At 41.6% G+C, this 71534-nt stretch overlaps 4 protein-coding genes and 3 pseudogenes across 9 annotated transcripts in view; all 7 read left to right on the top strand.

Moving 5' to 3' along the window:
- Positions 1 to 2831, top strand: part of LOC107197386 (putative nuclease HARBI1) — a 19119-nt gene extending 16288 nt beyond the window's left edge. The window contains exons 2-5 of the mRNA XM_049478992.1: positions 1784 to 2000; positions 2068 to 2183; positions 2276 to 2361; positions 2426 to 2831. Coding sequence (XP_049334949.1) covers positions 1784 to 2000; positions 2068 to 2183; positions 2276 to 2361; positions 2426 to 2831 — 825 coding nt within the window. The remainder of the gene's footprint in view (positions 1 to 1783; positions 2001 to 2067; positions 2184 to 2275; positions 2362 to 2425) is intronic.
- A 23180-nt stretch (positions 2832 to 26011) lies between these two features.
- On the top strand, positions 26012 to 35240 carry LOC107197294 (uncharacterized). 6 transcript variants are annotated; one of them, XR_007438588.1, is made up of 6 exons: positions 26012 to 26094; positions 28502 to 31813; positions 33014 to 33593; positions 33878 to 34020; positions 34162 to 34288; positions 34523 to 35240. XR_007438588.1 is itself a non-coding variant. In XM_049476775.1 (5 exons), exons 2-5 carry the CDS (start codon positions 33555 to 33557, stop codon positions 34613 to 34615), a joined length of 402 nt encoding a protein of 133 aa, XP_049332732.1. In that variant the 5' UTR covers positions 30186 to 31813; positions 33014 to 33554; the 3' UTR covers positions 34616 to 35240. The 6 variants fall into 6 exon arrangements, 2 of the variants coding, with proteins under 2 accessions (XP_049332732.1, XP_049332733.1); XR_007438589.1 differs by having other exon boundaries at positions 34110 to 34288; XR_007438590.1 differs by lacking the exon at positions 34162 to 34288.
- A 7358-nt stretch (positions 35241 to 42598) lies between these two features.
- LOC125802060 (5S ribosomal RNA) lies at positions 42599 to 42717 on the top strand (annotated as a pseudogene).
- Positions 42718 to 42827: 110 nt separating this feature from the next.
- On the top strand, positions 42828 to 42946 carry LOC125802068 (5S ribosomal RNA; annotated as a pseudogene).
- A 110-nt stretch (positions 42947 to 43056) lies between these two features.
- On the top strand, positions 43057 to 43165 carry LOC125802031 (5S ribosomal RNA; annotated as a pseudogene).
- A 5900-nt stretch (positions 43166 to 49065) lies between these two features.
- LOC125801086 (zinc finger protein 271-like) lies at positions 49066 to 52864 on the top strand. The gene is made up of 2 exons (XM_049476778.1): positions 49066 to 49126; positions 51158 to 52864. Exon 2 carries the CDS (start codon positions 51165 to 51167, stop codon positions 52083 to 52085), a length of 921 nt encoding a protein of 306 aa, XP_049332735.1. The 5' UTR covers positions 49066 to 49126; positions 51158 to 51164; the 3' UTR covers positions 52086 to 52864.
- Positions 52865 to 54191: 1327 nt separating this feature from the next.
- Positions 54192 to 62856, top strand: LOC125801085 (zinc finger protein 271-like). Its single transcript, XM_049476777.1, has 2 exons — positions 54192 to 54285; positions 60533 to 62856. The coding sequence occupies exon 2, from the start codon at positions 60681 to 60683 to the stop codon at positions 62079 to 62081; it is 1401 nt and encodes a 466-aa protein (XP_049332734.1). The 5' UTR covers positions 54192 to 54285; positions 60533 to 60680; the 3' UTR covers positions 62082 to 62856.
- Positions 62857 to 71534: the final 8678 nt, after the last annotated feature.

Raw genomic sequence — 71534 nt, 5'->3', positions numbered from 1 at the left:
CCTCCAGGAAGTCCTGAGTAATGATTACCCCTTAGTATATAAGGACCACGCTCACGCTCACACCTCGCCGAGTAATTGTATTGGTTCTACCTGCATTACAAAGCGTTTCTATTGCCCATGTTGTTATTCCGTGTATGATCTTTTTCCGTGTATTACCGACTTTGATTTTTGCCTTGCCCGTGTATTGAATTTTCTGTGTATGACCTGGACTGTTGCTTCACCTTTGAATTACTGCCTTCTCTCTGATATCCCCTGCTCGTGTATGAACTCTGGACTGTCTCCTGTTTATGGTATGGTTTCCCTGCTCATTGTTTCACTGGTATTGACCTGGCTTGTTTTGACTACTCCTGTTAAATCTTTTAATAAAAGATTTTTATTGTATCCGCTCAAGTCTCCTCCTTGTCTGGCCCTGACACCGTGCCAATTGTTTTTTTTAATCCAGACAATTGTTTTTTTTTCCCCAGCATTTTATTTTTTTACTGTAATGGGGAGTTTTCCAATGTAGTGAAGTAAATTACTTGTGTCAAAATGTACTTGAGTAAAAGTAAAATTACCTATTTTAAAAAAGTACTTTAAAAATTACAAATTACTTATGAAATCTACTCAGTTACAGTAACTTGAGTAAATGTAATTCATTTATTTTCACCTCTGGTTATAAGTTATACCAATCAATGTTGTTATAAAACGTGCTGTTGTGGAAGGCAAGGATACGCTGAATACATGTCACAGTTCAAACCTAAAATGCTTTTATTCCTTTAAAATCGCTGTATTCCCTTGCCGCTTCCACTTTTCCGCTGCTCAACTAACCTCTGCCTCCTTCTTTTTCTTCCTGGGCAAGGGAGACATAACGCTGAGCACGTTGTTTCACAAAAAAGGAGTAAAAATTATGCACTCTGAGTTTTTAAATGAAATAATCGATTACTTGAGGCACAGAAAATTAATCGATCCATTTTTTTAAATCAGTATTAAGAAGAAATACAAATACACATAAATGTGACAAAGTGATGAGGATTTCTCATTCTTTTAAAGAGGTAGTTTATATCCTTTCTCCTGGGAAACGGGTAAACTCCTGTCTCTAAAAGAGCCCCACTGAGCCTTGCTGTCCGGCGGCAAAGCTGTGTATAAACAGATTGTGAATCAAAGCTGAGTTAGTTGGTTGTAAATATTCAGTTAGTCTGCAAAAGATACGTTATTGATGACTGAGAGGTGCTGGTTATTTAACCAGTTTCATCATTTTTCCTCTTACTCTTACATTGTCAGGAAGGTACTTGTAACTGCTCCTTGTGTTTTTTATTAAAGTCTCTGCTGTTTGTTCCTCCTCTCTAAATCCTAGTGGTACAGATTTTGTAATAGGAATGTTTGCTTGTGCTAAGTTAAATGAGATTTCCCACAGTGCTGATGCTGCTGGCTTCAGCTAGGTGTTGTCTAGAGACAGGCATTTACATAAGTAGTTGTCTCTCTGTATACTGTGAGTAATGACTGTATGGCTATTGGGGCAACAATAGTAAATATTGTGTTTTTAGAAAAGAGATCTGTGTGCTTTTTGTTTGTTTGTATTTAAATTGTGATTATATTACAGTGTACATGTTTTTGTATGTTGATTTTATTATTAGTTTGCACCATCCACATAAAAGAACAGATGTTGCTCCGTCAAGCCAAGTCGTAAATGTTTGTGGTGAAGACAACAACATCCCGCCTCCTGTCCAATCACAGAGCAAGTACAACACCCACCCACTGGCCAATCACAGAGCGATTATAAAACTGGCCTCTTGTCCAATCACAGAGTTTGGAATCACGACGGCGTCACCATTCCTTGAAGACCCTTGCAACAGGCACCTATCTTCACACTGTAGGAGATGCAGAACAGTTAAGCAAGAATAATGTATGCAGGGAAATCCACAAAGTTGCAGTTGCTCTGAAGCAAATGCTGGATGCATTTGTGGTCTTCCCAGGACACTTGTCAGTGCAGTTAATCAAAGAAGGATTCTATGCAATAGCAGGTAACACACGTGACTGTCTAAACCTAGTGCATCTTTTATCTAGCTTGACAATGTCTGTCTGTTGCAGGATTTCCCAGAGTGATTGGTGCAATTGACTGCACACATGGTCAAATCAGAGCATCCCTAGGGGAACATGAGGCTGATTACATTAACAGAAAGTCAGTGCATAGCATCAATGTACAGGTAGCTTATTCAAGTACACACACGAAATATGTATGACTTTATTAGTACTAAAACAGCATTATAAAACCACTTGATATCTTTCTCCTCAATAGATGACCTGTGATCATCAGTGCCTAATTACCAGTATTGATGCCAATGGTCTGGGTCAGTTCACGTATATACAAAGAGTCAACTATAGGTCATCGTCTGGAGCTAGGTATGAATGTCTTAATCAATGTTTAATGTTTCAAATAAAGTATTAGTAAAATAATGTTCTGTTTTCCACTGAAGCTGAATTTAATGGGCTGCTGCTTGGAGACAGATGGGTATGCATGCAAAAGGAACTTGATGACTCCTTTTCCAGATCCACAGCTGGGACCACAGAGTCAGTTCAATGTGGCTCATTTCAAAACTAGGGTCAGGATAGAAATGACCTTTGGGATTCTGAAATCACGATTTAACTGTTTGAGATTGTTAAGGGTCCAGCCAGCCAAGGCATGTGACATAATTGTAGCTTGTGTGGTACTGCACAATATAGCCATGATTAGGAAGGAGAGAGTCCCACCAGTGGAGCCACAGCCGACTGATTTGGTGGATCCAGTCACTGTGGACCAACCAGAGGGCAGAGTTGTGAGACAGACTATTGCAGAAGTAATCTTTAACTGTTAATAAAGACATGTTATATAAAATGGCATAAATGCTAAAATCTTTATTTATTTAGCTAGTGGTGTGATGCGGGAACAAATACCGAAGAAATGTCTAAAGGAATATGAAGTAGACATACACAAACCTTGACCAAACCGTTATGAAAAAAACAAAACAAAAAAACATCTGCCACACATATCAAAGCTAACTAGCTAACTGGCTAAGCAGCCCCCTCAGTTAACTATTCTCTGGACTAGCGCTGGCTAAGCAGCCCCCTCAGTTAACTATTCTCTGGACTAGCGCTGGCTAAGCAGCCCCCTCAGTTAACTATTCTCCAGACTAGCACTGGCTAAGCAGCCCCCTCAGTTAACTATTCTCCGGACTAGCGCTGGCTAAGCAGCCCCCTCAGTTAGCGTTAGCTAAATTACTCTCCAGACTAGCGCTAGCTAAGCAGCCCCCTCAGTTAACTATTCTCCATACTAGCGCTGGCTAAGCAGGAACCCCCTCAGTTAGCGTTAGCTAACTTACTCTCCGGACTAGCGCTGGCTAAGCAGCCCCCTCAGTTAACTACTCTCCGAACTAGCGCTGGCTAAGCAGCCCCCTCAGTTAACTATTCTCCTGACTAGCGCTGGCTAAGCAGCCCCCACAGTTAGTGTTAGCTAACTTACTCTACGGACTAACGCTGGCTAAGCAGCCCCCTCAGTTAACTACTCTCCAGACTAGCGCTAGCTAAGCAGCCCCCTCAGTTAACTACTCTCCGGACTAGCGCTGGCTAAGCAACCCCCTCAGTTAGCGTTAGCTAACTTACTCTCCGGACTAGCGCTGGCTAAGCAGCCCCCTCAGGTAACTACTCTCCGGACTAGCGCTGGCTAAGCAGCCCCCTCAGTTAGCGTTAGCAAACTTACTCTCCTGACTAGCGCTGGCTAAGCAACCCCCTCAGTTAGCGTTAGCTAGCTTACTCTCCGGACTAGCGCTGGCTAAGCAGCCCCCTCAGTTAACTACTCTCCGGACTAGCACTGGCTAAGCAGCCCCCTCAGTTAACTACTCTCTGGACTAGCGCTGGCTAAGCAGCCCCCTCAGTTAACTAGGTTAGTTACTCTCCGGACTAGCGCTGGCTAAGCAGCCCCCTCAGTTAACTACTCTCCGGACTAGCGCTGGCTAAGCAGCCCCCTCAGTTAGCGTTAGCTAAATTACTCTCCGGACTAGTGCTGGCTAAGCAGCCCCCTCAGTTAGTGTTAGCTAACTTACTCTCCGGACTAGCGCTGGCTAAGCAGCCCCCTCAGTTAACTACTCTCCGGACTAGCGCTGGCTAAGCAGCCCCCTCAGTTAACTACTCTCCGGACTAGCACTGGCTAAGCAGCCCCCTCAGTTAACTACTCTCTGGACTAGCGCTGGCTAAGCAGCCCCCTCAGTTAACTAGGTTAGTTACTCTCCGGACTAGCGCTGGCTAAGCAGCCCCCTCAGTTAACTACTCTCCGGACTAGCGCTGGCTAAGCAGCCCCCTCAGTTAGCGTTAGCTAAATTACTCTCCGGACTAGTGCTGGCTAAGCAGCCCCCTCAGTTAGTGTTAGCTAACTTACTCTCCGGACTAGCGCTGGCTAAGCAGCCCCCTCAGTTAACTACTCTCCGGACTAGCGCTGGCTAAGCAGCCCCCTCAGTTAACTACTCTCCGGACTAGCACTGGCTAAGCAGCCCCCTCAGTTAACTACTCTCTGGACTAGCGCTGGCTAAGCAGCCCCCTCAGTTAACTAGGTTAGTTACTCTCCGGACTAGCGCTGGCTAAGTAGCCCCCTCTGTTAACTACTCTCTGGACTAGCACTGGCTAAGCAGCCCCCTCAGTTAACTACTCTCCGGACTAGCGCTGGCTAAGCAGCCCCCTCAGTTAACTAGGTTAGTTACTCTCCGGACTAGCGCTGGCTAAGTAGCCCCCTCAGTTAACTACACTGTAAAAAATAAACTGTAGTTTTTACAGGAAAACGCTGGCAGCTGTAGTTACCAGAGTTTTCCTGTTAAAATTACAGACGATAAGTAAATAACTCTACTGAAAAAAAATGTAAATTAATTTACAGTGATTGAAATCACTGCTAAATTACAATAATAATCTGTCAAGTTTACACAAATTAAATGTTAATTTTGCATAGCAGTGTTCTACATAAAAATACCCTTTCCTGTATTTTTTACCTCTAACAAATGTCTTTATAGGTTAGTTACTCTCCAGACTAGCGCTGGCTAAGTAGCCCCCTCAGTTAACTAGGTTAGTTACTCTCCGGACTTGTAACGTTACTACCAAACCAGCGACTACTGTTACTTTTCAGACGGTTTAACGTAACTTTAGACTAAGTTTAGTAATGTGGTATGGGTTACTAAACTTGTTTGAATGTGGCTAATGGTAGGTTGGCTTAGCTAGCTAGGTTGTTCAGGGTTTAAATTAAACATTTGTTTGATTATGTATAAATAAGAACTAGGGTTATAGATTGGAAGCATTTTGCCGATTTTTTTCAACATTGTTTGTCATAAAACTGTTGTATTTTGTGTACATACATTATTAACAAAAGTGTTTATTTCTTCTTTATTGTATATACATAGACTTTGCATGGTGTTGTCTATGTATATATATATGTCTGTTATTATCAGTACAGTTATTGCAGCACTTATGGGTTGTTTTTAATAAATATTTTGTGCACTTTTTCAGTTATTAATGCCTCGTTTTAAAAAAAGTCAATTTTACACCGAAGTTTTTTTTAACTACACCTTTAAGTGTACCCATCTAAACTTTAGGTTGAGATGACTTGGTTTAAATTGTTTTGTTTGACTTTAAATAACTAAGTTTGAGTTTGTTCTGTTGTAAATGTTGCAGTTTTTTAAAATGATAGCGTAGTTGTTTTCTTCTTTGCTAGCTTCAATGTTAAATATTCATACTTAATTCCACTTCTAGAACTCGCACTGAACTTTTTATGTTCAGTGTTTCTGTTAGCTTGACCTTCTAAAACCTGCTAAAGCTTTTGTTTAAGTGGAGAAAATGCTTGCCTCCACCTACAGCCTCTAATATACAAGGTATTGTACTAGTTTCTGCATGAATGTCACAGATGTTTGGCTGGTCTAGTGGCAATATTTGTCACAAATGTGTATATTTAAATAAGAGTTTGTTGTTTTATTTCTACTTATTTCTGTAAAGTTTGTAAGTTTTGTAAACGTTTGTAAGTTTTGTAAAGCTGCCTATACCACTGTAGTGGGCACACACAAGTGCAATAATGCTGCTATAAAGGAACCATTTTATATTAATGTAATTTGTTAGGATTAAAGCAGCTTTCATATGCCTAGTAGATGTTTTATTTTAAAATACTGATGTTTTTTTATAATATTTTTCAAATAAAAAAGCATTTGTTAAATATTGTTTAATTGTCAGTGTTTCCTTTAATTACGTTTAGTATTTTTTTTCCCATTACTTAATGCAGCATAAAATTGGCAGTTTGGTCAACTTTGATACTGCTTGATAATTAAGTAAACTAAAGAAATGTAGCTGACACAATGCAAAATAGGTAGTTCGACCAACTTCTGTGTATTTGGTTAACAGACAATATTTTATTGACTCAACTTATTTACTTTAATTGGACCAAAATTCTATGGTTGTCAGCAGAACTTAAAATATGTATCTCACAGAACTTAAATTTGACCAACTTAAAAAAATAGGTGCAACAGGTCACTAGAAAATTTTAAGTTGGTGAGAGTTACATTTTTTTACAGTGTAGGCCACCGGGAGCCCAGCCCTTTTTAAAGTGCACTCCCACAGGGCTTGATTAGTAAAGCCTGGCTCAAAGTAACGAGTTGTTGAGCTTGCTTCGTGGTACAGCCCTATGCTCTTAGTTGCTGTTACTGACAACAGTGCTGGGGGGAAGTTGCAGCTTTGGAATGAGCAAATGGATGAAGTTGAAAAAGGAGGAACATATGCGATTACAGATCTATCAACTAGGACTGTGAGTGGAGAAGTGCTGCTGACTGCCACCCGCTTGAGTTCAATTGTTAAATTTGAGGACTTGGAGCTTCTGCCTAATTATGAGTGACTCAACCTTCTACCAGCATCGACAGCTGAAGGGGTAAAGTTATAGAGGCTGACATTCATCTGAAGTGGAGGTGTGGAATTTGCAAACAGAGCCAGTTGAATTCTGTGAACATGAAGGACAAATTTCACAGATGCAGAGCCTACAGTCGAAAACCAGACTTCTGTTTATGCGACACACACACACACACCACGCAGCGACACAAACAAATCCATGGAGGCAGGCGGAAGAAGCGCGTTTTGTAGCAGAGGTTTGAGAAGTTTCTGTTAATGAGGTACAACCATTGCTTTACTCACCCCATGCCACTGTTTCACTCTTAACATACTTAAAAAATAAAACTCGGCCAAAATAACAAAAGTACACATGATGTCAGCCTGGACCATATACACGATTTTGTTTTACAAAACCACTTCTTGTAGCCCTGCTGAGAACAACAGCTTCAATGTTCAGATTTATAGTGTTAAATATTTCAGGTCAGGAAAGACTTTCTTTATTTTATATTTTTTATAAAAACAAGTATTTTGATAAGGGAAATCAAGAAAAAAACATTTTATTTTTTTATAAAAACAATTATTTATTTTAAGTTAATTCAAGAGAAATGGTCCTATTTTTATAAAAATGTTTTTTTAGGAAACAGTTCAACTTTAAATGTCAAGAGATACATTATTGCGGTTAAAAATGCATTTTCCAATAAAGGGAGTATTGGCAAAACTGGTCATAATGTTTATGTTAAGGTGGTGGGAGGTGGTGTCTGCAGCTGCTGAAAGTTACTAATAAAGTAACTTGTTAAGTAACTTAGTTATTTTTACAATCAAGTAATCCATAAAGTAACTAAGTTACTTTTTAAAGGAGTAATCAGTAGTCAGTAATCGAATTACTTTTTCAATTTGTAGCGGGCTCAGTGGTTTAATACCTGGTGCTAATTGAGATGTTGAAATATTTTTAATTGGGCGCCAGTTATTAAATTAATTTAATCAGATTAATTAATAAATTAATTAATCAAATTAATTAATAACACAAGACATCTCAGGGTGTGGTTTCTACAGGTGACAGAAATTCTCATAACCAAGTTATCCAGAAAACACACTGAAATTACAGGTTTTGTAATATAAAAAGTATTTTATTAAATCACACAGATATGAGTAAATAATTCATTAAAAAGTCATAAATGTAGCCATTAGATATCAAATCATAGTGTAGAATGATAAATGAGAAATAAAAGAACAAACACGTTATAATGTGTCAGGTCTTAGCCCTGTTTCATGTCTCTGTGTGTGTCCCACGTGACCTGTGCTCCCCTGTGTCTCCTGTCTCAGTACTTTTCCATGTGTTTCTCATTTGTAGCTCCGCCCCTTCCCCAGGTGTTTCTAATCTAGTGTTTCCTGTTTCTTTAAATAGCCCTCGTCTACCACTTTGTCTCCGTCGGTCTTTGCACTAACCTCTGTTGTTTTGTCTCTTTGTGTTTCTCCGCGTTTCCTAGCCCTAGTCCTTGCTCTGTGTTTTTCTCTGTTTATTTCTTGTTTGGTTTTTTTCTAGTTTCTTGTTTAGCTCCGTGTTCCCTAGCTCCCTGTATATACCCTGCTTTGTTTTTGTTTCTAGTATATTCCTTGTCTATATATATATATCCCTGCCCTGTTTAGTTTTGGTTATTTCTTGGTTATTTTTGGTAGTTTCTAGTTTCTTGTTTATTCCTTGTTTATGTTCTTAGCTTTGTTTGTTTCTTTGTTTATTTACTCCCTGTTTATATATTGTGGCGTGAGGAGGCGGGGGAGTTGGTCCGCCCACGCCAACACGCTCAGTTCTGCCTGTCCCCAGCTGATCTGCGGTCTGGACTGATTAGCAGATCAGCCGGGACAGGCATATCAACTCAGCCTGAGCTCACTCGGGAGGACTGCACGAGAGACTGCACTGGAGAGCTGAGAGGGCTGAGGCTGCACAGACTCTAAAAAGAAGAAGAAACGAATAAACTCTAGAGCCCCACTGGGCCATGTTTATTTAAGTTTGTTTTGGGTGTGGTGGAGGGCATTTTTAAGCCGAAATAAAGGTATGTTCTGAGTTAATTCACTCCTCGTGTCTGTGTGTCTATCTGCGCTTCCTGCTGCCGGGTCACAGTGGTCACGCCCCCATCCCCAGGGGCGCGCCACAATATATATATTTAGTACTTCTTGTTTGTTGAGTTTATGTTCACTAGTTCCTCTCGTTTGTTTTGGTTTACTTTATTATTACGTGTTCTTTGTGATTTGATTATCCTTGTTACGTGTTTACTTGTTTCTTTGTGTTTCTTTGTTATTTATTTAATAAATTATTTATTTATATCGCTCCTACCTGCACCTGTGTCCGCCTCCTCGTCTCCCTGCCTGAGTCATCCGTGACAGAAAGACCGACCGCAACATGGACACAGCAGGTTCTGCGTGGATGGGCACCAGGATGGCGATTCGCCGTGCTCCTTGCGGGACCCCGGCGCAGGACACCTCGAGGCCTCAAGGACGCCGCAGGCCTCGGGGTAGGCGCTCTAAGGGGTCCCTCCAGCCGGAAGAAGACCCCTTTTCCGGGGAGGATTTTCTTGGGGGGGCGATGAGGGTTGGTGCTTTGAGCCTCGGTACCTCCATGTACCCGAGGCTCAAGGAGCGGGACCCGTGGGACTTTCTCGGGTGCGCTCCCAGCAGCTCCGAGGACGAAGAGGAGCTCTACCCCGCACCGGCCCATGCTCCGTTACCGTTTCCCCCAGGGGCGGTGCTCTACCCGGCTCTCGGCCACACAGCTCCAGAGGCCGTCCCGACTCCCGTCCGTTCCCCTGCAGCCAAGGTGCGCTCCTCACCGGCGGTTCCAGAGCTAGCTTCCCCGGTGGCTAAGGCGTTAGCTTCCCCAGCGCCTCCAAAGATAGCTCCTCCCGCGGCCAAGACACTCTCCTCTCCCGCGGCAAAGGCGCACTCTGTGACTTCCGCGGTGGCTGTGAAACCGCGCTCCGTGACTATCGCGGTGGCAGCCGAACCGCGCTCCGGGACTTCCGCGATGGCAGTCGAACCGCGCTCCGTGTTCCCCGCGGTTGCTGCCGAACCGTGCTACAGGACCTCCAACCCGGTGAGCCAGCCGCGAGCAGAGACTTTCCACGCGCTGGACTCAGCCGGAGAGAGTAAAAATCCGGTCCGGGTTTTTGTTCCACCCGCAGTCTCAAGCCCTGCTGCTGCTCCGCTGGATCTGCACACACCCAGCTCCGAAATTCTCTCGGCGGCCACGCCCATCTCCGAGGTGTCTTCGGCTGCTGAGCCACGCCCCCGGACTCCTGCCGTGTCTGCAGAAGCTGTTCCAGCCTCCGTCTCTGCTGAAGCTGTTCAAGCCTCCGTGTCTGCTGACAATGCTCAAGTCTCAGTGTCTGCTCCAGCTGTTCCAGTCTCCGTACCAGTGCCAGCTGCCCAAGTCTCCGTACCAGTGCCAGCTGCCCAAGTCTCCGTACCAGTGCCAGCTGCCCAAGTCTCCGTACCAGTGCCAGCTGCCCAAGTCTCCGTACCAGTGCCAGCTGCCCAAGTCTCCGTACCGGTGCCAGCTGCCCAAGTCTCCGTTCCGGTGCCAGCTGCCCAAGTCGCCGCGCCGCCAGCGCCAGCTCCCGCTGCCAGAGTCGCCGCGCCGCCAGCGCCAGCTCCCGAAGCCAGAGTCGCCGCGCCGCCAGCGCCAGCTCCCGCTGCCAGAGTCGCCGCGCCGGCAGCACCAGCTCCCGCTGCCCGAGTCGTCACCCCGCCAGCACCAGCTCCCGCTGCCCGAGTCGTCACCCCGCCAGCACCAGTTCCCGCTGCCCGAGTCGTCACCCCACCGGTTCCTGCTCCCAGAACTTTGTTTCGTCCCAGGTCCCACGTACCCAGGCAGGCACCGAGGCCCCCGGACTTTCACCCCAGACCTGTGCCCAGGCTGGCACCTTGGACTTCCACACAGACTTTTGCCAGTCCTGGGCACCCACCCATGTTTTTGGTCCCTGTGTCTCTCCCTGTTTTGGTCCCTGTCTCTGTTTATGTCCCCGTTCCCGTTTCTGTCTCTGTTCCTGTTCCAGTCACAGTGTTCGTGTCAGTCCCTGTTAATGTCCTCGTCCCTGTTCCCATGTCCAGTCCCGTCCAGTCTCCTGTCCCGTTTCATGTCCAGTCTCCTGTTCAGTCTCTGTCCCCTGTCCAGTGTCCTGTTCTGTCTCCGTCTTCTGTCCAGTCTCCGTCCACCGTCCAGTTCCCTGCCCAGCCTCCGTCCCCTGTTCTGTCTCCGTCCACCGTCCAGTTCCCTGTCCAGTCTCCGTTCCCCGTCCAGTCTCCGTCTCCTGTCCCGTTCCCCGTCCAGTCTCCGTCTCCTGTCAAGTTCCCCGTTCAGTCTCCCGTCCAGTCTCTGTCCTCTGTCCTGTCTCCGTTTCAGTCCCCGGTTTCGTCTCGTGTTTTCCCCGGCCTCTCCCCGCCGCCAGCCCCCGGGGTTCGTTTTTACGCGCCTCGGGAGCTGCGCGTTTAGGGGGAGGCTTCTGTCAGGTCTTAGCCCTGTTTCATGTCTCTGTGTGTGTCCCACGTGACCTGTGCTCCCCTGTGTCTCCTGTCTCAGTACTTTTCCATGTGTTTCTCATTTGTAGCTCCGCCCCTTCCCCAGGTGTTTCCTATCTAGTGTTTCCTGTTTTTTTAAATAGCCCTCGTCTACCACTTTGTCTCTGTCGGTCTTTGCACTAACCTCTGTTGTTTTGTCTCTTTGTGTTTCTCCTGCCCTAGTCCTTGCTCTGTGTTTTTCTCTGTTTATTTCTTGTTTGTTTTTTTCTAGTTTCTTGTTTAGCTCCGTGTTCCCTAGCTCCCTAGTATATTCTAGTATATTCCTTGTCTATATATATATATCCCTGCCCTGTTTAGTTTTGGTTATTTCTTGGTTATTTTTGGTAGTTTCTAGTTTCTTGTTTATTCCTTGTTTATGTTCTTAGCTTTGTTTGTTTCTTTGTTTATTTACTCCCTGTTTATATATATATATATACACTGCTCAAAAAAATAAAGGGAACACTCAAATAACACATCCTAGATCTGAATGAATGAAATATTCTCATTGAATACTTTGTTCTGTACAAAGTTGAATGTGCTGACAACAAAATCACACAAAAATCATCAATGGAAATCAAATTTATTAACCAATGGAGGCCTGGATTTGGAGCCACACACAAAATTAAAGTGAAAAAACACACTACAGGCTGATCCAACTTTAATGTAATGTCCTTAAAACAAGTCAAAATGAGGCTCAGTATTGTGTGTGGCCTACACGTGCCTGTATGACCTCCCTACAACGCCTGGGCATGCTCCTGATGAGGTGGCGGATGGTCTCCTGAGGGATCTCCTCCCAGACCTGGACTAAAGCATCCGCCAACTCCTGGACAGTCTGTGGTGCAACGTGACGTTGGTGGATGAAGCAAGACATGATGTCCCAGATGTGCTCAATCGGATTCAGGTCTGGGGAACGGGCGGGCCAGTCCATAGCTTCAATGCCTTCATCTTGCAGGAACTGCTGACACACTCCAGCCACATGAGGTCTAGCATTGTCCTGCATTAGGAGGAACCCAGGGCCAACCGCACCAGTATATGGTCTCACAAGGGGTCTGAGGATCTCATCTCGGTACCTAATGGCAGTCAGGCTACCTCTGGTGAGCACATGGAGGGCTGTGCGGCCCTCCAAAGAAATGCCACCCCACACCATTACTGACCCACTGCCAAACCGGTCATGCTGAAGGATGTTGCAGGCAGCAGACCGCTCTCCATGGCGTCTCCAGACTCTGTCACGTCTGTCATGTGCTCAGCGTGAACCTGCTTTCATCTGTGAAGAGCACAAGGCGCCAGTGGCGAATTTGCCAATCCTGGTGTTCTCTGGCAAATGCCAAGCGTCCTGCACGGTGTTGGGCTGTGAGCACAACCCCCATCTGTGGACGTCGGGCCCTCATACCATCCTCATGGAGTCGGTTTCTAACCGTTTGTGCAGACACATGCACATTTGTGGCCTGCTAGAGGTCATTTTGCAGGGCTCTGGCAGTGCTCCACCTGTTCCTTCTTGCACAAAGGCGGAGGTAGCGGTCCTGCTGCTGGGTTGTTGCCCTCCTACGGCCTCCTCCACGTCTCCTGGTGTACTGGCCTGTCCCCTGGTAGCGCCTCCAGCCTCTGGACACTACACTGACATACACAGCAAACCTTCTTGCCACAGCTCGCATTGATGTGCCATCCTGGATGAGCTGCACTACCTGAGCCACTTGTGTGGGTTGTAGAGTCCGTCTCATGCTACCACGAGTGTGAAAGCACCACCAACATTCAAAACTGACCAAAACATCAGCCAGACAGCATAGGTTCTGAGAAGTGGTCTGTGGTCCCCACCTGCAGAACCACTCCTTTATTGAGTGTGTCTTGCTAATTGCCAATAATTTCCACCTGTTGTCTATTCCATTTGCACAACAGCAGGTGAAATTGATTGTCAATCAGTGTTGCTTCCTAAGTGGACAGTTTAATTTCACAGAAGTTTGATTTACTTGGAGTTATATTGTGTTATTTGAGTGTTCCCTTTATTTTTTTGAGCAGTGTATTTAGTACTTCTTGTTTGTTGAGTTTATGTTCACTAGTTCCTCTCGTTTGTTTTGGTTTACTTTATTATTACGTGTTCTTTGTGATTTGATTATCCTTGTTACGTGTTTACTTGTTTCTTTGTGTTTCTTTGTTATTTATTTAATAAATTATTTATTTATATCGCTCCTACCTGCACCTGTGTCCGCCTCCTCGTCTCCCTGCCTGAGTCATCCGTGACATAATGCTGATGTGAAAAGAATAAAGATTTATAGAACTATTAATTGCAGAATTCTAAATAAAGAACTAAGGCATTTTAAGTCTACGAAACCAGTTCTTATTTCCAACCAAGCAACTCAAAATGAGTCATCTATACTAAAGAAGCTCTATGAAGGACCCGACCAAACCATGACCAACAGACACCATCTGCCGAAAGATTAAACCCAGCTCTGCCTTACTCTGAGGTGTTGAAGTGGGCCTTGGTGACGTCCGTCTGGGTTGTGTGGTCGTCTGCTGATTCACCCTGAGAAAGGATCACGTGAGCCTGTCTGCAGGATGTTTTGACTTCCTGTGTCAGCACGGAGCCCCATTAGAACCCACAGGGTAAATCCCTTCACTCTCAGCTGGCTTGCTGGTGGCCTCCGGACCACAGGTTTCTGGGTTGGATCTGGCAGATCGCTTTTTCAGCTATACTTTAGCTGAACTTAGATGGAATAATGCTTGGCTTCGTAGATTGTAAAATAACCTCAGATATTTTAACTAGGATAGCTGATATTAATATACTTGAAGAAGATTAAATGCACTAGTAGTACTAAGAATACTAAACTAAGCTGACTAAACTAACCTAGTCTAAAAAAACTAAACTCCAAAACTCCTCTCTGTCTATCCTTCCTCCATCTCTGGGCTTCCTAAACTCTCTTCTCCAACTTCTCTCCTCCACTTCTCTGCCTGTAACCTCCCTGCCTGTAACTTCTTACTGTGACTGACTCAGTTTAACTATATGTGTCTCCCTGGCCTGTTTGGCTCTTGAGCTACGATTGGCTCTGTGGCCCAAGTGTCTGTGTTTTAATTGGTCTAGGAGCAATTTCAAACTTTGGCGGGGAAGATGATCTGTTCACAAAGGGCCATAAAACACCCCACCTTCCCCATGCTTCAGCTAGTAAAAGATTTCTTATTTTACTAATAGACCAGACCAAAAGAAACTCAATTAAACAGTGTATCAAAACACATTCTTCAGTATACTGTAACACAGAGGAGGAGGCAGGATGCAAACGCAAGTCTTTATTTTCCATTATGCCAAATAAACAAAGAATAAACCACTAGGGACTAACTAAAGAATAAGGTACTTAAACAAAACACAAAAAACAGAGTATAAACTAAAAGACTGGAACAAACAAGCAAAAATAACAAACAAAGAAACAAACTATAAAAAGCAAACCTGAAACACTGAAGACAAAAAACACAGCGGGTCTGAGGTTAAACAAAAGAGATAAACTAGATCTGGACAGAGTGACTGGACAATATCAGACAAAAAGCACGACAGAGAGAGAAGGAGCACATGAGGTATTTATGCACAGGCACACATAAGGGACACCTGTGGGAGCTAACAAGGGGGCGGGGTTACAAATGAGACACAAGGTGAGGACACTGATGGCTAGGGGCGGGGCTAGGGCGGAGACAGGGACCAAAACACAACAGAAGCACATGGCTGGGAACATGACAGTAGCACAAGGGAACAAATGAGGGGAAAAACACAGGACAGACACAGACTAAGGTGTAACATTACCCCCCCTCAACGGCGCCACTACCAGAGGCGCCGAGAGAGAGGGTACAGAACGAAAGACAAGTCAAGACAAGAACAGGGGAAGAACACAAGACAGGGGGCTGGATTAAGGACTAGACATTGGACATCAGGGGAGACTGGACAGTGGACGGAGAAATAGACTGGACAAGGGACTTAAACTGAACAGGGGACGCAGACTGGACAAGGGGCCGGACGCTAGACTGGGATGGAGACTGGACTGTGGAAGTGAACTTAGATTGGACTAAAGACTGGACAGGGGGCTGAGACTGGACAGGGGACAAGGACTGGACAGAGGGCTGAGGCTGGACAGGGGACAAGGACTGGACAGAGGGCTGAGGCTGGACAGGGGACTGGACAGTGGACAGAGAAATAGACTGGACAAGGGACTTAAACTGAACAGGGGACGCAGACTGGACAAGGGGCCGGACGCTAGGCTGGGATGGAGACTGGACTGTGGAAGTGAACTTAGATTGGACTAAAGACTGGACAGGGGGCTGAGACTGGACAGGGGACAAGGACTGGACAGAGGGCTGAGGCTGGACAGGGGACAAGGACTGGACAGAGGGCTGAGACTGGACAGCGGACTGGACGAAAGGCTTAACAAGGGGTTGCACACTTAACATGGATGAAGACTGGTCACGGAGCTGAAACAAAGGTGGAACAGGGACGAACACAGAACCAGGGGTTGAAACAGACTGGACCAGGGATACATACGGGGACTGAACAGGGAACCGGGCAAAAGACTGGGCAGATGACGGGGCAAAATTAGATAAAGGAATAGGGACCATAACAGTGATGGGGACAGAAACTAATACAGTGACTGGGAAAGGAACATAAACACAACTAGACAAGGGCACAGGGACACAGTCGGACACAGGAACTACAACTGGGAGAGATACAGGAACATGTACAACCAATAATGGCCCAAACTTTGCTAAATTCGGAGGGGCCAGCTGGGATATAGCTCTAGGAGTTCTGGGATTGGGAACAGGATCAGGTGCGGGTGCCGCAGGTACATGAACAGGGGTGGCAGTAGGTACAGGGTCAGGGGCGGCCGGAGCCGCGGGCACAGGGTCAGGGGCGGCCGGAGCCGCGGGCACAGGGTCAGGGGCGGCCGGAGCCGCGGGCACAGGGTCAGGGGCGGCCGGAGCCGCAGGCACAGAGTCAGTGGGTACCACAAGAGTGGCAGGCACAGCTTGCACTGGAGCAAGTTCTGTAGCAGAGACAGAAGGTGCTGCTGGAACTGGCGCCAAAGCTGAGGCAGCGGGCGCTGCTGGTGCTGGAGCTGACGCTGGAGCAGTGGGTTCTGCTGGTGCTGGAGCAGTGGGTGCTGAAGCTGGAGCAGCGGGTGCTGAAGCTGGATCTGAGGCAGCAGGTGCTGGAGCTGGATCTGAGGCAGCAGGTGCTGGAGCTGGATCTGAGGCAGCAGGTGCTGGAGCTGGATCTGAAGCAGCAGGTGCTGGAGCTGGAGCTGGATCTGAGGCAGCAGGTGCTGGAGCTGGATCTGAGGCAGCAGGTGCTGGAGCTGGATCTGAGGCAGCAGGTGCTGGAGCAGGATCTGAGGCAGCAGGTGCTGGAGCAGGATCTGAGGCAGCAGGTGCTGGAGCTGAGGCTGTGGCAGCAGGTGCTGGAGCTGAGGCTATGGCAGCAGGTGCTGGAGCTGAGGCTGCAGGCTTAGAAAACCTCAGTTTCAACAACTCAAAAAAACCCTCCACAGTCTTTGCCTTTTCAGGCCTTCTTTCAAAAAATATGTCTCCCCACTCTGAAGCCCTACCCCTCAGCAAAGTCTTTATAAAAAGTACCATGATACGTTCTGGAGGGGTAGGGCACAACAAATGTTCCAAGTAGATGGAGCACTGCATTATGAAGGCCTCGCAGGACCCATGTTCACCATCGTACTCACTGGGGGGTTGCATCAAGGAGGGTAACAAGAGTGGCTCTCCATCTTGAAGCTTGGATACGAGGCTTCTTAAAAACTCCATTTGCTCCTCCAGTGCCATGAGTTGACTTGCTGCATTGTTTGGTCGTGCTTTATGTAACAGAGGAGGAGGCAGGATGCAAACGCAAGTCTTTATTTTCCATTATGTCAAATAAACAAAGAATAAACCACTAGTGACTAACTAAAGAATAAGGTACTTAAACAAAACACTAAAAAACAGAGTATAAACTAAAAGACTGGAACAAACAAGCAAAAATAACAAACAAAGAAACAAACTACAAAAAGCAAACCTGAAAAACTGAAGACAAAAAACACAGCGGGTCTGAGGTTAAACAAAAGAGATAAACTAGATCTGGACAGAGTGACTGGACAATATCAGACAAAAAGCACGACAGAGAAAGAAGGAGCACATGAGGTATTTATGCACAGGCACACATAAGGGACACCTGCGGGAGCTAACAAGGGGGCGGGGTTACAAATGAGACACAAGGTGAGGACACTGATGGCTAGGGGCGGGGCTAGGGCGGAGACAGGGACCAAAACACAACAGAAGCACATGGCTGGGAACATGACAGGAGCACAAGGGAACAAATGAGGGGAAAAACACAGGACAGACACAGGCTAAGGTGTAACACATACCAGTTTGTGAGGATAAATTCAGGAAACAACAATCTTACAACTGAATCACAATAAATGTAAAATATATATTTTGCCCACAAAGAGTTTTGTACTATTTAAGATAATCTTAGAAATACAACAATGGATGGTACCTTGTCAACAAGAGATTAAGAGTCATGTTATTATTTAAAACCCAATTAAATCACTTAAAAGATAATACAACATGGATGAAATGACCATATAAAACTAAATTATCAAATACTAGTTAAACTTTGTTGATTCAGACTTGACTGTGTAGGAAAATTTAATCAGGACACATCCAAACACATATACCAGATGTGGCACATTTTTTGGTAAATATTCTGTAGAACACCTTGTTTATATGGTCAATATACATATATATATATATATATATATATATATATATATATATATATATATATATATATATATATATATATATTTTTTTTTTTTTTAATTTATTTATTTATTTTTTTTAACAATGCTTCTTAGTGAGAAATTCCATTTTTCTGCTAAGTGTTAAGATAAGGCTGCTGGCTCGGAATTTACGACCGTGGGGGAGGTTGGTGAAAAAGAGTTTCTTCTCAGCCCACAGACTTGTGGCCTGCAATGTTGAAAATGGACTCCCAAGCTTAGAACATTTCTCTTAACTTCATTAATCTTATTTCTGATGTGATTGCAGAAATAACTAAGCACAAACCCCTAAATTGGTATAATATTTGGTGAGTTTACAATTTCCAAGGCATTCATTAAGTCTTTAACACTCTCTCAAGTCCCACAGTCCCGTCCTCGTCCTGGTGATGGTGCTGTTGGCAAAACCACAATTGTGCAGAGTTCCAGATGTTTAACATTAACTCCGAGGTTTACGACTGGAGAAATGTCAAAAAAGAAATTTACCCTAAACTAATTTAGGGCTCTTGAGCAAGGCTGAGTGAAGAAATAGTCAGGACATGTCATTTTGAAATTTAAGGCTGTTTGAAAAGATTACTCCAAGGCTTTTAGAGTGTTCTGGGGTTGAAATTTCCTTATAGACCATAAAGTGGGGGTAGTGTGCGTGTGTGTGTCCAAGCGACGCAGAAAACCTCTGTTTAGTCCACTACACTGTGGAGAAACATACAGACTGACCTGGATTTGGATTTTAAAGAAACTGACATAAAGACTTTAGGCGTAAAATTTGATAGAGAGTGGACGAGGTAACTGGATTGACACACTAGGAAAAGCTAGGCAACATTTGGGAATTTGGGGACTAAGACAGTTAACGTTGAAAAGAGGTTTTGTTTCGCTTTTAGTCCCTCAAGAAGTTTTCTTTAAGGATGGACCGATCAGTGTTTTTGGGACCGATTAACCCTGCGTTCACACTGGAAAGCGACAAAACAATAGGCGACCATTCATTTCCTATGGCAGGGCGCGATTTGTCGCCGCGACACGTGAGAGGCGACAAGCGACAAAGCAACAGAGCGACAAAGCGACACAGAGATTAATTTTTCTCAACTTTATGCAAATTAATTATGACGCGGTGAAGCGACATTCTAACCAGATTAGCTCCTAGCTTTTCTTTGGACCAACCACAAACAAGGCGGTTCGACGTCCTCAAGCTCCTGCTCTCTGAATTTCTAGTTTCTTTCCCGGTTCATTCTGTTGAACAGGGTGGACCCACATCAATCTGTGGGAACGGCGAGTCCAGCAAGTTTGGGAGTTATAGCTGCAGAATAAAGTGGCCAAGCGATTCCTTTTTTGTGCCTTTTTTCTTGTCGGAGGCTGGACCATGATAAACGCGGGCGTTGAGCTTGACACGCCCACAAGCGACAAACGCTGGGCGACACAACCGACTCGTCACGTTCCAGTGTGAACGCAGGGTTAGATCGCCAATCGTCGATCACCGATACCGATCTTGGGCAGGGCCAAATGCCACATTAATGCCAAACAGGTACCAGGCAAACCAGGTACAGGGTCCCCTAATTACATCCACGCCTAGAAAAGTTGGATGATCCATTAAAAAAGGCATTCACATCGATTTTAGACTCATTACTGTAATCAAACTCTGGATTTAGTTTTGACCCTGGATGTGAGCATAGATAACCTGAATATTCGTTCTCAAACCTCCACGATTTCAGATCATTACCTTATTTCATTTAAATTACATCTCAGTCATAATTTACGTACATCCCCAGCTACTCTATAAAACGTTCAATAACGCCTTTTACAGCCCAACAATTTACCGATAAGCTTCCTGATTTATCAACTGTAATATATTCTCCTGTAGACCCAGTAGAACTAGACAAACTCACCGAAGGTTTAGAAAATACCTTTCGCTCTACCTTAGATGTTGTTGCACACCTTAAACATAAAATAGAGAGACAGAAAAAGCTTGCACCGTGGTACAATGATCAAACTCGTACCTTAAAGCAGTTTTTAAGCAATTTAGAGCGTAAATATCAATCAACTAAACTGGAAGTGTTTCAATCTGCGTGGAAAGACAGTCTTGTTAAATATAGAAAAGAACTTAATAAAGCTTGCTTAGCATATCTGGCTTCACAAATTGAGATTAATAAAAATGATCCTAGAGCTCTCTTTATAGTTATTTTCAAATTAACTAAAAACCAGGCAGGTACTGAACCTCAGCCATTCACACCAGCAACGCTTTTATGGACTTCTTCGATAGTAAAATTGAAAACATTCGGGATAAAATTAAACAGATAAATAGCACATCCTCTCTGTAATCTGGTGTGGCTGATCTAGAACAAAATCCTGTCACCGAAGTTAGGTTGGAAGTCTTTAACCCACTTCCACAGCTAGAACTATAGAAAATGATCTCCTCTTCAAACAGCACAACCTGCACACTTCATGCAGTTCCCACAAAATTACTAAAACAGGTACTACCAGATATAATTAAACCTCTGTGTTTCCCTACTCATACTTCTCGATCTGAGCGCAGCCTTTGGTACAATAGATCTTACTATCCTTTTAGAAAGATTAGAGAACATGGTCGGTGTAACAGGAACTGCATTATCATGGTTTAAATCATACTTAACCGATTGCTACCAGTTTGTGAGGATAAATGATATGTCGTCCAGCTATACCGAGGTAAGATATGGAATTCCACAAGGCTCTATATTAGGACCGTTATTATTTACATTATATATGCTCCCACTGGGCAAAGTTATTAGAAAACATGATGTAAATTTTCATTGTTATGCAGATGACACTCAGCTCTTCATATCAGCCAAACCTGATGACAGAGTGAGATTAAAGAAAATCGAGGATTGTGTAAAATATGTGAACTTGTGGATGTCGCGCAACTTCCCCCTATTAAATAGTGATAAAACAGAAGTTCTTCTATTAGGCCCCAAAGCTGCTAGAAATAAATTATCAGACTTAATGCTAAATCTGGCCGACCTCTCCGTCACCCCTGGTTCAGTGGCTAAAAATCTTGGAGTTATTATAGATTCAGTTCTAGCATTCGATAAACACATATCTAATGTTACTAGAACAGCTTTTCTACACCTACGTAACATTGCTAAGCTAAGAAACGCCCTATCACTGCATGACGCAGAAATATTAGTCCATGCCTTCAATACCTCAAGGCTAGATTATTGTAATGCGCTGCTGTCTGGATGTTCCAGCGGTAACTTAAATAAACTTCAGCTGGTTCAAAATGCTGCAGCCAGGGTCCTTACTAAAACTAGAAAATTTGACCATATTAGTCCAGTACTATCAGCACTGCACTGGCTTCCAGTCAAATTCCGCATAGACTATAAAATTCTCCTGTTAGCGTATAAAGCCCTACACGGGCTCGCTCCTGAGTATTTACGAGACCTCATCTCCTATTATGATCCACCGCGATTACTTAGATCTCAGGGTGCTGGTTTCTTAATAGTTCCTAAAATTCAGAGGAGCTCTGCAGGAGGAAGAGCTTTCTCTTATAAAGCACCTCAACTCTGGAATAATCTCCCTGAATATGTTCGGGACTCAGACACAGTCTCAATCTTTAAGTCTAGACTGAAAACTTACTTGTTTAGTTTAGCTTTTGGTAATTAATGTTTTTCCCTTTAGATAAGGCTGCAGATTCAGGGGTTTATGGACAGAGGGAATTGTGGTAAACTGAGATGCTGGTGCTGTTGTTCTCCCACTGCACACGGTCACTCAGGTTTGTGGACGGTGGAGTGGGTGGATGCCGGTGTTTCAGGGAGCCTCCGTGTCTATGTTACCTTCTGGCTCTCTCCCTTTAGTTAGGCTGTTTTATTTAGATCTGCCGGAGTCATTAGCCACACTCTGATAATGTTTTATATTGTCCGTTTTACATAAATCCTGTCAAAACTAATTCCATCTCTCTGCATTCCTCCAAGTTACTGAATGCCGACCTGTCTGACCCGATGCCGATGGATGTTGGACCCTCAGGCTCTCGCGTCTCCTGTCCGGCCAGACTGGAAGTTTCTGAAGTCTGCTCTTCTCCATCCACCACCCACCACAGATCAGCTCCTCATCATCTATCTTACTCTCCACTACTGATTACATCCAAGCCATTAGTGCTATATTCGCTATTATACTCCTGAATATATAAAACCTATGTGGATGTATAATAGACTTTTTAATTTTAATTTAAAAGCCGTTTGACCAGTGGTAGGATGGTCCCCCCTTAAATGTGAGTCTTGGTCCTCCCAAGGTTTCTTCCTCCTCCTGCAGCTCAGAGGGAGTTTTTCCTTGCCTCCGCGCTCACTGGGGGTTCTGTATTCTGTATTTTGTATGTTTAATATTTTTGCCTGATTCTTTGTCCTGTAATCATGTTTCTGTAAAGCTGCTTTGTGCCAACACCAGTTGTAAAAAGCGCTATACAAATAAATTTGATTTGATAAAAAAATAAGTAAACTTAATAGATTGCATAAGTGTAATACATCTAAATGTAGTTTTAGTAGTTAGTTGTAGTTAGTGGTAGTTTTCCATTCATACCATTCCTTCAAATGTCTGTGCCAAATGTAAGATTTTGGGCTAGGTCTGTATAATGTTTGTAGCAACTGGGCAAAAAAAAACTAAAATGTAATTACTTGTCAATCGTCACATACACATTTTTTAATATGCAAACATGAATATGACCACTTTAAAAAGTAATTGTAGATTATGTTAAATATAAATGTCTTTTTTTCATGAGTCTGTAACAGTGGACCTTTATTGGCACATTTAGAATGTATTTTAAGTCATTGTACTCTTGTCTCTTTTGTGAAATGATTCACTAAGAATAAATAAATAAAAAAACATTTGGTCTAAAAAAATGCAGTTTAGAGAATTTGTCTTTATTGCAATATATGTTTTTATATTTAGCAATATATAGACATACATGGTCCATGCGTATATTGCCCTATATTAAACAATATATGTACTTTTTTCCATATATGAAAATGTATTATTTAATATATTGCACTATATTTCCCATTGTATTTCCATATATTATTGTTTCATAAGGAGGGAACTATTCTTTGGTTGATGTTTGGGGAAAAGACGCTAAAATTGGCTCTCAGTTTTAATTGCTTGAACGAAATGTACAGGTTTTGGTATGCCCTCGTTTCTTGGACTGAGAGACCAGACAAAAATACAGTGCATTTGTGCAAAACCAGCTGGATAACTGACTCTGACACAAAGAAACATCCACACAGTCCTTCTACAGTTATCAGTCAAGTTTAGTCCTTAATTCAAACAGAAGCAAATCAAAACACAGTGTAAAGGATCCACATGCTTATGATAAGGCTAAGTGTTTTTTTTACCAAATAAAAATTATAGAGGTGTACATTCTTGCCAAACTGCTTAGGTTACACACTTCAAGTTATAAGTTATAACCTGAGCTTTAAGTTAACTAGCTAACCTAGCTTTAATTTAACTGGCTAGTATAGCTTTAAGTTAACTAGCCAACTTATCTTTAACATAACTAGCTTACGTAGCTTAAAGTTAACTAACTAACCTAGCTTTAATTTAACTAACCTTTAATTTATCTAACCTAGCTGTACATTAACTAGATAACCTAGCTTTAATTTACAAGTTATAACTAGCTAACCTAGCTTTAATTTACATTACATTACATTTGGCAGACGCTTTTGTCCAAAGCGACTTACAATAGTCAAGTACAATGTAAAATAAGTTTAAAGGTAAAACATCTTTGGATAGGGATAAAAGGAGGTCAAAGGGGAGTAATAGGATAGAGGAGTGAAGGAGGGGAAGAAGGAAATGAGGTTAGAAGTAGTTAGTATTTAACTAACTAAGCTTTAATATAACTAACCTAGCTGTAAGTTTACTAGCTAACCTAGCTTTGATTTAACTACCTACCCTACCTTTAATTTAACTAGCTAACCTAGCTTTAATTTAACTACCAAGTTTAGTCCTTAATTCAAACAGCGAATCATAACACAGTGTAAAGGATCCACATGCTTATGATAAGGCTAAGTGTTTTTTTTTTTTTTATCAAATAAAAATTATAGTGTGGTGTACATTCTTGCCAAACTGCTTAGGCTTAAGCTAGTATAGCTTTAAGTTAACTAGCTAGTATAGCTTTAAGTTAACTAGCTAACCTAGCTTTAATTTAACTAACTAACCTTTAATTTAAATAACCTAGCTGTATGTTACTAGATAACCTAGCTTTAATTTTCAAGTTATAACTAGCTAACCTAGCTTTAATTTAACTACCTAACCTAGCTTTGATTGAACTACCTAACCTACCTTTAATTTAACTAGCTAACCTAACTTTAATTTAACTAGCTAACCTAGCTTTAATTTGACTACCTAACCTAACTTTAATTTAACTAGCTAACCTAACTTTAATTTAACTAGCTAACCTAGCTTTAATTTAACTACCTAACCTAGCTTTAATTCAACTAGCTAAACCTAGCTGTAAGTTAACTAGCTAACCTAGCTTTAATTTTCAATTTATAACTAGATAACCTAGCTTTAATGTTACAAGTTATAACTAGCTAACTTAGCTTTAAGTTATAATTTATAACTAGCGAACCTAGCTTTAAAATATGTTATATCTAGCTAACTTACCTTTAAGTGAAGTAGTTAGCTAGCTAACCTAGCTTTGAGATTTGTTATAACTAGCTTACCTAGCTATCTAGCGTTATCCCATTAAATAGCTATGCTAATTCATTTTGTAGTAAGGATTTAGCTGTACATTATTAAACTATCACAGTTTAAATTAAGCATGTTCCGAATGAGTTCAGAATACTTAAAGTTGTTTTTAATCTAAAAAAAGTATTCTGACCCTGAATCTAGAGATTCAGACAGTGTTTAGAAACATTAGTTAAAGAATGGGTGACTCTCAGGAGCTCAGAGTAACGTTTCTTATAATCCTCGTATGGGTACACTGATACTTTGGTTTTTAAAGCAGCTGCAAAGTTAAAAAAAAATACAGTTGAACAGCAGTTAGTGTTAAACCTGCCTTCAGCGAAGGCAATCCCATCATGCTTTGAGATTTACTCTGAGGTAAGTGGTTAATAACTTGATTGTGTGAACAGAGTCTATGAGCACAGCTGCTTATTGAGATATTACAAGATTTCATTTTTTTTTGTTTACATTTTTGTAATGTTTACAACAGACAAAAAACAAAATTACTATACTTTGCGAAATTACAGAGAAAATATACAAGAGAATGCTGTATTTTGGGCATGTCTAAATGTACAGGAGCAAGGAGCACCCATTTCAGAATCTGCTACTAGTTTCTCAAACCACCAGAGACACCAGACTCTCTGAAATGTATAAAAATGTATATACAATCTTCATTCTAAAAAGTATCAAACATTTTTAAACTATTGTTTAGCTTAATTGTTCCAAATGTAACTCATGTTCATATGGAATAACTGTTTTATACTGTTTTGTACTAATTTTCACAACACAGAATAACATCAACTGTTTTAGCACCGCATAAATAATTATTAAAGCCTTTAAACTGCAGTTTTAATCATTTTAAATGAGCTCTGTGTGTAACTCCAGCATCAGCAGCAGTAATGCAAGTAAATCTACTAAATAAAAAAACATTAGTTGTAGAAAATGTAAATATAGGAGTACGATTTCTCTCCTATTTTAAAGGAAAAGCCCAGAGAAGTAGTTATACAGTGTTTTAAATGAGAGTTTTAGCTGTTTAGCTCCATTCAGCTCCATGCATTGAGGACTCCCTCGCGGGTTCCCTCTAGCGGTGACGAGGTGTAATGTGATATAGAGGGGGAGGGGGCGGGGCTCTACATAACCCGGATGAGGCTGAGCTTCCGCGGTTTGAGCTTCATTCTCCTGTAGCGGCGGAGGAAGAGCAGGATCAGCGGAACTACAGAAGGTATATCTCTCTCTCTCTCGCTTTTTTTCTTTCTTTCAAAAGGCAATCTACACAGATTTCTCCTCTGAAAACTGTTTATTTGGGTGTGTAAAGCGCTTCTGTTTATTTACAGATTTTTCCAGCATTAAGGCAGGAGCTTTAGCATTAGCAAAATTATCTTGTAAAATGACCCAGTGTTGTTACCAGTAGCTTACCACACCTAACAGCTAAAGTTGATTATTAAGGAAAGGATTAACCATTACAGACAGCTTGTACATTATCCTACCATTTAGGTTATATAACAACAACTTATCACACATTTAATGTGTTTAAGACATTCCGGCTGCTAATAGTATTTTAGTGTTTGGAATTGCCTGCTAGTTTACCTTATCTAGATAGCATTGGCTAGCTTAGCTAACAGTGGCTAAACATTACCTTACCTTCAAAATTAATGTACCCCTCTATCCAGTTGCTGTATTTTTTTAACAAAACATTGTTCGTGGTACATAAAAAAAATGTGATGCATGCTCCACACAGTTTTTTATGCACAGATTTACAAAAGTGTTAGCAATGGTAAAATGTTTTATGATATGATTTATTTTAATGTGGTAATAATGTTTAAGTGTTCATCTAAGATGGGAGGTGATGTATTTCCTTAACGAGACTGGCAGAGAGAAAAATAGAACTGTTTAATAGGCAGAACTGGCCCATAATAGAGGACCAAAGTAGCTGATGTTATCTAGCTAGCTAATGTTACCAGCGTTTTTTAACCCAGTAGCTAAAATTATCTAGCTCTCCAATGTCCCCAGTGATTTTTAACCAAGTATCTAATGTTATCTGGCTAGCTAGTGTTTCCAGTGCTTTTTTAAACAAGTATCTAATGTTATCTACCTAGCCAATGTAGCTAATGTTATCTAGCTGGCTTATGTTTCCAGCATTTTTAACCGGAAGAAAACACAGCTAAACACAGCTGCCAATACCTTCACCATTTAGGACATATTTTATTCTATTAATTCAGATACAAACTTTCCTGCACTTTCTAGGTGGGATAATGTGGCCAGCAAGGCATCAAGACAGCATTTCTTGCATTTCAGACATGAATAGACGCTGCATTGTCCGACATTCAGCCATTTGCCTATTTTATATTTATTGTAAAGAGACAAACGCATCTTTTATAAATAAACTAATTAAAATGTTTTATTTGTGGAGCTGTATGTAAGAAGATGCATGAAGTCTCCACTAAAACTGTACTTTGTTTAAAAGAATATTTATTATAATAAAATAATTAACCTGGGTTTGCTTGTGAGAGAGAACGTTATCCAATATTGTCCTGTGCTCTCTGACTCGTTACCGACTCACTCAATCTGGGAAAAAAACACAGGTTTTCAGGTTTTTCAGTCCCTCGCCTGGAAAAAAGTAATATCTAATTTCCAGAATATTAAAAAAGGAGGAGTCGAGTCAAGAGTTCTTCAGGTGGATGAACTTGGGTTTTGACCCGATGCTGTGATACGCCACAGTGTATGTGATATTGAATTGGTACATGTTAAATCATAAGACGTTGGAGGTGCAGTTTTTTTTATTTTTTATCTACATATACAAAAAAAAAATCTTTACATCAAGAGTGCATATCACTGTTAGCTTGAAGCTACTGTGGTGGAAAATAAAGATATTTATAAGATAAAATGAGACACCTTTATTAGAGCAGTATAACATATTCATAGTCTATTGCACATAAGGTCAAGAGATACTATTCAGTAGTAGTAAAACATTGTATTCAGTACTGGACAGCAGCTGTGTTTCTGCTACACAAATTCTGCAGCTGCAGCCTGCTGACAGTCAAGCTACAACTACATATTATAATGCCTATGGATTTAGAATAGGATACAAGTAATGAAACTTTTATGGTAATATGGTGTCCAGGGCCGCTGCTAAGGTTTTGGAGGCCCTAAGCATAACTGGTCAGGGAGGCCCTCCATGCATTTTTTGATTATTTATTTGACTGGAAAATGTCACATCTGGCAACAACCAACAGAGCAAACCGAGCCGTGCCATTTCAGGCAATAGGGGTGGGGGCATTATATTATGCACAAAAATAATAACGTGCCACTTTTAAGTAGTAGAGTAGGTGCCCCATGCAATGTTTAAAGACAAAAAAGATGAGCGTATCATAAATAATTCACATTGGGTTTTAAATTTAATAATGTCATAATTTCAACACATTTCATTCTCAGTCAATTTGGCTCCCTGCAACTGCAAAATGGTTGAGGCCTAACGCTGGCTGCGTTGTCTGCGTATGCAGAGCGGCGGCCCTGATGGTGTCCCAGTAATTTTGTCCATATAGTGTAACTGATGTAGGTAATTCTTTTTGGATAATTGACCTGTTTTTATTTTAATACATAACATTTTTCATTGTTTTTTTTTTTTTCAGAAATAAAAATATTTCAGGTTTTCTCCTGAAATTCATCACTACCAACAACCAGGATATTTAACAAAGAGCAATTTTAAACTGCTGAAAGAGGTGAAGAACAAAACATCCTGAAGAATCTTCAGAACAAGTAAAACATCGTTTTATAAATTTAAAAGAAAAATGAAGCCAAGACCCAGCATGGAGAAACATCACCACTCTGCCAAGGGTTTTACTAAACAGAGTGATCTTAAAAAACACCAGCGCGTTCACACAGGAGAGAAACCGTATCACTGCTCAGACTGTGGGAAGAGTTTTACTGCACAGAGTACTCTCAAACTACACCATCGCATTCACACTGGAGAGAAACCATATCACTGCCCAGACTGTGGGAGGAGTTTTACTACACCGAGTACTCTCAAACTGCACCAGCGCATTCACACAGGAGAGAAACCGTATCACTGCTCAGACTGTGGGAGGAGTTTTACTGTACAGAGTACTCTCAAACTGCACCAGCGCATTCACACAGGAGAGAAACCGTATCACTGCTTAGACTGTGGGAGTTGTTTTAGTCAACTGAATCATCTCAAAAGACACCAGCGCATTCACACAGGAGAGAAACCGTATCACTGCTCAAAGTGTGAGAAGTGTTTTACTACACAGGGTAATCTCAAACTGCACCAGTTCATTCACACAGGAGAGAAACCGTATCACTGCTCAGACTGTGAGACGAGTTTTTATCAACAGAGTGCTCTCAAAATACACCAGCGCATTCACACAGGAGAGAAACCATATTCCTGCTCAGACTGTGAGAAGAGCTTTAAACGACAGAGTCATCTCAAAAAACACCAGCTTATTCACACAGGAGTGAAACCATATTACTGCTCAGCATGTGAGAAGTGTTTTACTACACAGGGTAATCTCAAAAAACACCAGCTCATTCACACAGGAGAGAAACCGTATCACTGCTCAGAGTGTACGAAGTGTTTTACTACAGAGACAAGTTTAAAAACACATCAGAGCATTCACACAGGAGATAAACCGTATCACTGCACAGACTGTGGGAAGGGTTTTACTCGACAGAGTGATCTCAAAAAACACCAGCGCCTTCACACAGGAGAGAAACCGTATCACTGCTCAGACTGTGGGAAGAGTTTCACTCGACAGAGTGAACTTAAAATACACCAGTACATTCACACAGGAGAGAAGCCACATCACTGCTCAGACTGTGGCAAGAGTTTTACTACACCGGATCACCTCAAAAGACATCAGCGCATTCACACAGGAGAGAAACCGTATCACTGCTCAGACTGTGAGAAGAGTTTCACTCGACAGAGTACTCTCGAAATACACCAGCGCACTCACACAGGAGAGAAACCGTTTCACTGCTCAGACTGTGAGAAGAGTTTCACTCGACAGAGTACTCTCAAAAATCACCAGCGGATTCACACAGGAGAGAAACCGTATCACTGCTCAGACTGTGAGAAGAGTTTTACTACACAGAGTAATCTTATACAACACCAGCGCATTCACACAGGAGTGAAACCATATTACTGCTCAGTGTGTGAGAAGTGTTTTGTTGCAAAGGGTGATCTCAAACACCACCAACGCGTTCACACAAAAGAGAAACCGTATCACTGCTCAGACTGTGGGAAATGTTTTACTTCACAAAGTTATCTTAAAAAGCACCAGCGCATTCAACACACAGGATAGAAAACTATCACAAATATTTTTCTCTGCCATAAAAAATGCAAATTCCAAATCTTTCAGCCAGAAAAAAAACACCTTATCCAGGGTGTTTGCGGGATCTTAAAAAGTAAAAAAAAAAAGTCTATAATTAAACATTTTTAATTTTAGGACTAACAAAAAGTCTTAAATATAGAGCTATTTTGCACTGTAAGTCTAAAATTGAGTAATTTGAGACCTATGTTTCAATGCAAAAATTTTTGTTTTGTATTTGCGTCCTTTTTCACACCGTTCTGTTTTTTTTTTTCTGTTATGGTGGTAGTTATGGTCCATGTAGTTCTATGACATGTTGCTGTTATGCCCGGGTCAGACTACACAATTTTAGCCCGATTTTGACCTGATTTTGTCGGCGCCGATACATTGCGTGCGTCGGATCCGAATTTCATTGTCGACAAAGGTCCGTGTAGTGTGAGTCAAAGATCAGTAATTTGACGTGAGCGACGCCGTCGGAGCGTCCGACGGAAAGACTAGAATGTTAGAATTTTTTGTATTTTATCGCCTAGTTTGACATGATCCGCGACGGGCTCCCTGACTCTGACCAATAGGAATAAGGAGCGTTCTGTGGCGCACAGATGTAAACACGGGAAAAGAAAGCGGGGCAGTGCTTCTGCAGTTTGCTGGACCAGAGAAACAGAAGAATAATCTATTAATCATCAATCAAAAATCTACTTTATCCATGAGATATTCTGTTTATATTCACTGAAACCTAAGTAGCTACATCTTTACCATACCTTAAGTTCTCTGTGGAGTACAAAAAGCATGTAAAGTCCATTTGGATCACCCAGAAACTAGTCCAGAGTCGCTTTATCCTCTTTTTTTTTTCTTTTTTTTTTTTTTAAAGTTTTTTCAGCACAAAAGCGCTTCCAACACGCATAGGGCTTCTGTAGCCGTGATTCTCAGATTCTATGCTTCTCCCCCGCGATGACCTACAAACTCACGCGAGGACGCGGACGATGATTGGTCGGTGACTAACGTGTAGTGTTGCCAGTCCTCCGAGAATGACGCAAAACGAAAATAACTGCTTAATCTGACATTGAACATTGTGAGGGACAAAAATGTTGTGTAGTCTGAGCTTGGCATAAGTGGAATGTACAAAAATAAAACTACATATGTGAAACGGAAATGTACTGTCTTCACAGGATGCAGCAGCAATTATTTTGATTCTCTGTGTGCGAGCAAGTTGGGAATAGTTATGAAGTAGGCTCCGATTGGCAGGAGAAAGTTAAAGATGGGGAAATGTAAATTTAATGACAATTAGCTCTCAAGGGGCAATTTGCAGACTGGTTGAAACGCGTTCCTGCTGACGACAGTGAGGCATACTGCACGTTCTGCAAAAGAACTCTTAAACTCGGGACCTTGGGCATCAAGGCACTGGAGTCTCACACGAAATCCAGCAAACACCAGGAGTCGGCAAATGCGGCACGCAATTCCCATAGTGCTGTTCAGTAGCAAGCGGCACGTCTTAAAAAAAAGAGGAAGCAACCGGACCTTCACATAAGGTACTGGGATGACGGCCAGGTACAGTCCCGGTACCTGGGCTCACAAATTCTGGGCCATGCCACAGCAACCGACTTGCTGAAGGAGGTCAAAGTAAGTGCTTTTTTTTTTTTGTATTACAATTATCCACTAACGTCGGTGTGACACTATGACAAATGGTTACCCCGATGTCAGAACCAACGGTGATTGGTCATAAAAATGTCACTCTTGATATTAATAGAAGTACTTTTGGCCAATCACTTGCATTTCTTTTATCTGGAGTAACATCTTGTTACAGGGTAGCCAAGCTGTCGCACCAAGTTTATCGTAACACAACATTGCCCCCAGCACCGGTTGTTGCATAACTCAACATGGCCCCAGATGTCGGTTGCTGCGTAACGCAGTCCAGTTGATTTGTCATTATATCGGGGATGTATGTTCTTCGATGGTCTCTGCATTACGGCAGGGATCATACAACTTCCCTATTGCGGTAGTTTTATGATCCCAAACGTAATGCAAAGACCGACAAACGATTTCATCTTCTGTTATGAAAAGGGGCTCCATTTTAAATTCAGAAGGTGTGTGGCTGCGAGTCTGATCCGCATATATAGTTGTCTGTCACCATGTCCAAACGTTTCTTAGTGAAAATATTTTGATCATTGGGAGATTTGGTTTATTCACTTTCTGAAGTAGTGCTCTGCAATTGCTGTGTGAGAGAATAAATGAGGACATCTGTGTATTAAATTGCCTTCTCTTTATCCTAATTAGTACATGCCTCCTTTTCATTGCCCAATGTTTACATTCTGCTCCCATTACTTATTTGTATGCTAGCTGCACATAACTATTGCCCTCCAAAATTGATCAATGTACTCTGAACATTCATTGAATACTCACCTTTTCTAGGTGTAAATACTGGCACAACATCTGTTAATAATATATTAATCTGTGCATATATTGCTTTGGCTATTTGTGCTTCGTATTAGATATTTATAGATGTGTAATTAGATTGTTTCATCAGATTCAACTTTAATGACCTAAACAGATACATTAATGACTGTGTGTGTGTGTGCGCGCGCGTGTGTGCGAACAAAAGCCTAACCTGGGACAAATAAAGCTACTCTACTTGACATTGCTCCAGGGAATGTAACCAGTACCCTGTAATATCTGTAAGTCACTTTGGATAAATGTCAGCTAAGTGTACTGTAAGAATGTAATATAATGAATGTGTTGTGGGGTATATTCTCTGTGTGTGTGTTTTTGTTGTTTAAATATATGTACATTTAATTGACTGGTTGATTTGTTTCCTTCCCTTAGGAATGTGCGGGCCACCTGGACCTCAGCAAGCTGATTTCGATCTCAATGGATGGTCCAAATGTAAATTTTACGTTTTTTGAGCTGTTCCAGGCGGAATATTCTGAACTGTACGCTGGTTCTCAGCTCATATCTGTTGGTAGCTGCGGGTTACACACCCTACACAATGCCTTCAAAACAGGCTTCTCATCGTGGCAGTTGGACAAAATCTTCAGGGCCTTGCACACATTATTGCATAATGTTTCCGCAAGACGAGATAACTACGAGAAGACCACCAGGTCTACCCGCTTCCTGTTGGCATGGTGTGTGCACCGATGGCTGGAAAACCCGCCTGTCATGGAACGAGCGTTGTATATCTGGTCATCTATGCTGGTGTACACAAATGCTGTGAGGAGCAAGGAGCTTCGAAATCCTGGCACTGCAAGCTTTGATGTAATCGAAGATGCCCAGAAAGATCCCCTGACTACCTAAGCTGCAGTTTTTCAGGAGCATCGCCCAGCTATTTGATCCATTTTTAAGGAAGTACCAGACTGAGGAGCCGGTGATGCCTTACCTAGGCAAAGATCTGGCAGAGTTGATCAAGGTAATGCCTTTTCTAATGAGCAGAACATTATATAAGAAACTGTCATGAAATGGATGTATGGATTTTATGATTGCATTATATTGATTTTGAGAGTTGGTGTGGTTATGATGCCAGCTCACCCACCCACTGCCAGCTCAAAAAGTAAAGCATTATGTAGACCTGTAATTAAACAAATACAGTTGTAAACAAAGACACATTCACAGCAAATCTACAACAGTCGAAATGGTACACCGTTTTTTGCAAAGCTATGTAATTAAATTGTTTCTTTTGTTCTCGTCCAACAGAGTCTGATGCGTCGTTTCGTGAAACGAGAGGTTCTGCAGGACATCACCACAGCCCAGCTTACCAAACTGGACATAGTCGACCAGAAGAACTTGATGCCGGTGCACTGTGTGGATATTGGCTTGGGTGCTGAGGAGCCTTCAAGGTACAAGTAGCTTAATGTCAAAGATTATCAGGGGGAAGCCCATGTGTACAGCATTTTTGCTTACATTCCTTTTGCATTTATCTGTACAGAACAGCAAAAGTTCAGACCTCAGGATTTTTAATTTTTTTTTTAATTGAAAAGGGACTGCTTAAATACATTACCGGCAGATGGATTGTCTAGACCCCACAGTGATGAGCAGAGATCCAGACGGCTGCAAGGCAAAGATGAAGGGACTTCAACAGGCAGCTGGCAGGAGGAGTTTGTGCTGGTAGGAGTTCTAGAAGGAGCTGAGGAAAATTATGCATGCCACTTTCAGATAATCATTTAGTATTGAACTGATCAGTATTTATTGTATGCTTGCTCAAAATATAATCACAATATATTTGAGTGTAAATCTCTTAAGTTAGGTTACTCCAGCAAATAATTTCCATGCACCGGTTTTGTGTCAGAAATGCTTGTTTCTAACTTTTTTCCCCTTTATTTTTACATCTTTTTGTCTCAGGGGACACCATTCTCCAACAGTTCGATGCTGCGTTGTCTGTGGAGTGCAGGCATGAAGATTTTATCTTCTTTAAGCCAATGCAAAAGAGGCTAGATGTCTTCTTTCATGGCTTCATCGGCAAGGCATACCCACATCTTTGGGCGATTCCAAGACCCTTTTACTGCTTTCTCATGGTCAGGCGTCTGTAGAGAGACTTCTAAGTGAACAAAGAGATTGAAACAGAGAATATGCAGGAAGAAACATTGGTCACACACAGGCTTGTTTACGACTATGTTGCAATACATGGGGGTGTTACCAAGGTTCCACTTGCACATGACCTAATGAAATCTGTCATGGCTGCCAGGTTCCTTGTGCATTTGGATGAAGAGAGGAAGAAGAAAGAGACAGAGACACAAGGGAAGAAAAGGGGTCACGCGGAGGAGCAGTTACAAGACCTGAAAGTGAAGAGGGACAGACTGCATAAAGTCATTGAGAGCCTGGGCAAAGAGGCAGATGAGTTGGCAGAGCAAGCAGAGGGCAAGGCTGGGAGCAAAATGGCACAGCTCCTCTCAAAATCAAATGCACTGAGGAGGGCTGCTAAAGACAAACTCTCCCAGCTTAAGGTTCTGGAGGATGAAATTGCCACAGAAAAGTGCACAGCTTAGAAGCATGTAAAATAATGAAAATAATGGATGTATATATGTTTGTTTCATTGACAATAAATGTCAATTGACCACAATCTGGCGTTGTTATTTCTTTTTTTAATACTTTGTGAAGGTCTTAAATTTAACCCATGATGGTCTAAAAAAGGTCTAAAATAGTCTAAAATTGCACTTGTTAAAACCTGCAGACACCCTGCCTTGTAATACGTAAATTCTTCACTCTGTCACTCGGGACACATTCCACCAGAGACTATAAATAATGTTTTTTTTTTCAGGTTCAGCAAAATTAATCTTATCCAGGGATGATGTTTACTGACTTTCATTTTATGTTTTGATGTATGTTTGGATACCTAATGCCTGCAAAGCTCTTCAACACTTAGTGTTGTGTTGGGCCTCGTTTTTACAAAAACACACAATCATGAAAGGTACCACTAACTCCATAAACTAAGAACATATATTTTATAATCATTATATCAGTGATATGCTGAATGAATGATAGTGATGATGCTAGCTTACAGTAAAATCCTCTATAGGTAACTATACTGATTTACAGGTTTACTGCAGTAGGCTTAAGACCTAAAAATAATAAATATTTAAAAAGTGTTGATTTAATAATTCCAGAACATTTTTATTTTAAAAAATGGAATATGTAGTTGGATAAGTTTCATCAAGCTTATTGAAGAACTACACCATGATTTTTCCCAATTTTTCCCCTACAGTGTTGGAAAGAATGCGGGCACTAATCACCCTCACACAAACAAGGACAGGGCCCTATTTTAACGATCTATAGGGCCGTGTCCTGTGTCTTTGGTATCGTAAGGGCGCGAAAAACACGCCTTCCGCAGCTCCAACGGCGCAAAAGGCGTATTTTAATTCCCTTAATTATTCACGGGTGTGTTTGGGGCGTAACTTAAATTATCCAATCAGTGTGTCTGTATCCATCCCCTGTAAGACAGCTGCGCGCTGACTTCAGTTCATTCCTACTTTAAGAGTGCATAAACTGACTGCGCGTCAGGCTGCAAAGTTAAACCAGCAGCTTAGACAGAGTAAAGTTATTTTATTATTTATTCAGTTTATTGTTTATGTAAAAACTGGGTTTGCAACACTGAATATTAATCAAGCAATCGGTTATTTACACTGGAGGGGGACCCTCATTTACAATGCCGCTGAGCATTTACAGTTTAAAAGGGATCAAAAATCTTTAGAAAAAATAGAAATAAAAACTGACATTTACTATAGACGAATAAAATATATACGTAAAAAAGGAAAAATAGGACATTTTAAAAAGATCATAAAAATTTACATAAAAAGTAAAGATTTTATATCTGATGAAGAAAATAATAAAGTAAAGTTAAATTATAAGAATGATAAGAGATTATTAAATTTATATCAATAAACTAAGAACATGGAAATCATGGGGAATATATATATACACTACCGTTCAAAAGTTTGGGGTCACATTGAAACGTCCTTATTTTTGAAGGAAAAGCACTGTACTTTTCAATGAAGATAACTTTAAACTAGTCCTGACTTTAAACAAATACACTCTGTACATTGCTAATGTGGTAAATGACTATTCTAGCTGCAAATGTCTGGTTTTGGTGCAATATCTACATAGGTGTATAGAGGCCCATTTCCAGCAACTATCACTCCAGTGTTCTAATGGTACAATGTGTTTGCTCATTGGCTCAGAAGGCTAATTGATGATTAGAAAACCCTTGTGCAATCATGTTCACACACCTGAAAACAGTCTAGCTCATTACAGAAGCTACAAAACTGACCTTCCTTTGAGCAGATTGAGTTTCTGGAGCATCACATTTGTGGGGTCAATTAAACGCTCAAAATGGCCAGAAAAAGAGAACTTTCATCTGAAACTCGACAGTCTATTCTTGTTCTTAGAAATGAAGGCTATTCCATGCAAGAAATTGCTAAGAAATTGAAGATTTCCTACAACGGTGTGTACTACTCCCTTCAGAGGACAGCACAAACAGGCTCTAACCAGAGTAGAAAAAGAAGTGGGAGGCCGCGTTGCACAACTAAGCAAGAAGATAAGTACATTAGAGTCTCTAGTTTGAGAAACAGACGCCTCACAGGTCCCCAACTGGCATCTTCATTAAATAGTACCCGCAAAACACCAGTGTCAACATCTACAGTGAAGAGGCGGCTGCGGGATTTTGGGCTTCAGGGCAGAGTGGCAAAGAAAAAGCCATATCTGAGACTGGCTAATAAAAGAAAAAGATTAAGATGGGCAAAAGAACACAGACATTGGACAGAGGAAGACTGGAAAAAAGTGTTGTGGACGGATGAATCCAAGTTTGAGGTGTTTGGATCACAAAGAAGAACGTTTGTGAGACGCAGAACAAATGAAAAGATGCTGGAAGAATGCCTGACGCCATCTGTTAAGCATGGTGGAGGTAATGTGATGGTCTGGGGTTGCTTTGGTGCTGGTAAGGTGGGAGATTTGTACAGGGTAAAAGGGATTCTGAATAAGGAAGGCTATCACTCCATTTTGCAACGTCATGCCATACCCAGTGGACAGCGCCTGATCGGAGCCAATTTCTTCCTACAACAGGACAATGACCCTAAACACACCTCCAAATTGTGCAAGAACTATTTACAGCAGAAGCAGGCAGCTGGTATTCTATTGGTAATGGAGTGGCCAGCGCAGTCACCAGATCTGAACCCCATTCAGCTGTTGTGGGAGCAGCTTGACCGTATGGTACGCCAGAAGTGCCCATCCAACCAATCCAACTTGTGGGAGCTGCTTCTAGAAGCGTGGGGTGCAATTTCTCCAGCTTACCTCAACAAATTCACAGCTAGAATGCCAAAGGTGTGCAATGCTGTAATTGCTGCAAATGGAGGATTCTTTGATGAAAGCAAAGTTTGATGTAAAAACAATGTTATTTCAAATACAAATCATTATTTCTAACCTTGTCAATGTCTTGACTCTATTTTCTATTCATTTCACAACGTATGGTGGTGAATAAGTGTGACTTTCATGGAAAACACAAAATTGTTTGAGTGACCCCAAACTTTTGAACAGTAGTGTATATATATTATATTATTTTATTAATCAAATTATATAATTTAAAAAAAATTATGATGAATCATGGTTTGTTCCTTGTTCCGTATACGGGCTACATGTGTAGGTGATTTCTACAGTAAAATAACTTATTCACATTCTTTGCAATCTCCTACAGGACACTTGGAGAAGCTGCCTGTTTTCTCTTTACTCCACTTAATAAATCCAGATCAGTAACAGGAATCAACCCAAATTCTGCAGATGTGAATACAGACGTAAAAACTAGACAAACATAATGAAACAAAAGATTTGGAGGACATGAAATGTTTGATTTGTATTCAGGAAAATATTAATTTTAAAATGAAGTTCAGGAAAGAAGCAATTGTATTATTTTATTCATTATATTTTGAAATTAGCAGATTTACTTAAATATTTGTTTTACATTTTTTTATTACAATTAAAATGATGCTTTTCAGTAAAGTATCTTATCAAACATGAAACCTTTTATGAAATGCTTAAATAGAAATCCTCAAGATTTAGTGGTGTAATGTCAGGCAGAAAATCCTGGCCTGTTAAAAGGAAAACTACATAAAAGTATAAAATTTAAATATATATGTATATTGTGACCCACAGCCGCATTAGTTCCTGACCTCCTGGTGCTGCTGTTGGTCAGACGAGACTACCCACACCAAGCCACCTTATTGTACCCTCTCCTCCCTTCGCCCCAGACGACGCCGGAAAGCCCCTCCTAGACCAGCCCTGTCAGCTCGGGATCCAACAGACAGCAGTGGAGCATTGTCAGAAGGTGAAGTCCCAGCCCTGACTAACCCTCTGTTCTCTCTTCACCACCAGGTTCTGAAAGAAGGAAGTTTCTCCAAAGAACAGAAAGAAGACGAACGTCTAAGGCAGGCCTGGACGGATGTCAGAGAAATCAATGATGTGCCGGTTGGGGTGGTTGGAAAATTATAAAAAGGCTAATAGCCCAGGATGGCCGTGACTGGGACCTCCTCCTCCTCCCCCATGTCCTATTTGCAGTAAGGGAGATTCCTCAAGCCTCCACAGGATTCTCCCCCTTTGAGCTGCTCTATGCCAGAAGACCACAAGGGCTGCTCGATGTGGTCAAGGATGCCTGGGAGCAGCAACCATCCCCTTACAGGTCAGTGATTGAATACGTACAGAATATGCAGGAACGTATTGACTGTGTATTCCCCGTTGTCAAGGAACAAATGGAGGAGGCTCAGGGGGCCCAACAACGCTCCTACAACAGGCCGGCCCAGGTCCAAAAATTCCAGCCGGGAGACCGGGTGCTGGTCCTTATCCCCACAGCCTCTTGCAAGTTCCTCGCCTCCTGGCAGGGCCCATTCACTGCAAAGGAAAAGGTGGGGCCGGTGACCTACCGCCTGGAGCAGCCGGGAAAGAGAAAAAAGGAACAGGTATACCACAATAACCTTATCAAAAAATGGTATGAACCTCCCCCTCCTCTCTCTGCCTTTTCCCAGATACTGGAGCCCTCAGCCAGCCAGGTCAGCTATGGCGAGGACCTAAGCCAGGCCCAAAAGCAGGAATTGACCGCTAGCAAGATGTGTTCTCTGACAACCCAGGGCGTACCCAAGTGATCCAACACCACAGCCGTACTGCCCCCAACATCATCGTGAAGCAGAGACCATACCGCCATGCCGCACTGCCGTCGAAGGGGAAGTCCAGACGATGCTCAAGCTTGGAGTAATAGAGCCCTCCACAAGCCCTTGGCCCAGCCTAATCGTGCTAGCTCCAAAGCCAGATGGTAGCTGGCGATTTTGTAATGATTTTTGTAGGTTAAATGCGGTTTCTCAGTTCGATTCCTTCCCCCTAGGGCGCGGTTTGTATCCACGTTGGACCTGACCAAGGGCTATTGGCAGGTTGCTCTTGCTCCTGAGGCCAAAGAAAAGAGTTCTCAACACCGTCTGGCCTATGGCAGCACACAGTCCTGCCCTTTGGTCTGCACGGAGCCCCAGCCACCTTCCAGCGGTTGATGGATGTTAAGACCGCATCATCGCTACACTGCAGCATACCTGGATGACGTTCTCATCTACTCAGAGACATGGGGGGAACATCTCCTACGTCTGGAAAAGGTTCTCACGGCCATCCGGAAAGCAGGGCTCAAGGCGAACCCACGTAAGTGCCATTTGGGGCTCACTGAAGCTCACTATCTGGGGTATAGAATTGGGAGAGGACTACACCCCCAGCATCCTCCGGTGGCCCCAACCATTGACCAAGAGGGATGTGCGAGCCTTCCTGGGCCTGGCAGGCTACTACCGGCGCTTCGTGCCCAACTTCTCCTCCCTAGCTTCCCCTCTATCTGACCTGACCAAAAAGAACCAGCCAGACAAGGTAGCATGGAACCCTGAGGCAGAGGCCGCCTTCCAGATCCTAAAAGCCCTCCTCACATCTGAGCCCGTCCTGAAAACCCAGACTTCAACAAGCCTTTCATTGTCCACACGGACGCGTCAGAGACGGGGCTCGGGGCGGTCCTACTTCAGGAGACCGGAGGAGAGGAACATCCCATCTTGTTTATCAGTCGCAAACTCACCCCGGCTGAACGTCTCTACGCCGTCCTGGCCATCAAGTGGGCCATCGAGGAACTGAGGTACTACTTGACAGGTTGGCAGTTCACATTGATCACAGATAATGCACCTCTCTAGTGGCTGGCTAAGGCAAAAAATTCCAATGCCCTTGTAACCCGTTGGTTCCTGTCCCTGCAAGAGTTCTCTTTCCAGGTGCAGCACAAGGCTGGGGCCCTAAATGCTGACTCTGACGCCCTCTCCCGCATCAACTCCTGGTGGGCCACTGCTGTGAGCGTCCTGGGAAGGCCTCTGAGGGAGGGTGACTGTGACCACGGCCGCTGCTGCAGGAAAGAGCTGCAGGAAAGAGCTCCTTCCCAGCGCTCTACCTCTATCCATGGTGCACACACTTCCCCGCCATTCAGCCCGCACATGGTGGTGATAAACAAACACAACCGAATGGCTAGGGGGCGGGGCCGCTTCACTCGCCGCGGCTGGACGCCACTGATGAGCACACGTGGAGACACTCACTCATGGCTCAGGCCCAGGTATAAAAGCAGCATGGGAGCACCAGTGAGTGAGTATACTTGCTCCAAGAGGCTGAAATATATATATAATGAAAATTACCCTTAAGTCTAGTATACTTCCAAAAAGGAATGTTGAACAAGGCAGGACAATATGGCAAAATGTATAGTTATTGTACTAAAATACAACACATGGTACTACACTTTTTCCAAACCTATTATGAAAAAATGTTTAGCTTTTTTTTAATGTGCCACTCCCATTGGGACACCTACTCATTCATTGAGTATTAAACGAGTTTGTCTTGCATTTGTTGGAGAAACTGTCTCTACTGTCCAGAGAAATCTTTATACTAGATTTTAAAGCATTGCTGTGATGATTTGACTGCATTCAGTGACATAAGCATTAACTATTAACTATTGTAAGTTGCTTTGGACAAAAGCGTCTGCCAAATGTAATGTAATGTAACTAAGGAAGTCAGGATACTGGATGATGATCATCATCCCACCTTATTCCGAACTTCTCAACTAATCCTAAAAGTACTGAATTTTGAACAATCATTTATGCTTTATACCCCCTCTAGCCCACACACTTTATATTATGTGTGGTGCAAATAAATTTACAAATACAGTCACATTTATTTTTGCACATATTGTGAATAAATAAATAAATATAAAAAGACAATATTAATAGAAGCAAATGGGGAAAAGCTTACAGCACCCGGTATTCAGGTGGTCTCCCATCCAAGTACTAACAAGGCCAAACTCTGCTTAGCTTTCAAGGTTTAGATGAGATTGGGCGTTCTCTGTCTTTGTTTTATTAAAAATCAATCAATCCATGCAAATACATTCAATAAAGTACATAAAAAGACACAAAAAATGCATAAGACATGAAAATATGGAGTACAAAAAATACGCAACGAGTACAAAATAAAGTCAAAGCAAAAGAGATAAAGAGCAGCCCCGAAGGAGCACCTCGACACCATGACCGCCCTGCAACAGAAAATAAGGAGAATGAGACACATATAAAGCACACCAAATTCAACCAGAAAGTATAAAAATAATTATTAAAACAAAAACAGGGCAGCCATGAGGAAAGAATCCCCTCCGGATCCACACTGCAGAAAAAAAACTCAGCTTCCCGGAGGAGCGTCTCGCCACCACGTCCGCCGTGCAAAAAAAAAAAAAAAACGTATATTACTTAGATAAGATACCACCTGGGAATACTAGGTGCTGTAAGCTTTTCCCCTCTTGCTTCTATGACCATGGTCTTGTTATACATTACTAGTGTGTTATTTGAAACCCAACATAGATGAACATGCATAAATAGTCTTGATGAGAATGCTGTAATCACTTGCGATCACACTACCCTGAGAACGCCCAATGTCTTCTGATCTCGGAAGCTAAGCAGGGTTTGGCCTGGTTAGTACTTGAATGGGAGACCACCTGGGATTACCAGGTGCTGTAAGCTTTTCCCCTCTTGCTTCTATTACTATGGTCTTGTTAAATAGTACTATTATGTTGTTTAAAACCCAGCACAAATGAATGCTCATAAATAGTATTGATGAGAACACTGTAATCACTTGCGGTCACACTACCCTGAGAACGCCAGATGTTGTCTGATCACAGAAGCTAAGCAGGGTTTGGTCTGGTTAGTGCTTGGATGGGAGACCACCTGGGAATACCAGGTGCTGTAAGATTTCCCCCTCTTTCTTCTATTTCTTTTGTCTTCTTATATATTAGTAATGTGTTATTTAAAACCCAACATAAATGAAGGTGCATAAATAATCTTGATGAGACTGCTGCAAGTGCTTGCGGTCAAACTACCTTGAGAACGCCTGATCTCGGAAGCTAAGCAGGGTTTGGCCTGGTTAGTACTTGGATGGGAGACCACCTGGGAATACCAGGTGCTGTAAGCTTTTCCCCTTAAACCCGAATAAGTACTCATTTTTTTTGAGGAAACTGATTACCACAAACTATTTAAGTAGACAAACTCTATTGTTTCAAGAGCCAAGAATATAAAGTTTTGATGTGAATTGAACGTTTTTAGAATTTTGTTAATTTAGTGGAACTTCACTTAAAATATCTGTAAAATATCTGTAAATTAAATACACAGTACTTAATATTAAAAAGTTTTCTGAAATATAATAAGATAATTTTAATTAACTCAAAACTTATATATTTTAATATTTAGGAATACTCAGCAAGTTGTATTAAATTTTAATTAAAAATATTGTGTCAGACAGACTCTTTATTTACTCAAACATTTCAACTAGTTAATACTCATACATGTCTAAAACCTACCTTAAAATATTTTTGGATAACCAGCATGACCAAGCTAGTTGACCAGCATGACCCTAATGACCATGCTAGATGAGCAGTGTGACTAAACTAGTTGAAAAGCATTGATCAATTGAGCTACAGTGTTCATCAGGTTTTATGTGGTGTCTTGCTGCACTCTAGTGGTCATTTGGTGAAACAACACCAGTTCTTAAATAAAAAAAAAAAATACAAACTACATTAATCCTGCTGAGAGATAAAAAGGCCACATACAAATAACCCACATATAGTGTATAAGTTTTGACCTGATTAACATGCAACCTGACAAAAGCTTGCTGGAATGTGATTGGCTAATAGTGACCATAAAAGTGTACATATCAAATTTTCCTTTGGTGTATGGGCCATAAATGAAAAGGTTGAGCTTGATAGCTTGTATGGTTCTAGAGAAACAGCTATCTAGCATTGGCTCCGCCCCCTGTGGTGTATGTCTACATAAACTGACAGGGTATATGGGAATCATGTTATGATCAAAGGACTGAAGTGGTATTAATCTCAGGTTAACCGTTCAGAAGTTAGAAGTAAGTGTTAGAAGGCATTTTGCTGCATTATGGTAGGTCTAATTTGCATATGGTGGTCATAAAGCTTAAGAAATTTCAAACATTACTTGAACATTATTGAGGTTTATGCTCTGCTGAGCTGTTTGACACCAAACATGTCATGATTGGTCAACAAGCCAAGGAAAAGTTCTCAAAAGTAGGTTTTGCATGTTATGCAATTTTGCAAAAAAACTTAAGTAGGTGGAGCAAGAACAAGAATGACCAACATGACCAAGAAGGATAAAATGTTTAACCAGGAAGACCAGCAAGATTAAATTTTCAGTTCAGCAGGGCTTTAATTTAGAATTATTAACCTGTAGTTGTTTCACCAAATGACCACCAGAGTGCAGCAAGAGACCACATATAACCTGCTGAGAGAATTGTTCCTATCAGTGCATTTTTATATAGTGCGGAGAGAAGAAAAGTCAGATTTGGCTAAAGATCAAGATCATTTCGTCTGTCTATATATGTACGTAAATTTTTGTGTTGATAGGGTCAAAGGTTCTTGTCTTGTGGGCATTTAGGCTTGGTGCCTGCAAAATCACGGTGGCTTTTTGGCCATATTTGAGGCAAAAAATATCAGATTTGGCTCAAAATTTGCACTCAAGATCATAATATCAGTATATATATCTATGTAAATGTATGTGTTGATAGGGTCAAAGGTTCCTATCTTCTCTCCATTTAGGTTTGAAAAAAGCGATAATATAGGCGTATGCCCTGCAAAATCACTGTAGATTTCTAGCCGCTCTAGAGGAAAAACATGTCCGATTTGGCTCAAAATTTGCAGTCAAGATCATATTATAAGTCTATATATGTGTATAAATTTGTGTGTCGATAGGGTGAAAGGTTCCTGTTAACTGTCCTTTTAGGTTTGAAAATAGCGATAAATAGTATAAATGCACAATAGTTAATTTGTCACTGTAGAGCCTCCTAAAGACTTTGGCTCATACTTGGCAAATGTGCAAAAAATGTAATTGTTACATAGTGGCTTCAATAGTTTTGACATGTTTAAAACTTTTTCAGAGTTTTGGCGAAATAACTCTGAAAAGGCTTTCACGTACATGTTTGATCAAGGTTTTTGGACAACAAATAGTTAAAATATATCCGATAATTATCTACCTACAGGGTCTCAAGATTGCATCAAGAACAAATTTGTTTTGATTGATTGAAGATTTAAAGACAAGTTCGAAAAGAGCCATTTTTACTCTTTTGGCCACTGATGAAAATCATTGCATTTTTGGTAAAGAAATATAATTACTAAGTTGTAAAGGCTACAGCAAAGTATACAACTCAAAAAAATAACATGCCTGGGCCACTTGTACCTTTATATGTAACTGATTTTCTGCTATAGCGCCCCCTAGAGGCCAATCAATGCAATATTTTATAGGTTGATAGAAGACCCTCATATACATGTAGGGTATAAGTATCGTCCTAATTAGTCATTGTTTAGCCTGTCAAAAACTTGCTGAAATCTGATTGGCTAATAGCAACCACAAAAATGTACATATCAAATTTTCCTTCGGTACACCAAAAAGACATAAGGCCTAAGATGATAAATGCCCATCTAGAACTTAATAGCTTGTATGGGTTCTGAGAAACAGATTTCTAGCATTGGCTCCACCCTATGGGGGCGTATGTTTACACAGATTGACAGGCTACCTCAGAATCATGTTATGATCAGACTTAATGCTAAATCTGGCTGACTTCTCAGCCACCCCTGGTTCAGCAGCTAAAAACCTTGGAGTTATCATAGATTCAGATCTAGCATTCGATAAACACATATCTAATGTTACTAGAACAGCTTTTCTACACCTCCGTAACATCGCCAAGCTAAGAAATGCCCTATCACTGCATGACGCAGAAAAATTAGTACATGCCTTTATTACCTCAAGGCTAGATTATTGTAATGCGCTACTGTCTGGATGTTCTGGCAGTAACTTAAATAAACTTTAGCTAGTTCAAAATGCTGCAGCCAGGGTCCTTACTAAAACGAGAAAATTTGACCATATTAGTCCAGTACTATCAGCACTGCACTGGCTTCCAGTCAAATTCCGCATAGACTATAAAATTCTTCTGTTAACGTATAAAGCCCTACACGGGCTCGCTCCTGAGTATTTACAAGACCTCATCTCCTGTTATGAACCACCGCGATTACTTAGATCTCAGGGTGCTGGTTTATTAGTAGTTCCTAAAATTCAGAGGAGCTCTGCAGGAGGAAGAGCTTTCTCTTATAAAGCGCCTCAACTCTGGAATAATCTCCCCGAATATGTTCGGGACTCAGACACAGTCTCAATCTTTAAGTCTAGACTGAAAACTTACTTTTTTAGTTTAGCTTTTGGTAATTAATGTTTTTCCCTTTTGATAAGGTTGCATTTCCAGGGGTTCATGGACAGAGGGAATTGTGGTAAACTGAGATGCTGGTGCTGTTGTTCTCCCACTGCACACGGTCACTCAGGTTTGTGGACGGTGGAGTGGGTGGATGCCAGTGTTTCAGGGAGCCTCCATGTCTATGTTACCTTCTGGCTCTCTGCCTTTAGTTAGGCTGTTTTATTCAGTTCTGCCGGAGTCATTTGCCACACTCTGATAATGTTTTAATATTCTCAGTTTTGCATAAATCCAGTCAAAACTAATTCCATCTCTCTGCTTTCCTCCGAGTTACTGACTGCCCACCTGTCTGACCCGATACTGATGTTGGACCCTCAGGCTCTCGCGTCTCCTGTCCGGCCAGACTGATGGAAGTTTCTGAAGTCAGCTGTTCTCCACCACCACCACAGATCAGCTGCTCATCGTCCATCTTATTCTCCACTACTGATTACATCCAAGCCATTAGTGGCGCTATTACACTCCTGAGTACATAAAACCTATATGGATGTATAAAAGACTTTTTAAATTTTAATTTAAAAGCCGTTTGACCAGTGGTAGGATGGTCCCCCCTCAAATGTGAGTCTTGGTCCTCCCAAGGTTTCTTCCTCCTCCTGCAGCTCTGAGGGAGTTTTTCCTTGCCTCCGCGCTCACTGGGGGTTCTGTATTCTGTATTTTCTATGTTTAATGTTTTGCCTGATTCTTTGTCCTGTAATCATGTTTCTGTAAAGCTGCTTTGTGCCAACACCTGTTGTAAAAAGCGCTATACAAATAAATTTGATTTGATTTGATTTGATGATCAAAGATCTAAAGTGGCATTAGTGTCAGATTAATTGTTCAAAAGTTACAGCTGGGTGTGCCTCGGTAAGACTAATTTGCATATGGCGGCCATATTATTTACAAATTTCAAGATTTTTTTGATAGTTATTGAGGTTCACACTCTGCTAAATGGTTTGACACCAGTGTCAGGATTGGTCAATGCCCTTAGGACAAGTTCTCAAAAGTAGGTTTTGCATATTATGCTAAACAGCAAAAAATCTAAGTGGGCGGATTTTATTTAAAAAATAAAATCGTCTTTTTTTATTAAATGTTTTACTAAATGTGTTGTAAAAAAGAGGTGATGTTTTATTGCTTTAAATTTTTCAAAAGAGTTTTTAAAGAAATGCTTCTTATGCTCAAAATTTTAAATTTGTTTATATACTAATTTTATGTGTGTATTGGGTTTTAAATGTGAAAAAATGGTCATGTGGTGTACTGTATGAAAAATGAAATAAAATGGTGACAATAAAATGTTTTTTTAAAAAAAAAGTGAATAGTAGGCTTAGTAATAAAGAGCCTTTAAAAAGATTGTGCTGTTTGTATCTGCATCTTCTGGGGAATGCATGGATCAGTGAATTATTGAGCCACTGCATGTCAAGATATAGAAGACAGTAAAATTATTCTGCGTTACTTATAAAAAGCTTTAAACCTGCTTATTAAGAAATTATAGCACTTAATCATTAAAAATTAAAAATATTTTTTTAGAAGCGTTGATTTTACATTTTTATGCTATATATTTCTTGAATAATTATATCAAGTAACAAGATTACACTGTTATTTAAATGTCAACCTTCAAATAACAGACTATAAATGTATTCATACAGTATTAAATAGATTTTTTTTACATTTTCGGAATGTTTACTAAAACAAAAAAAACATGTAATTTACTATACTTTGACTATAAAATTACAGAGAAAATACAAGGAAATGCTGTAATCTTAAAGGAAGTAATTGTTAAACTAGGTACAGTAATTTTGTGTAATTTTCTGGTGACCTTTTGGCAAGTTTTGCTGCAGACATTCTACCATTTTTACAATATTTTTTACAGTGCTTTATGAATTAAAGATTAAATGTAAAAACCTAAAACATTTAACATACCTAACATACCTAAAACATTTAACATATTTTATAAAAACTCAATAAACATCTTCACTGTCTGGAAAGCCTGTTGTATTTACACGTTATTACATTTACATGTTGCATTTGCTACACAAATATTAAGAAGAATTGTAGGTTTTTCAGCTGAACAGTGACAACATCTGTGGGCGTGTCTAGTTGTACAGGAGCAAGGAGCACTCCAAGGAGCAAGGAGCATTTCAGAATTTACTACTAGTTTCTCAAACCACCAGAGACACCAGACTCTCTGAAATGAATAAAAATCTATATACAATTTTCATTATAAAAAGTATCAAACATTTATAAACTATTATTTAGCTTTATTGTTCCATATGTAAGAACCTTTTTATACTGAAAATTGTACTCATTTTCTCAATAATTTTACTGAATAAAAAACATTTGTTGTGGGAAATGGAAATATTTGGTTACATTTTCTTCCGTATTAGTGAAACACTTTGTTCTACTTTGTAAAATTAAAGGAAAACCCCAGAGAAGTAGTTATACAGTGTTTTAAATTAGAGTTTTAGCTGTTTAGCTCCATTCAGCTCCATGCATTGAGGACTCCCTCGCGGGTTCTCTCTAGCGGTGATGGGGTATAATGTGATATAGCGGGGGAGGGGGCGGGGCTCTCCATAACCCGGATGAAGCTGAGCTTCCGGGGTCTGCAGCTGGAGAGGAGAAAGAGCAGGATCAGCTGAACCTCAGAAGGTATGGAGAAGTCTCTCTCTCTCTCTCTCTCTCTTTCTCTCTCTCTCTCTCTCTCTCTCTCGCTCTATCACACTGTTCTACATTTACTCCTACACCCACATCAACACCACCTTCAGCATTTGCAGCATTTACACCACCAGCACTGGATCTTCTCCTAGCTCTGCTCAGTAGTCTGGGGAATTAGCTATTTTAAGCTATTTCTTAATGACATCTTGCACCTACTGGAACCATATTTTGGGCAAATTGGCCAGCCTGGCCTTAGTCCAGTTTAAACAGTGAACTACTTTAAACTGAATTATAGTGTGCCTTAAACATATGGAGGAAGAAATTATATTATCTAAAATATTCTGCCACAGCTCTGTGGACATACTAATAAAAAGTTCATTCTCCCATTGTTGTTTTAGTGCATCTAAGGGTTTTAAATCAAATTAATTCAATAATAAATATACATTTCCAATTGCATTAGTTGTCTGTGGACTAATATTCAAAACCGTATCTAATAGTGACAAAGATAAGGAAGGGGATTGAGAGCAACTTTTGAGTACAAAGCTACGTAGCTGCGAATACCTGAAAAATGTGCTTGAGGGATGTTAAATTTAGTTTTGAGTTGCTCAAAAGAAGCAAATGTTTTATCAATAAACAGATCTTTTAGGATATTAACTCCTTTTTCTGTTCATAATTGCAAAGGCCTTGTCAATAGTAGAAGGACTTAATAGACTATTTTTCTGTATGTGAAAACTTCATTAAGAGAATTTTTTGCTGCCTATTTTTTAGAGACTGTTTTTCTACGGGGCTCACAGAATAGCAAGACAGAGCTTTAGGAAAAGGTAATTTAGAACAAAGCAATGCATGTGAGGAAGAGGCACCAAGATAATTCTTCTAAATTCACCCACTTAGGAGGTACATAGATTTTCATATTTATACACAGTAACACAGCCCTGATGTTTGAGGCCCAATAATAATGGCAAATAATCCAATGACAGTACTGTCTCTGAGATACAAGGTGGAATGGGAGTATACAGAATATTAAGCAGTCTGCGCATGTTATAGAATGAGTGATGTTTTTTTTAGTTTGGTCATCAGATATTATAGAAGGTAACAGATTCTAACCTAAGAGCCAATATTTTAGCAAGCAACTTATTATCTACATTTAGGAGGGAAATAGGACAGTGTCTGCTGCATTCTAAGGGGACTTTACCTTTTTCAAGTATGAGAGAGGTTGCAGCTTGTCGCATCGTAGGAGGTAAACAACCAGAGGCAAACGATTCATCATATACTGACTAAACTTTTTTAAAAATTCACTAGGAAGCCATCAGGTCTTATGTCTCCCCCCCCCCCCCCCCTCCCCCCCAAATTACAATATCTTTAGCCCCACTGTTTTTAAGAAATCCCAGTTAAACAATTAATGTGGAATACAGTCTCCAGCTAATTCTTTATTGATACTTAAATAATGAGAAATATTTGACATTATGAAGTAAAATGCATCAGAATAAGTGGATTTCTAAAAATGTGTCCACAATATCTAAAATAAATTGTTAAATGACTAAAATAAATTAACAAGACAGTATCACCTATTACTAAATTACCAATGTTTAAACATGTAGTTGATCCTGGACAAGGAGGCTTGAAGTAAAACATATGGCTATTTTTCTCTTTTCTTTTATTTCTTTTCTTCTTTCTTTCTTTCTTTCTTTCTTTCTTTCTTTCTTTCTTTCAAACTAGGCAAGTTCTCAGCTTCTAGTGAGACCTGAACCGAATCAGGACTGTTTGTCTGAACAGTGCGCAGTTTTTATAAAGGCACTAAACAGGTTTCAGCCTAATTATGTCGAGTGGCAAATGGTGGCCTCCCTCTAGTGGCTGGAGGACCACCAGCGCCCTCCCTTATACTAAGGACTTAAAATGGATAAAAGTACAGAAGCTTTTATGGTAATATAAAGATGTCCCAGTAGTTTTATCGGTATAGTGTAACTGGTTCAGTTAATTGACCAGATTTTCTTTTAATATACAACTGCATTTTTCTTTCTTTTCAAGTCCAGACATGGAGAAACATCAGCACTTTGTCAAGAGTTTTACTAAACAGAGTGATCTCCAAAAACACCAGCGCATTCACACAGGAGAGAAACCGCATCACTGCTCAGACTGTGGGAAGAGTTTTAATCAGCCGAGTGATCTCAAACGACACCAGCGCATTCACACAGGAGAGAAACCGTATCACTGCTCAGATTGCGGGGGGATTTTTAATCAGCAGAGTGATCTCAAACGACACCAGCGCATTCACACAGGAGAGAAACCGTATCACTGCTCAGATTGTGGGAAGAGTTTTAATCAGCAGAGTGATCTCAAACGACACCAGGACGTTCACACAGGAGAGAAACCGTATCACTGCTCAGACTGTGGGAAGAGTTTTATTCGACAGAGTAATCTCAAACTACACCAGCGCATTCACACAGGAGAGAAACCGTATCACTGCTCAGACTGCGGGAACAGTTTTACTGCACAGAGTACTTTTAAAAAACACCAGCGCATTCATACAGGAGAGAAACCGTATCACTGCTCCGACTGTGGGAGGAGTTTTAGTCGACAAAATACTCTCAAACTGCATCAGCGTATTCACACAGGAGTGAAACCCTATTACTGCTCAGAGTGTGAGAAGTGTTTTACTACACAGAGTCATCTCAAAAAACATCAGCGCATTCACACAGGAGAGAAACCGTATCACTGCTCAGACTGTGGGAGGAGTTTTACTGAACAGAGTAATCTCAAAAAACACCAGCGCATTCACACAGGAGAGAAACCGTATTACTGCTCAGACTGTGGGAAGAGTTTCACTCAACAGAGTAATCTTAAAACACACCAGCGCATTCACACTGAAGTGAAACTATATTACTGCTCAGAGTGTGAGAAGTGTTTTACTCTACAAAGTGATCTCAAAAAACACCAGGGAATTCACACAAGATAGAAACCGTTACACTGCTCAGAGTTTTTCTGTACAGAGTACTCTCAAACTGTAGTGCAAAATAAAATAACTTTAAATATGATGACACTAAACTGCTACCTGTTTTTAAAATACTGTACATATTCAAGGAAGAAGCATATAAGGCATATTTACTGATAAACCGACAAATATTCTTGCTTTGCCTCTTCCCGTAGCTTTCCTATTGGTTGTTGACGTTGTTTTTGTCACTATTTGCATGAGCCAAGTCTCAAGACATAAGATAAAATTAAACACGGTTAATTTTTTCTCAACCCAGGACGATAAAAAGACTGACTTAAGCCTTAAATCCTAACCACCTTACACTGAACAATCATTGCCTATGATGAGAAGGTTTTGAATGCATTTAATCTCTTTTCTAGAATACGCATATTCAATTACACTGCTCAAGTACACATCCTGAAAATCTTTATTTATAACAAAAAAAAACAAACATAAAAACTATAAGTGTAAATCAAAATTTATTATCCATGGACTGGCAATATAAAGACAATTGTGGCTGTTTTGCCACTAAAAATTACTGTACTGAAAGGGCATAGGGTCATTACAAACAAAAATTTAAAGCTCACTTTGTAATGAGGCTTAAATTATTGTTAATTATCAGATGTGTTTGTGTGTTCTGTTTGTAGTAATTCTCTTGTAATAGTTTCTCTTGGGTGTTAAATGTGTTTTGAGGGGTGGGGGGCAAGTGTTGTGTGTATTAGTGTTTAGAAATATTACAAATAAAATTGGTTTAATCTGTGTTATTCATGTCTTTTTTTAATTTAAACAAATTCAATTTAGTTACAGTGTTTTTCCTGCTGAAACATTATATGGGTTCTATTTGTTTCTGCTGGTTTTATAGTGTTTTTTCTACAAGATGTAAAATCAGCTTAAGCCTGTTTGACAGTATTTCAGAATGAAAATATTTTTAGCAAAAACAGCCTTGTGGTTTAGAATCATAAACTGTAAAAAAGAAAATACAGAAAATAACTGTAGGGGAAAAATGTTTTTTTGTCTTTTATGTAAAAAGATAATATACTTGATAATCACAGTAAAAACATCTGTTTTAATTAAGAATCTTCTGTTTTACAACTCACGTGCAATTTCTAAGGGGCTTGAATGTTAATTTATGGGTTTAAAAAAAAGTGTAAAAAACACACTCGCTGAGTATAAACACAGTCTTTGGTGTAGAAATACAGATCAGTAAAGTAGTTTTACATTATTTACATTTTTGCTGTAAATAGGAAGTAATGCAGATTATGAAACCAAAAAATATTATTTTAACAGAACTGTCAGATAAAAGTACTTATCAAATGAGGAATTATAGTGATATACCAATGATTTATATACAGTATATAGCTGAGAGTATTTGCTAACCTGTACAAATTATTGAATGCTGGTTCCAATGATTTCCAGGGTCAGGTCTATAAAACCGAGCATCTAGAGATTCAGACCATGTTTAGAAACATTAGTTAAAGAATGGGTGACTCTCAGGAGCTCAGAGTAACGTTTCTTATAATCCTCTCTTATTATGTATGGGTACACTGATACCTTGGTTTTTAAAGCAGTTGCAAAGTTAAAAAAAAATACAGCTGAACTGCAGTTAGTGTTAAAAAAACATGTAATTTACTATATTTTGTAAAATTCCAGAGAAAATATACAAGGAAATGCTGTAATTTGGGCATGTCTAATTGTACAGGAGCAAGGAGCACCCATTTCAGAATCTGCTACTACTTTCTCAAACCACCAGAGACACCAGACTCTCTGAAATGTATAAAAATGTATATACAATCTTTATTCTAAAAAGTATCAAACATTTTTCAACTACATCAGTAGTTAGTAAATCTACTAAATAAAAAACATGTGTTGTTGAAATTGTAAATATAGAAGTACGATTTCTCTCCTATTTTAGTGAAATACTTTGTTCTACTTTTAAAATTAAAGGAAAATGCCTGATAAGTAGTTATACAGTGTTTTAAATGAGAGTTTTATCTGTTTAGCTCCATTCAGCTCCATGTATTGAGGACTCCCTCGCGTGTTCCCTCTAGCGGTGACGAGGTGTAATGTGATATAGCGGGGGAGGGGGCGGGGCTCTACATAACCCGGATGAGGCTGAGCTTCCGCGGACTGAGCTTCATTCTCCTGTAGCGGCTTAGGAAGAGCAGGATCAGCGGAACTACAGAAGGTATATCTTTCTCTCACTCACACTCTCTCTCTCTCAAACAAAAGGCAAGCTACACAGATTTCTCCTCTGAAAACTGTTTATTTTAGTGTAAAGCGCTTCTGTTTATTAACAGTAAGCTTAGATTTACAGAATTTTTTCAGCTCTGAGGTAGGAGCTTTAGCATTAGCAACATTAGCTTGTAAAATGACCCAGTGTTGAAACCAGTACCACACCTAACAGCTAAAGTTAATTATAAAGGAAAGGATTAAGACATTCAGTGTTTAAGACATTCCGGCTGCTAATAGTATTTTATTGTTTGGAATTGCCTGCTAGTTTAGCTTAGCTAACTATATAGATAGCATTGGCTAGCTTAGCTAAAAGTGGCTAAACATTACCTTACCTTCAAAATTAATGTACCCCTCTATCCAGTTGCTGTACATAACTTATATTTTTTAACAAAACATCGTCTATAGTACATTGCGTGCTCTGTGCATGCTCCACACAGTTACAATTTTTAATGCACAGATTTAAAAAATTGTTGTGCAATAGTAAAATGTTTTATGATGTGTTTCTTTTTATGTGGGAATAATGTTTAAGTGTTCATCTAAGATGGGAGCTGATGTGTTTCCTTAACGAGACTGACAGAGAGAAAATAGGCAGAACTTTTTAATAGGCAGAACCGGCCCATAATAAAGGACCTGATGTAGCTGACATTACCTAGCTAGCCAATGTTCCCAGTGATTTTTAAACCAAATATATAATGTTATCTAGCTAGCCAATGTTTCCAGTGATTTTTTAAACTAAGTAGCTAAATGTTATCTAGCTAGCCAATGTTCCCAGTGCTTTTTTTAAAAATCAAGTAGCTAATGTTATCTAGCTGGCTAATGTTCCCAGCATTTTTAACCGAAAGACAACACAGTTAAACACAGCTGCCAATTCCTTCACCAGGTCAGGACAGATTTTATTCTATTAATTCGGATACAAACTTTCCTGCACTTCCTTCTAGGTGGGATAAGGTGGCCATTGTCCGACATTAATATATTTGCCTTTTTTATATTTATTTTAAAGATACAAACACATCTTTTATAAATAAACTAATTAAAATGTGTCATTCTGGAGCTGTATGTATGTAGATGAATGGAATAATTCTCCACTGATACTGTACTTTGTATAAAAGAACATTTATTATAAAATATTAAATATTCAACCCCAGTTTACTTGTGAGAGAGAACGTTATCCAATTTTGTCCTGTGCTCTCTGATTCGTTACCTACCCACTCAATCCAGTGTTGGGAGTAACGGCGTTAAAACTAACGGCGTTACTAACGCCATTACTTTTTTCAGTAACGAGTAATCTAACTAATTACTCTGACTGTAACTATAACGCCGTTACCATTTCCGACACCCCGTTACTGCACGTTACTTTGGCCGCACTTTTTTTTACTTCGCTTTGCCCTAACCGATCCTCTGTCCGGTGAACTTGAGCTTCTGGCCGCTGTGCCTGTAGGTTTAGGTGGTTTGGCGTGGTGAAGTGAGGCACAATTGTGACGATTTGCGTGCTCTAATTAATTCAGTGATTGCCGTGGACAGCCCAAGTTCCGAATTAAGGACGTTAAACTCTTTTTAGCTGCTCCGGTTTTTGTGGTGCTGCTGCTTCCTCTTTTAGAGAAGGCTCCTATTAGCTCCTATTTTTTATTTTATATAAAGCTCTGATGTGATAATCACAATGTTGCTAAGTAACCAATTATTATTGTTCACTACAGCGAACGAAATAGCGAAAACTGAAAGTGAAAAAAACATTTGTGTTCAAGGGCGTAGGAGCGGGGACACATTTGCCAATATGAACCCAAGCCCACCCTATAGTTTCCTAGAACATTTGGGGAAATTTAATTAAAATTAAATTATTATTATAAGGTGATTTTACAACCTAAACATGTTACTCCAATTTACTAATAACGTTACTCCACCTTACAGTTACTAATGTTAGAAAAAAATATGCATGCAATGTCTGAATTATATACGTATGAAAAAAATTATAATATTTAAAATAATATAACAGATTTGTTTATTATTATTATTATTCTTATTATTATTATTATTATTATTATTATTATTATTATGTATTGGCATGTCAATTCTGTTGTATATTTACATTTTCTCCTGTTTTTTTTTTTTTTGTAATGAGAGCTCTTTTTAAGATGGTGTCCTTTTATGTAAAAGAATGTAACTTTCCATAGAGATTTTTATAAACCTCAGAACATGTGGTCTTACTGTGAACTACAAATGAACAGAAGTCACTTTACAGCAGTGTTTCTCAACCCTGTTCTTACATATTCTACTGCATATTAACACTGTTCTGCATGTTCTAAAGCTTTCTCTGATTTAAAGGCATTTAATGAAGTAAGTGGTGGTTTGATGTGTTTAATACACTGCTGGATAAATTTAGGCTCCATAGGGAGTTAAGGGGTTTAAACAGGTAAACTCAGTAAATGACTGTTTATTAGCTGATCAGCTGGATCAGGTGGAAAACACTATTTTAGGGCAGTGATCGGGGTTAAGAAACTGCTTTAACCTACAAACATAAAGTACTGTACTAAATTCTAGCTATCCACTACATCTGGCTTCTAGATAACTAGTTAGCTAAATTTAATTTTCGTTCATTATAGCTCACAGTAAGTCTTGTAATCCTAAATTGGAAAACACAGTTTGAAAATGAAATAGTGATTAGCTATATAGTTTATTTTTTCTTTAACCTTGACTCCCAATCTAGGTAATTCTAAAGTTAAACTCACTAACACAGCTGCAGTTTATTAATCACAGTGAGTTTTGTGTTTTGATTCAGAGACGTGTATTTTTAACCAGCTATCAGAAACATATCATCACAGTTGAAGTGGTTAGCCTACCGTTCCCTTTCTGTTAGAAAAATCTCCGTATATCCATCTCTGTTTTAAAATCAGCTGAAGCTGCTGCAGCCCGAACCCGCTGCTAAATTTCACAGCGAGGGGGCGGGGCTTCCCCAACAGCACACTGCCTCTAATCCGCGTGCCGCAAAACCAGCAAGCTGATTGGCTGTTTCTACTGAGAGGCGGGACTTAATACCTGAACCGGCTCCGTGATTGGTCCGGTCTGTCTCCTCATTAACAGTACAGCTGATCTGAGCGAAACGATATCATTTTTGGGGGGGACAAATCCACCTGTTTCTAATATTGGGTGGGACATGTCCCACCCATCCCCCCCGGTTCCTACGCCTATGTTTGTGTTAACTGAATCTAATAAAAAAGGTAATTAAAAGGAAAAAACATAACTCGAACTGTATTTTGTGTTTATAAAACTAACTAAAACGAACTGAAATTACAGATAGAATACCCTCATTTTCGTGTTTAATTTATTTATAAGCGCTGTTGTACAGCGGAGTTGTACAGCGGGGTGTTGTGCCGAGCGCGCGGCACCTCGTGGTCCTTTAGTTCTTGTATAAAGCGCTCGCGCTAGCAAGCCCACCCTAAAAACTTGCTGAACAGAAAAAATAAAAACAAAATAAAATTAAACTATAATAATAATGAAAAATGTAATCACGTAGCTCTGGGCGCACGTGAACGCCTCCGCGTTTGACTTGCAGCACTGTGTGTAGCTGTTCTTAAAAAAACATTTAAATTAAATAATAGTTCTATGCTTTTATGTTACAGTGTAAATTAACATAATTCTGATTATATTTCGCTCATTCAATCAGCCCGAAAACAGACAGTTTATGGGGCGGATCGGGTCCGGCTCATAATGACAGTTCATGGTTCAGGCTCGGGCAGAACGTGCACGGGCTCCGGCTGGGTCGGGTCGGATTTTTTGCGCCCGATCTAAGCTCTATTCCCCTTTGGTGTAGCTGTTATATTAATACCATTTTAACGGGCATTAAATTGTTGTTTTTGTCCATTATTTTGTTTTGTTTATATATACATATTTCCTTTGAGTGTGGCTTGGTTTGTTTAATTTCATCCCCAGACGCGTTTTTCATGTTTTTCAGTATTACAAGTTTTAGTAATTTTCTTTGGTTCTGTGGAGAATTTCGTTTTGTTTTTTTGAAATTCGTTAGACTATATTTTTGTCAACATTTTGGGTTTATTTTCGTTTGTTATTTTTCTAATAATAATAGTAAATGCATAATTGATTTTCTTTTTTTGACGGGCGAATAATAAAAAGTAACGCGATAGTTACTTTTACTGGTAACTAATTACTTTTATAGTGGAGTAACTCCGTTAGTAACTCTGTTACTTTTTTGGAGAAGTAACGAGTAACTATAACTAATTACTTTTTCAAAGTAACGTGCCCAACACTGACTCAATCTGGAAAAAAAAAGTGTCGAGAGTTCAATCTCTCTCAAGCATATACATTCCATAAATGCTGAAAATTACACTGTATAAGTTAATATAGTCATGGTACTGTTAAAATCTACAGTCCTTTATACACTAAATGTGTAGCTACATTTCCAGGACAACTAATAAGAAGTGATAATATTTAAGGTGGAAGGGAAAATTCAGGGAAAATTATAATTTATTAGCTTGAGTTAGTTAATGCTTCAGTAACATTTAGTTAAAGATGATGAAATTATGGGTAACATAAGTTTATGTGAAACTGCAGCAGGTCTTGGAGCTTCTGCTCTGAATCTGCTGGTGTAGAGCTTCTGCTGCTCTCTGGCTCTTCAGGTGGATGAACTTGGGTTTTGACCCGATGCTGTGATACGCCACAGTGTATGTGATATTGAATTGGTACATGTTAAATCATAAGACGTTGGAGGTGCAGTTTTTAAATTTTTTTTATCTACATATACAAAAAACAAATCTTTACTTCAAGAGTGCATATCACTGTTAGCTTGAAGCTACTGTGGTGGAAAATAAGGAACTGTTGCCAAGAACTGTAAAAACTCAGGTTTGCCAAGCATTGTTTTGGATAACTGTCTTTGGTTAATATGTGTGGAAACCTTTATAGTTAAATGTAAATTAAAAATTGTTTTATGTTTTGAAAATGTTCTTTGTCCTCATAATTTAAGATGTTCGTCCTTCAGAGCATAACATCTCCTTCTCACTGAAATATAAAAAACAAATGAAATTAAAAGTAGCCAGGCTACTTTCTAAATACTTTAGTATAGAAAGTGAAGGATAGAGATATACAGTAAGTCAGGTAAATGTATTTAAAAGATATAAGAGAGATGTCCGTGCGACAGTTTGTGCGCTCCGCGGTACAATTAAAAAGCTCAACGCAACAGTAGGTGAGCTCTGCGGTACAGTTAAAAAGCTCCATGCGACAGTAGGTGAGCTCCGTGGTACAGTTATAAAGCATAATTTTTTGTACATAATTATATCTAACGTTCCACTCTTGACCTTGTGGCTGTGTTACATTGATGAGTGATTTTCAGGATTAGTTAACCATGCTACAAATTGGCCATTAATTATTGTGGCACTGTCACTATGTTGCAAAAAGATTTAATACAGTAAGAAACCTAAATTTATTGTTTTAAATAAATGTTCTATTTGTTTAAATTGTCCTTTCATCTTTTTATTTTCTCACATAATTTAAACCAAATTTATAGGCATAGCCGTTTTTTTGTGTTTTTGGACAGGCTATATGCTAAATATTAAAATGTTTGTTTGTTAAAGTATTTTATATTCTTAAACCATGTTAAATTATATTAGATTAGAGGAAGGTCATTCAAACATAATTTTTGTGGATCATATTTCGCATTGTTGGTGTTTTCTTTTTTTGGAAATCTGTTTTTATGCAGTTTATTTTTTAAATAATAGGTCTTCTTCAACATCATTCTGAACAGTTTTTGCTCATTTAAACAGCCCCAAAATATTTTTAAAAACTGCGTCTTAACGCTCTACTTAATAAAAAAAAGTTGTGTTTTAATTGGGTCGTCGTGTCTGGCTCGGGGCGGAACGTGAACATTCATTCCTCATGTTAAAAAAAAAAACACTGCATTTTTAAATTATTTTTATGGCGTTCCACTACTTGTATTCTTCCTCTTAGTGCTTCCTTCTTGTTTGCATTTCTAACTGCATACACTGTAATTTGTTTTTACAGCTAGAATCGAATGTGGCCAGTTTCTTTCAGTCAATAATGCTTATGGATTTAGAATGGGATAAAAGTAATTAAACTTTTATGGTAATATGGCGTTGCAGTAGTTTTTTTCCATATAGTGCAACTGATGTCTACTTTTTTTGGATAATTGACCTGTTTTAATTTTAATACAAAATAAAAATTTTTTTTGTTTCTTTCAGAAATAAAATATTTCCTGAAATTCATCTCTACCAACAACAAGGATATTTAAACAAAGAGCAATGTTAAACTGCTGAAAAAGGTGAAGCACAAAACATCCTGAAGAGTCTCCAGAACAGGCAGAAATCGTTTGCTAAATTTAAAAGACAAATGAAGCCAAGACTCGGCATGGAGAAACATCACCACTCTGCCAAGGGTTTTACTAAACAGAGTTCTCTCAAAAAACACCAGCGCATTCACACAGGAGAGAAACCGTATCACTGCTCAGACTGTGGGAAGAGTTTTACTACACCGAGTGATCTCAAAAAACACCAGCGCATTCACACAGGAGAGAAACCGTATCACTGCTCAGAATGTGGGAGTTGTTTTAATCAAATGAATCATCTCATAATACACCAGCGCATTCACACAGGAGAGAAACCGTATCACTGCTCGAAGTGTGAGAAGTGTTTTACTACACACGGTAATCTCAAACTGCACCAGCTCATTCACACAGGAGAAAAAACGTATAACTGCACAGATTGTGGGAAGAGTTTTAATCGACAGAGTACTCTCAAACTGCACCAGCGTGTTCACACAGGAGAGAAACCGTATTCCTGCTCAGACTGTGGGAAGAGTTTTAATCGACAGAGTCATCTCAAACTGCATCAGCGCATTCACACAGGAGTGAAACCATATTACTGCTCAAAGTGTGAGAAGTATTTTACTACACAGAGTAATCTCAAAAAACACCAGCTCATTCACACAGGAGAGAAACCGTATCACTGCTCAGAGTGTATGAAGTGTTTTACTACAGAGACAAGTTTAAAAACACATCAGAGCATTCACACAGGAGAGAAACCTTATCACTGCACAGACTGTGGGAAGGGTTTTACTCGACAGAGTGATCTCAAAAAACACCAGCGCATTCACACGGGAGAAAAACCGTATCACTGCTCAGACTGTGAGAAGAGTTTTTATCGACAGAGTGATCTCAAAAAACACCAGCACGTTCACACAGGAGAGAAACCACATCACTGCTCAGACTGTGGGAAGAGTTTTACTACACAGAATCAACTCAAAAGACATCAGCGCATTCACACAGGAGAGAAACCGTATCACTGCTCAAATTGTGAGAAGAGTTTCACTCGACAGAGTACTCTCGAAATACACCAGCGCACTCACACAGGAGAGAAACCGTATCGCTGCTCAGACTGTGAGAAGAGTTTTAATCGACAGAGTAATCTCAAAAATCACCAGCGGATTCACACAGGAGAGAAACCGTATCACTGCTCAGACTGTGAGAAGAGTTTTACTACACAAAGTAATCTTATACAACACCAGCGCATTCACACAGGAGTGAAACCATATTACTGCTCAGTGTGTGAAAAGTGTTTCGTTGCAAAGGGTGATCTCAAAAAACACCAACGCGTTCACACAAAACAGAAACCGTATCACTGCTCAGACTGTGGGAAGTGTTTTACTTCACAAAGTTATCTTAAAAAGCACCAGCGCATGGATAGAAAACTATCACAAATTTGTTCCTCTGCCATAAAAAAATGCAAATCCTAAATCTTTCAGACAGCAAAAAAAAAACACCTTATCATATGTAAATTCTTCACTCTGTCTCTCGGGACACATTCCACCAGGGACAAACCTGAAATTAATAATGGCTTCTTTTTTTTTTACAGGTTCAGCAAAATTAATCTTATCCATGGATGATGTTTACTGACTTTTATTTTATGTTTTCATGTATGTTTGGATACCCAATGCCTGCAGAGCTCTGTTGTGTTGGGCCTCGTTTTTACACACACACACACACACAAAATCATAAATGGAACCACTAAACTCCATAAACTAAGAACATACATTTTATAATCATATATTATTTTCAGTGATATGCTGAATGAATGATGGTGATGATGCTAGCTTACAGTAAAATCCTCTATAGATAACTATATTGATTTACAGGTTTACTGCAGTAGCCTTAAGACCTAAACTTAGTAAACATTTAAAAAGTGTTGTTATAATAATTCCAGTATGTAGTTGGATAAGTTTCATCAAGCTTATTGAAGAACTACACCATGTTTTTTCCCCAATCTTTCCCCCACAGTGCTAGAAAGGAATACGGGCACTAATCATGAACACTGTTATGACCATAAGCTCTTTTATTCCAAACTGGAAACTTAAAATCCTTGGAAGTAAACTTTTCATAAACAGCAATGAATCTCATCTCACTTTTTCTTTAACATCTCCCCAGCCACTCCCAAGGGTTGCTAAGTGCATTAATGGATGAACACAAATCTTATTAAGGATTAAAGGATTAAAATTGACTGTGACACGTAAATATTTGTTTTGTGGTCATTGTAAAATGTTTTTTTCAACCAAATTAAACATGGGAACTCTGCAGTCAGATTCTAATGGTGCTATATAGTTACACTGTAACAATCAATGTAACTACAGTGTAACTACTGATGAAGTGCACATTGTTACAGATTAACTACAGAGGTACAAGTTATGTAATTACACATGTGTATTAAGGTTAATTTTGACTTGTGTACCAGGGTAAGTGTACTTACACGTGTAATAGTGTGTGTGATAAGTTGAGTATAAACTTATCCAACAGCTATTGTCTAGTATGTAAAAAAAGGGTAATGTAGTGTTTTGAATACTAAAAAATATTATTTAGATTTTATCATGGGAAGAAAAGTATGTCTATATATGTATATATGGGTTTTTTTTGGACATTAATGAGCAATTATTTATGAATTAAACTCAAGTGGTGTACAGCGTTACAAGAGTTTATAAAGGAGCAGTATTAGTACTAGCCGCTAACTGTAGCACTAGTTTTTCCACCGTGCAAAGGACTGTAGGCTGCGTGATTGCTGTTTTAAAACAAGCTACGTGGGACAATCTGCTAGCTAATTGGTAGTGCTTAGTGCTAGTAAATGTCGCCTGCTGCTGGCCCTGGCTGCCGCTGCTGCTAACCGTGCTAAAATATTGTGAAGCTGAGCTTAAATAAACAGTTTTTAGGAGAAAACATTAACATCCAGTGCTTGCTTGACTTTAAAAGAAAATATATATATATATTTTTTTTTAGAATTAGATTTTTCTTATTATTGTTGCTTAAAATGTGCTCTATAATCCGGTGTGCCTTATTTATGAAAATAGACCAGAAAACAGAGGTTTGTTGATAGTGCATCATATAATATGTTTCGCTTTATGGTCTGAAAAATATGATAATACAAATAAATTATGATAAATCATGGTTTGTTTTATGAAAGTCCTGAAAAAAGTTTCACTACTACTCACACAATCTGAGCGCCAACTCATCCCAAACCACTTGGGTTGAGTTTTTATATCAGGCGTTTGTGAAAACCAAACACTTTTTTGTCTAACAACTACTTGCAAACATGTTTGATATTAATCTAAGAGATCACTTTAAGTAGATATAGCTGAATTGAGTAGTGTTACAACCCCTTTAGTTTGTCTTGGGATAAGAGGGGCATGTCACATTGTGGATGAGTTAAATGAGTGTATGGGTGTGTGAAACTGTGAGGGAGAAAACCACAGACCAGAGAAATTGTCATTTAATCCATTTACTGAAGCCACAACTCAGTATATACAGTGACAAAGGATCCAATATTTACAAGTATACAAAGAAGTTTTCAAAAAAATACTCAACTGAAAACAAAAGAAGGGCTGAAATCAGGATGGCACCAAAGGAAAGAACTTAACAAAACAAACCAAATCCCTAAGCTAACTTAACAAAAAGAAAAACAACTTATCTAATGAAACAATGAAAACAAAAACTAACTACACTAAACCTAAAGTAATAAATAAAACATACAGAAAGTGGTGCCTGCCCCTTACCTAGGGTGTTTTACAAAAGGAGGCCTGCGTGATGGAAATGTATGAGCACGCTCCTTCTTACCTGTCCAGCACCTAAAAAGAAACAAAAGGAAAATACAAAAAAACTACTGGCTATTAACCATTTTAGAACTGATTCTTAGAAAAACATGATTGCATGTTGTAGCACAGCAGGATTTTTGGACCACATGGTTTCTCCCCCATCAAACAGCATGATGGGGCCGCTGCTCTCCCTTTGTGGTGTCTGTCTGTCCCATCTGTCCTCCATTTCCTTAAATAAAAGAAGCTCCACCCACTGTGGAACCTCAGCACCTGGACCACACCCCAGGCTGTACCTGCAAACAGACACACAAAAACATACACACAAACGTGCCCTACGCGCATTTGCACGTAACAAATAGAAACATTATTAAATCAAATTTATTTGTATAGCGCTTTTTACAACTGGTGTTGGCACAAAGTAGCTTTACAGAAATGTGATTACAGGACAAAGAATCAGGCAAAACATTAAACATAAAAAATATAGAATACAGAAACCCCAATGAGTGCGGTGAGAACCGTGAGAGATCTGCTTGAGACGTGGGAGCTACAGAGATCGCTACTGAGCTGAGTCGCGCTGCTGGATCTGCTGCTGCCGTTACTGCTCGGCTGCCTCTTATGATTGCTTCGGCCGCTGCTGCCGGCTCTGCTGACGCTGCTGCTCCTGCTGCTGTGCGACTACGTGGTTCTGCGGGCTCTGCTGTTGCTCGACCGTCTCGAGAGGCTGTTTCTGCTGCTGCTGACGGCTCCATTACTACTGCTGCTGCTGGTTCTGCTGCTGCTGGTTCTGCTGATCCAGTCGCTACTGTTGGCTCTGCTCCTGCCAGTGGACCCGCCCTCTCATATGCTGCTGCTACTGCTGGAGGCTATGGGGGTGATCGCGCTGCGGGGGTAAGTGGAATGGGGAAGCGGGCTGGAGGGAGGTCACAGAGGGTTTTTCTAAAAAACGCCACTGTCGAAATCGATGTGTCTGTCGTTGCTGGGGCAGGACCAAGGGATATAATTTGTGCGGTCAAGGGGGTGGTGGGTGCGGGGGTGCTCTTGGCAGTTCACCGCAAGGGTGTACGAGTTAACTTTGGAGAAGGAGGCTGCAGCTGAGAGGCTGTGGGAGGGGATTTTGGTGGACGGGAAGGTTTGTAAAATCAAGGCGATGGCTCGGACTGATTTCTTAGTATCTTTTTTGCACCTCCCGGCGTATGTCGGGGATGCGGAGATACTCACACATTTACGGCGGTGGGGAGTAGTGCCGCTTTCCCAGATAGGAAGGCGATACTATCCTGGCACAGAGGTGGCAGATGGGACTCGCTACGTGCGTGTTCGTTTTCACCCTGAGGTTGTCTTGCTTACATACAGCGCGAGATTTGATACAGTGGAGGGTCCGCACTATTTTAGAGTAATTCATGACAGGCAGATTCGAATTATAAAACGTGCCCGGATTTCACGTGCCGTGAGTGTCATGAACAGGGGCATTCGCTCGCGAATGTACCGCGGCGAGGTGCCCGGACTGCAGGCGGGCTCTAATCTCGTGCGTATGCGAGGTGGGGTCTTCTGAGGGGGAAAGTGACACGGATACGCGTGTAGTGGTGCACGACAGTAAAATCGGGGGTCCGGCGGAGGCGGACGGATCGGAGACGGCCGAGGTCGTTTGTGGATGATCCGGCCACTGTAGAGGCCGGTGTCCCCTTCGGCGAGACAGCTAAGGTTGCTCTCGCTGAAGGCGGCGAATACAGTCAGTCCGTATTCGTTCGCGGCGCTGTCAGCGCCAGTTCCATGCCTGCTGTGCCAGCACAGCATGTCTCCGCTGCTGGAAGTGCTGGGTAGCCAGTTTAGATTGCCATCGGCCGTTCGCAGGTAGCCCCAGCCTTGTCCGGAGTATCTCATATGATTTCTGTGGACGTAGCTGCCCCCCCATTGAATCAGCCTGGCAACGCGGACACAGACATCTCGCACCTGTCCTCTCGGCCAGTGACTCGACCCACGAAGCCCGCAGTGGGCGCTGAACCTGATCTCCCATTCACTCCTGCGGTTGAAGAGGAGGTACTTGCTCCCTCCCCCTCGCCTAATTTGCACTTTTTCAAAGTTACTGACTCTGCTGTAGATATGTGCTCTACAGGTTAAGCGGATCTGGCGAAACTCGAAGAAGAGGCAGCAGGACCAGCAGTGAGAGACACTGAATCATCTGAGTGGTCGTCACTTGAGGTGCCCTCCGGGATGCTGGAGGGTGGGGTGGCACAGTACGCGGGTGGGGAGGAGGGGGAGAGTGAAGAAGATCTCGCTCTGCCACCGCCTAGGTCCCGCAGGAGCCAGTTGCGGCCAACACCAAATCTCTCTCAGACATAAAAAGTGCGAGGCTGCTGCCAGCGCACAGCAAGAGAGACTGACTTTCTTATTGGGTATTTAAATTTTTAGCAGATCCACTCTTTTTCTGTGCTATGGTCCTGTGTGTTGCGCCCCTCAACGCGCGTGGTCTGGTACGTGCTGGTCGTTTTAATGACGTAATAGCGTTAGACTCGAAAGCACATACTTTTTGTTTACAAGAAACAGACTGGACAGATCAGCATGTGCGAAGGCTGCGCGCGCTATGGGATGGCGGGGTCTATGCAGTGGCAGATCGAGGGAGTGGAAGGGGGGTGGCGATATTGGTGAGAAGAGGTGCTGTGTCACAGGTGGGTAAGGTGTGGGAGGACCCGGAGGGTAGGGCATTAGCTTTAAAGGTGGAGAGGGATGATTGGGAGGGTGTAATATGCTCTCTGCACGCTCCACCTGAGAGCAGACAGAGAGTGGAGTTTTTTGGAAGGCTGGAGAGGGTGGTGGTGGAGTGGGAGCACGAGTACCTCTTTGGGGATTATAATACAGTTTTAACAAGGGTGAACATTGCGGGTGGGATGGTTTTTCGTCCAGACGCGGGGAGGGTTGCGCTGGCTGGTCTAATGGCAGCTCAGCTTCTGCTCGATCCGTGGCGTAAGGGCAGGGAGGGGGCTCACGTGTACTCCCGGTGTCAGTGGGTGAATGGCCAGCTGAAGAGGAGTCGGCTGGACTTTGTGCTCTGTCGTCATGCAGATACAGGACATATTTCTAACATCAGGTATGTGCAAACCGGCCTTAGTGACCATGCTCTGCTCCGTGTGCGCATGTGTGTGAGTGGGGTAGAGCGCGGTCCTGGGGTCTGGGCTTTCAATTGCCGTTTGCTTTTAGAGGAACCGTTTCTGCATGACGTCAGAGCCTTGGTGTCCAGGCGGCTCCGCTGCCCGTTGCACCTCTCTCACCCAGAGGTGTGGTGGGAAAACCTGAAATACGATCTCAGGCAGCTGGCCATTGCGGAAGGGGCACGCATACGTAGATTCAAACAGGCTGCAGAGGCTGAGCTGCGTGGACAAGTCAGTGCGCTGAGGGTGGCTGGGGACGGGCCCGCAATGTCCGCTGCGTTCGACCATCATGGAGAGCTGGTCAAGCGCAGCGGACATTGCGGGCCCGTCCCCAGCCGCCCTCAGCGCACTGACTTGTCCACGCAGCTCAGCCTCTGCAGCCTGTTTGAATCTACGTATGCGTGCCCCTTCCGCAGCCAGAACATCCCTGAACGTGGAATAAAACTCGACAGGCAGACCATCACTGCCAGGAGCCCTACCTACCTGTAGCGCACCAATCGCCTCCTCCACTTCGGAGCGCTCCTGACGCGCTCTCTCGACTCTGAAGAAAAAGGCTGGGCTCCTGGCAGTGATGGTCTGCCTGTCGAGTTTTATTCCACGTTCAGGGATGTTCTGGTTCCCGTGCTTTGTCATGTGTATGACGCGGTCTTCGGGGAGGGGGCTCTGGGTCCCTCGATGCGTCTTGGTCTCATCCGGCTCGTTTTTAAGGGCCGTGGGGATCGGGCCGCGTTGGGGGGGTTACAGACCCCTCTCTCTGTTGAACGCTGATTACAAAATCCTCACGCAAGTGCTGGCGTTGAGGCTGGGGGCTGTGCTGCCGAGACTGATTGAAACCACCCAGGCGTACGCTGTCAGAGGTCGTGAGATTTTTGACAACATATTCTCAGTCACGCAGTTGGTGACTTATATGCGCCATGCCGGCGAGGTTATCTCCTGCGTCTGGACGTGTCCAAGGCCTTTGACAGCATGGAGCATGGGTTTCTCTTCGGCATGCCGCGCGCATTTGGTTTTGGCCCAGTTTTTGTGCGATGGATCGAGATACTGTACGTAGGGGTTGTTGCGCGCGTTAAGTGCAATGGGTTCCTAACTAGAGTGTTTCCTGTTATGCGCTCGGTCAGGCAGGGTTGTCCTTTGTCAGCTGCGCTATATTCATTAGTCGCTGAGCCCCTCGGTCTCGCGCTCGCACGCGTGATCGGTGAGACTGGGGGAATCTCTTTGGCGGGTGGAGTCAATGCACCGACTGTCTTTCAGTGTGCGGATGATGCGCCTGCTGCTGCTCGACTGTATGGTGCAGCCGCTTCTGGTGCTGGTCGACTGATTGGTGCTGCGGGCTCTGCTATTGCTCGACCATCTCGAGAGGCTGGTTCTGCTGCTGCTGACGGCTTTATTACTGCTGCTGCTGACGGCTTTATTACTGCTGCTGCTGGTTCTGCTGCTGCTGGTTCTGCTGATCCAGTTGCTACTGGTGGCTCTGCTTCTGCCGGTGGACCTGCCCTGTCATATGCTGCTGCTACTGCTGGAGGCTATGGGGGTGATCGCGCTGCGGGGGTAAGTGGAATGGGGATATAATTTGTGCGGTGGAGGGCGCGGTGGGTCCGCAGAGGTGTACGAGCTAACTTTGGAGATACTTACACACTTACGGCGGTGGGGAGTATTGCTGCTTTCCCAGATAGGAAGGCGATACTATCCTGGCACAGAGGTGGCAGACGGGACTCGCTATGTCCGTGTTCGTTTTTCCCCTGAGGTCGTCTCGCTTCTGTACAGCGTGAGATTTGATACTGTGGAGGGTCCGCACTATTTTAGAGTAATACATGACAGGCAGATCCGGATATGCCGGCTGTGTATAAAGTCCGTATTTCATGTGCCATGAGTGTCATAACCATGTACCGCGACGAGGTGCCCAGACTGCAGGCGGGCCCTAATCTCGTGCGTATGCGAGGAGGGGTCTTCTGAGGGGGGGGGGAGTGACACGGATACGCGCTTAGTGTTGTGTGCCATCAAAATCGGGGGTCCAGCGGACGGGTCTGAGACGGCCGAGGCGTTGTAGATGGTCCGGCCGCTGTGGAGGTCCGGCAAGACGGCTAAGGCCGTATTAGTCAGTCAGTCCATATTCATTTGTGGCGCTGCCAAAGCCAGTTCTGTGCCTGCTGTGCCAGCACAGCACATCTCCGCTGCTGGGAGTGCTGGGGAGTAAGTTTTGATTGCCATGGCCGTTCGCAGGTAGCCCCAGCCTTGTCCGAAGTGCCTTGTGTGATTTCTGTGGACGTAGCTGCCCCCCCATCGAACCAGCCTGGCTCTGCGGACACAGACATCTCGCACCTGCCCTCTTGGCCCGTGACCCGACCCACGAAGCCTGCAGTGGGAGTCGAATATAATCTCCAATTCACTACAAAACAATTAGGATTGTTTATCTGCGGCTTTAAAGGAGGTACTTGCTCCCTTCCCCTTGCCTAACTTGCACATTTTTAACGTAACTGACTCTGCTACTGTAAATATGTGTTCTGCAGGTGAAGCGGATCTGGCGAGACTCGAAGAGGAGGCAGCAGGACCAGCAGTGAGGGAAACTGAATCAGCTGCGTGGTTGTCACTTGAGGTGCCCTCCAGGATGCTGGAGGGTGGGGTGGCACAGTGCGCAGGTGAGGTGAGAGTGCTGCCGAGAGTGTTTTACACCAACCAGGCGTACGCTGTCAGAGTTCGTGAGATCTTTGACAACATATTCTCAGTCACGAAGTTGGTGACTTATATGCGCCACGCCAGCATGGGAGGTTATGTCCTGCGACTGGACGTGGCCAAGGCCTTTGCCAGCGTGGAGCATGGGTTTCTCTTCGACGTGCTGCGCGCCTTTGGTTTTGGCCCAGTTTTTGTGCAATGGATTGAGATATTATACGGAGGGGCTGTTGCATGCATTAAGTGCGATGGTTACCTAACTAGGGCATTTCCTGTTACACACTCAGGCAGGGTTGTCCTTTGTCAGCTGCCCTATATTTGTTGGTCACTGAGCCCCTCAGTCTCGCGCTCACATGCGCGATCGGTGAGACCAGGGGAATCTCTTTGCCAGGTGGAGTCACTGTCTTTCAGTACGCGGATGACACCACCGTGTTGGTGCATAATGCCAATGCTCTCCATGCCACAATGAGTGTAGTGGAGCGCTTTGGTGACTTGTCTGGCGCCAGAGTTAACTGGGACAAGTCTCTGGTTTTGCAACTAGGATCAATAGATCCCCTTCTGCCCAAGCTCCATCTCCCTGAGGCCGCCGACCACGTGCCGGTTTTGGGGGTCGCGGTCAGGTGGGACAAAGAACTCGTAAGCTCCGTGACGCATGCCCTGCAGTGGGTGATCGCTCGGCTGCGCAGGGCCATGCTGGGGTTTCTGTGGGGTGGCAGGAATCCCAAAGTGGCCTATGATACCGTGATTGGGCCGAGGGAGTGGGGTGGTTTGTGCTTGTTAGATCTGCTATTGTGTCTCAAAGTGCCAAGGATAAAGGTGGTGCAACGGTATCTCTCCGGGGAGGGGAGGGGTGCATGGGCTCCCATTTTAGAGTTTTTTATGGGGAGGACAGGGGGGCTTGGCCTCGGGCAGAATGTGCTATGATGCGTCCCGTCCGCGGTTATGCTCAGAAATCTCCCTGCTTTCCATGCGGAGCTCTTTATTGCGTGGGGGGAGTTGCTGCCGTGGCTGGAATGTGCCCAGCTCGACAGAACTGCGATACTCTGCCAGCCTCTCGTCTGCAACCAGGCCATATGGGTTGGGGGCAGGATGCTGTGTTATACAGATTGGATTTACAATTTAAAGATCTACTGTACGAGGGGGTGGCAGGTTTCCTGTCCCTGACTGCAGTGCGAGACGAGCTGCGGGAGAGAGTCGAGGACACATCCAGTGCCTCCGTTGAGCGGAAGTACAGTATGCTGCTTGGTGCTCTCCCTGCACAGTGGAGAGAGAAAGCAGGGAGAAGTGGGTGGGCGGGATATGC

Source organism: Astyanax mexicanus, chromosome 4 (assembly GCF_023375975.1).
Source record: "Astyanax mexicanus isolate ESR-SI-001 chromosome 4, AstMex3_surface, whole genome shotgun sequence".
NCBI lineage: Eukaryota > Metazoa > Chordata > Actinopteri > Characiformes > Acestrorhamphidae > Astyanax > Astyanax mexicanus.
Note: the sequence above shows the minus strand (reverse complement) of the source record. Positions and strands in the feature narration are given on the sequence as shown.

Coding starts and splice junctions, on each gene's coding strand:
- LOC125801085 (XM_049476777.1), top strand. CDS start 60,681: ATGAAGCCAAGACTCGGCATGGAGAAACATCACCACTCTGCCAAGGGT.
- LOC107197294 (XM_049476775.1), top strand. CDS start 33,555: ATGCCTTACCTAGGCAAAGATCTGGCAGAGTTGATCAAG. Junction 33,594..33,877: donor ATCTGGCAGAGTTGATCAAG/GTAATGCCTTTT, acceptor CTCGTCCAACAG/AGTCTGATGCGTCGTTTCGT. Junction 34,021..34,161: donor GGTGCTGAGGAGCCTTCAAG/GTACAAGTAGCT, acceptor TTAATTGAAAAG/GGACTGCTTAAATACATTAC.
- LOC125801086 (XM_049476778.1), top strand. CDS start 51,165: ATGGAGAAACATCAGCACTTTGTCAAGAGTTTTACTAAACAGAGTGAT.